At 40.3% G+C, this 63,080-nt stretch overlaps 2 protein-coding genes and 1 long non-coding RNA gene across 12 annotated transcripts in view; 2 read left to right on the top strand and 1 right to left on the bottom strand.

Annotated features, from left to right (window-relative positions):
* The window catches only part of LOC308407300, a 1,705-nt gene extending 790 nt beyond the window's left edge, over nt 1–915 (top strand). Inside the window, exon 2 of the long non-coding RNA XR_013973660.1 lies at nt 563–915. This is a non-coding gene — a long non-coding RNA (uncharacterized lncRNA). The remainder of the gene's footprint in view (nt 1–562) is intronic.
* A 13,659-nt stretch (nt 916–14,574) lies between these two features.
* Nucleotides 14,575–57,246, top strand: LOC308407811 (uncharacterized protein; the record flags this gene model as incomplete). 10 transcript variants are annotated; one of them, XM_080899699.1, is made up of 14 exons in its annotated part: nt 14,575–14,712; nt 29,740–29,852; nt 32,122–32,185; nt 50,367–51,091; nt 51,401–51,486; nt 51,635–51,667; nt 51,764–51,853; nt 52,265–52,533; nt 52,646–52,748; nt 52,998–53,100; nt 53,180–53,261; nt 54,881–54,959; nt 55,938–56,131; nt 56,973–57,246. In XM_080899699.1, exons 4-14 carry the CDS (start codon nt 51,046–51,048, stop codon nt 57,244–57,246), a joined length of 1,359 nt encoding a protein of 452 aa, XP_080755825.1. In that variant the 5' UTR covers nt 14,575–14,712; nt 29,740–29,852; nt 32,122–32,185; nt 50,367–51,045. The 10 variants fall into 10 exon arrangements, 9 of the variants coding, with proteins under 9 accessions (XP_080755825.1, XP_080755827.1, XP_080755826.1 ...); XM_080899701.1 differs by lacking the exons at nt 14,575–14,712; nt 29,740–29,852; nt 32,122–32,185 and adding an exon at nt 16,268–16,285; XM_080899700.1 differs by lacking the exons at nt 14,575–14,712; nt 29,740–29,852; nt 32,122–32,185 and adding an exon at nt 45,194–50,152.
* LOC308407812 (uncharacterized protein) lies at nt 57,107–62,477 on the bottom strand. The gene is made up of 4 exons (XM_080899706.1): nt 62,460–62,477; nt 60,618–61,541; nt 60,414–60,531; nt 57,107–60,282 (listed from the first exon to the last, which is right to left on the bottom strand). The coding sequence occupies exons 2-4, from the start codon at nt 60,723–60,725 to the stop codon at nt 60,101–60,103; spliced, it is 408 nt and encodes a 135-aa protein (XP_080755832.1). The 5' UTR covers nt 60,726–61,541; nt 62,460–62,477; the 3' UTR covers nt 57,107–60,100.
* Between the last annotated feature and the right edge of the window lie 603 nt (nt 62,478–63,080).

The following is a 63,080-nucleotide window of genomic DNA, read 5'->3' as shown; positions in this document are numbered from 1 at the left end:
AAAAACACCCATAACTACGACCCTCATTCGGAAATACACACCTGCACCGCGAGGGAAAAAGGCGCACGAAAGTGGCGGGCAGATGAAGACAAACCGCGGCATAATAATACTTTTACGTTTTGCAATCTACAAAGGTTTGCACTTTGAGAATCAATTGTGAGAACTGTGACCAATGTTCATGTGTGTGGGGCAAAAAGTGTATAAAGTGTGTGGCGAGGGGCTAGTTATTCTGAGAACCCCTGCTGCAATAAATGAGGGACCACTGTCTACTCTACGATTATTATATTCAACCTGTTAACATTTAATACTGTATTGATAGAACCAACTGATTCTGCAGCAGAGCATCCCCAGTCCCTGAGCTCCTGCTGCTGCACCCACAGTTATGTACAGCAAGCACTGATACCTTTTTAGTCGGTGGGATTGCCTTGTGATCACCTTTACTAAATATCTACAACCAATCTGATTATATCCTGTTATTGTTTTTTTTTGTTTTTTTTTCAATGTTGAAATTAAAATCTAGTAGCAATCTTCTCATTTCTTTGTGTTTTGTGCTGTTTTACAGGCCCACAGGGGAGGACGGCTCCGAGGCAGATGAGGGACAGGTCCCAGGACGGTCCATCGGCGGTGGAGCTGGCCATCCTGGTGTCCCTGAAGAGGCCACACCAGTCTCCAATGGAGCATTTCCTCCTCAGCCATGTTCCTGCTCTGGAGAGCAGCTGGTCCTTTTTATTCCTGTCTCTCTGTAAATTCTTATATTTTATATATTTATGTTTAATGTTTTTCTGTTTGAGACTTTTAATATTATTTCAAATAAATTTTTATAATGACAAATGTCTCAGTTCTACTACACAGCAAATGTTGGCACACGACTTGACACATGTAGAATTTATTTCATATTATACTAATGACAAAATATACTAATACAGTGGGATGCAAAAGTTTGGGCAACCTTGTTAATAGACATTATTTTCCTGTATAAATCCTTGGTTGTTACAATAAAAAATGTCAGTTAAATATCATACAGGACAGACACACAGTGATATTTGAGAAGTGAAAAGAAGTTTACTGGATTTACAGAAAGTGTGCAATAATTGTTTAAACAAAATCAAGCAGGTGCATCAATTTGGGCACCACATAAAAGAAATGAAATAAATATTTAGTGTATATCAATGTGTGTGTCTCCTATATGATATATGGGGTGCCTTTGTCTGGACGTGCTTCCCATCCAGCTGCACAGCACAGAGGAAAGTTCCAGCGCTCCTGGAATCCCTCTGTGATGGACCGCCAGTCTCCAGGTTAAGGCACAGCCATGAAGTCGTCCACTAGACAGTCCCAGATGGCCGTCGCTGCCTGGGGGGTGATCTGGCTCACCGTGGACACACCGACTCCGTAACTGAATGCTTGGTCGTGAAGGAGTCCCCGGTGACAAGGAACCTGGACAAAATTGTTCAAAATCAGTATTATGTGTACTGCAGTTACAAAATACATTAGTCAAATTCCAAAATACTTTTGTGATGTCAGATTTAAATTACAAAACATGAATCTTACATAGAACATTTTGTAATTATAAGGGTAATTACAAAATGTATATTAGATCATATCTAAAACAGTTGTGTTTTGTTTTAACTTTAACATATCATAATTTGATTGGTAGCAACTTTCACAACTTGAGTGTGCCAATCACTCATAATTCCTAAACATGTCAATCAGGTAGGAATGAAGTAAGACATTAATAGAAATAAAGAGTTGTATGTTGACATGTAGCCCTTTCCTTGCTTAAATCATTAATATTTTTGAAAAATTAATCTGTGGTAAGACATAGCTTATCAAGATAGAACCATGTAGCTAAAGATGAACCAAACTGTTCACAGTTTTATCTAACTGTTTTAATAAAGGCTGGTGACCCCTGCTATAGAGTCTGACAGCTGCAGGGATTATATACAAATATTCAACTATCCCAGAATTAAACCAGTTCTAAATAAAAAGGAGTGAGTATTACTACAAAGGTTAACTCAGTGGTCCTAATGCTACAGTTTGATATCAGCAAACACCGAGCGCATACATTGATAGGACACCACAGCCATGCTGTCATTCAAACACTGATAACAGCATAAATCGAATTAAATCGGAACTTGATGAGAGCTTCTGAGTATCACTAGAAATATTATAAAGAGTCGTCTCTGTACCACAGTTTGCTATCAGTAAACACCGACAGCATTCACTGTTAGCATAGCACATCCATGTTAGCAGTGTATAAATGGATGGTTTAGCATATTAGCACAGGTATCAATAAAGGACTACCGTATTAAATAGTTTTACTAACCTCAGGCAGACGGACAGGCGCTCTGCAGGTGGGATTGAGCGTCTGTAGTTGGTGTCTAGGCGGGCGATGCTGGGACCGACGAGGGGAAGCAGGTCCTCAAACTGGCTGACGGTGATAGCGCTGGAATCGGCCGTCATCCAGGCGCAGCTCCTGGAGCAAATGGTGAAACTCACCAAACTGCTCACACCTCTGGAGGACCTGATGGACCCAGGTACGGCGAGGACGTCTTTTACGCCGCTGCTCTGCTCTCCACAGTACATAGAGAAGGGAGACTCTCTCTTCAAGCGCTAGCTCGACAGCTGCCATCTTGCAAAGATACCGGTCTGGCACAACTCCCTCCCACATTCCTCCCACATTTCCGGTTCACGCGCGATAGATTTTTCTTGAGACGTTGAGACGCGAATGTGCATGCGTCAAATTAGGGGCGTTTGGGGCGTTTTGCTCGCGTCCATCGCGTTCGGTGTGAACACACCGTAAAACATCCTCTGGGGAATTTCTACTCAGTGGGGGAGGTCTCCTACAATCTACTCCTAATTTCACGACACAGTGAGGCCTTTATTACTTTAAGGGCAGTATCAATGTCTCTACAGTAGTTCTACATTCTATGATAACACATTTCTAAACTCTAAAATAAGCTAAACATTCTACAGGAGCCACAGCCCCGTCCTCCTGGGCATGAAGCAGGTATGGAGGAAATCAAAACTCCAGACATCCAGAGGCCCTCAGAACACAAGAGACCAAGGAAGACAGAGGGGCAGCCGTGCCACTATCCCAGAAAGAGCTGAGGAGAGCCCCAGATGAGGGGTTACTCAGCAGCCGCAGAGCAGAAGCCAGGGGGGGTTGCAGTGACGTGCCCGTGAGCTCCGCCGGCAGCCAGCTGTGCCAGAGTGACTGAGCCCCAGGCCGAGAGGCCGGGGGCACCCCACCCCCAAAGTGGCCCGAGCGAGCCCCAGGCTCCAGGCCCCGACAAGCAGCCACCAAGGAGTGAGCCGGTGTGTACCTGGACGCCCATCCCCGGACACAAAGAACCACCAACGCACCGATGTCTGAGGGCATCTGCCACTGGCAAGGGGAGTGGTGGGGCGAGATAGGCCTCCATACCTTGGAGGGCCTAAGATGTCCCTAGAGCGGTGGCGTCTGATACCCAACCTGACATATAGACACTGACATACAGGCACACACAGATACAGACATCTATTCCCACCCTCATGCTCTCATATGCAATTACTCAACACTCACCCAACGTGGAGACAGACATAAAGAGACACTGTACAATACACAATCACACCCCCCAAGCGTACTCTATACCCCAGGTCTAGGTACCCTTGCCCCTGGAGGGGGAAACTGCACCCAGACCCCCCCGCTCCAACAGGCTGCAGAGAACAGGGGTGTGTGAAGGTGAACTGAATTTTAACAACACTCAACGCTCATCCATACTCATCCAGTACAGTCACACTCTACAACACACCAGCTCAACATCGCACCTTCAACATTGAGGGGCATCTTCCTATACTCCTGTTTCACACACCCTGCCTGGGACCCAGGTCTATAGGCAGTTTGTGGCGTGCTTTGGCTTTGTCCAGATTTGCTACAGGGCGGCATCTGCTCACCGACGCCACAGGAGAGAGGTTATCAATGTGTCCACATGTGTCCTTGTCCTTCTGTTTGGCACCAGTGGGTGGGTGAGAATGGTGTGTGTGTGTATGTCTGTTACGTTCCCCTGGGGGGTCTAGGCGTGGAGGAGGAAGTAACAAAAGTGACCGGGTCAGAAAATGGAGTCAAGGAGGCGAAACAGTTAAATAAAACAGTTTTATTGAAGTAATTCAACTAAAAGAGCAACCCGTTCTCACTCCCAAAGCGTAACATTTTACGCTAGGTGACAAATCGTCACCATATTACGTTTTCGGCTACCCACCACGTTCCTAAATGACGACCTCTGGAACCGTCTGGACTGAATCTACACATGTTTGCTCTTTTTCTTCAAATCGCCTAGAACCACGCTATTTAACATCATTATAGTCCTGGTTAAGGTCAGGAATAAGGTTATGGTCAGGGCTAGGGATAAGGTTAGGTTTAGGGCTGGAATACAGGGCTGGAACGTCTATTACCGCGGGAGCGTCATTGCACTGGATTCCAGCCATAACCCGCCGCGTACCATAAGAACGCCGAAGGTCTCCTTTCGCGTTCCTCAGGAACGCCGCGGGACGTGACAAAACGTCGACATGTTACGCCTCGGGAGTGAGAACGCTCTGAAAAGAGACGGACAAGCCGCTATCACCATAAAAGTAACACAAACAAAACTCAGGCGTTGGTCAGTAATGCAAAATGTCAAAAGGAAAACGCAGCTCACTAGCTGACAACCACAAAACACAGCTCACCAGCTGGAAACACCGCAAAAACACTCAGCTCACTAGCTGTACCCACACAAATGGCACTCTGGCCCAGAGCTCACCCTGCTCTGGGCTTAAATACCCTTAATTGCTGATGGGAGTCAGCTGCGCCGGAGGGAAAGGTGGCATCTCAGGTAGGAGGTAGTGGGACACGCCCACACAGGCACCCTCAGGAGAGAGAGGCCCTGCTATGGCCGTAACAATGTCTGTGTGTGTGTATGGCGGGCCTGGGGCTTGCTGGGCCTTGGCCCCAGGACACATGGTCACTGGATGCTTCTGCCCCTCCCGTGGATGCTTGTTGGTCCTGGTCTGCGTGTCTGGATGTTCTAGTGTGGTCGTTATCTCATTTCCTTGGTGGCTCGGGTTGTTGTGTTGTCCTGGACCTCCCCTGTATCAGGGGACCTCCCCTTTATCAGGGGAGGTCCAGGGGAGGTGACTGGGGAGGTGCCAGGGGAGGTGCCTGGGGTCCTGGGACCCTGCTCTCAACTTGTACTAGGGTGCTGGCCTCTAGCAGGGTTGACTGCACATTGCACCCGGTCCTCTGGGACTCTCACCCTTTCGTCATAGTCACCCCATTTGGAGCCTTGCCCCTTCTCCTGCTGGATACACAAGCACACACACTGTGTACTTTCAGATTTTTTGTGTTCCAGGTGCTATATGTTTGTTTTCTTTTGTTTGTTTTTTCGCTCTCACAGGTGCATCAGTGGGCGATACATTGTGCATTTCTATTTTATTTCAATCCCCCCATTTCTACCCCCACCCCACCACCAACACCTCTTTTTTTGTTTCCTCTTGCCTCTCTTGCCTTGGCCTTAGATATAGTCATTATATATATATATATATATATATATATATATATATATATATATATATATATATATATATATATATATATATATATATATATATATATTAGGGGTGCAACGATACACAAAATTCACGGTTCGGTTCGGTTCGATACTTTGGTGTCACGGTTCGATATTTTTTCGATACAAAAAAAATGTTCATGCCTTTTTAATTTGTCATTTATTAAAATTATGAATATATATTTTAACTCAAAAGTACAGTTTTTAAATTTAACCCTAACCCTAGTGCGCGTTTTTTATTTTGACAGCGAATGCGCACCTGCGGACCACTTATGTGCAGCCCCGGTTATTTAGCTCGTCATATTGCAGCCACAGAAATTCTTTTGTCCATGAAACCATAAAGCTGCACTTTCTTTTTGCCTTATAGTCTCATTTGTCATAACTTCTCCGTTTTGTGGTAAGCTTTTCTTTGGCTGTCACTTCTTCACCCCGACCTGTCTTATTTGGCTCAGCAGAACTGAAATGCTTTTACACATGCACTCACATAAGCTCAGCGATTCTCTGCGCGATCAACCTCTCACATGTTTAAGCTTGCTGCGGGAGATTTCACTTGTCATGTTTGCATAGTAAGCTAACGATTAATAAGACGATGTCAGAGGAATTGGTGCACAAATTTTCATCACTCACAGATCAGTGCTGTCGCTCTCTATACACAGTTCGCACGATTGCAAAGTGAAAGCAAAAAACAAGCGCAAATTCAAACGCGATTTCAATATGTCAGATATTGACAGTGGCTCACCGATGCCAATGACATAATTACCCAGCTACATTTCTGAAAGAATGCAAAAGCATTGACATATATTTTTCCTACAATAGCCCGACGGGCAGGGAAGAGATAGATTTTGGTAGCCCGACTGAAAAAAATCGCTAGCTCCAGGACGTCGGGCTAGCGATATTGCAAGCCCTGTATCTGATTGAGGAATCACTCATCTTTGGAAAAGAGAGTTTATTACAGAGAAATGTCTCTTTCCAAAATAAAAGCTATACTATCCGCTTCTTCTGGGCTATATTCTCAGCAGCATAAGGAGAATCATGTGCTAACAGCTGTCTAAATGACTCGGCTAAAGTTAGTAGCATGCTTGTTGTTTTTGTCTTTGCAGTAGGATGATGTCGGCGTAAATGTGCAGTCATATTCGTTGTGTTCCCACTAGTGATTTCAGGTTAATCTGAAGTGACCTTAACGCCACAACACGGCAAATCTCCATTAACGAGCTACCGCCGATCGCCCCGTGCATGGGGCTAGACGGCCAACACGTTAACGAGCTAACTACGCTAACACACTAGTTCCCTCCCATGTAATTGAGCATTGCACGGCACATCCAACATACTGTTTTACTTTAGTCCATGACTCGCTTACCTTCAGGGTCATACGTCACATGAAAACCAAAATAATTCCAAACGCCAGATCTTAATGGGGGAGGTCCATGTTGCAAGGAGAGCTTAACTTCTGTCTTGCTAGCTTGCCCTGCACTCTTCATTCTGACTATGCTGTCTGTGTTGAGCGCTCAGTGGATCTGCGCTCGACAGTGCAGCCTAGGCGGAGTAGTCGAACGCAGATTCACTGAGCGCTCAACACAGACAGCATCGTCAGAAGGAAAGTTGATAAAATAAATTACAAATGTTGTATTGTTCGATATATATGCGTACCGAACCGAAAGCACTGTATCGAACGGTTCAATATCGATACGAATATCGTTGCACCTCTAATATATATATATATATATTTGTAATATATATATATATATATATATATATATATATATATATATATATATATATATATATATATATTATATATATATTTATTAGGGGTGCAACGATATTCGTATCGATATTGAACCGTTCGATACAGTGCTTTCGGTTCGGTACGCATATGTATCGAACAATACAAAATTTGTAATTTATTTGATCAACTTTCCTTCTGACGATGCTGTCTGTGTTGAGCGCTCAGTGAATCTGCGTTCGACTACTCCGCCTAGGGTCGACAGTGCAGCCTAGGCGGAGTAGTCGAACGCATATTCACTGAGCGCTCAACACAAACAGCATCGTCAGAAGGAAGAGCGCAGGGCAAGCTAGTGAGACAGAAGTTAAGCTCTCCTTACAACATGGACCTCCCCGACTCTCTTTCAGATCTGGCGTTTGGAATTATTTTGGTTTTCATGTGACGTATGACCCTGAAGGTAAGCGAGTCATGGACTAAAGTAAAACAGTATGTTGGATGTGCCATGCAATGCTCAATTACATGGGTGGGAACTAGTGTGTTAGCGCAGTTAGCTCGTTAACGTGTTGGCCGTTGTTCCAGATCTACTGGCGTTTAGATCAACTGGCGTTAGTCGAACAGATGTGTGGCAGTCTTGCGTTTCAGGAGCTCCTACCGACAAACCAGCAAAAAACGCCAAATGTGTCATTTGTGACACTTGTGAGGTTATCTCAAACACACTCCGTCAGTCTTGATGCTGTTGAACAACAAAATGTTTAAAAATGTGGCGAGTTTACCTGGTGATATCCTCACGCGCGACGCGATCGCGAAAACAGCAAACAAGTAACACCACGCCGATGTTGTTCACGGGACAGCAAGAGTAAACGATCGGGAGACTCTTGTCGTCGTTATCGTTCCCCTCGCACGGTTTATTTCTCCGGTTTCAGCGTTTTTGCTTCACAACTAAAGCGAGCAGTTTGCTTTGTGTGCACTAACATGGACTCGAGTCAACCAGCGCCACCTCTGGCCAAGTGCCACAGCCTACAGCCAGATCAACTGGTGACACACATCTACACCACGTTTGAATTCGTGTCATGCACAATACATTTGTACCTTTCAATTGTGTCTGTTTGTGCGTCATGCAAATAAACCATTGAAATGAATGAAATGATATCATGTATTTATTATCAGCCTACATTTGTACAAAATGCCAAACGACATACACATAGTCATAAGAATCACCATCCTTATATCAATACTTTTGCCCATAAGAAAAATGTCGTGAACAAATATATGACACACTAATATTTCACCAGTGTTGTAACATCACATGTCGTTAGCATAGTCTGTCTGTGTCTTCCCTCTGCAAACGAACATTTCAGAGTTGGTTGTGATATACAGTCTGTATAAGTGTGGTTAATCCAATGAAGATTTGTAAGGAGATGGCAGTTACTTTGAATTTACAGCAGTTACACAGTGATTAGTAATAAACAGCCAGTGAGAGTGAGTGGATTTAAGAAAGTCAGTGACTCAGGTGTGTAGCTTGGTTTGTCATCTGTTTGTGAGACTGGAGGAGATGTAGAAATCTGTTGTTTTAAATCTTAGTTAGGAAGGTTCCTGTTTGAAAACAAGCACTTTTTGTGAGAAATGCAAGAAGTACATCTGCAGAAAGCACACAGTTACATTCTGTCCATCATGTGGACAAAATAGAAAATGTTGAGCATTGAAAAACTGGGAACGTTGGGCAAGTTCAACAGAAATGTGTTTGTAAGAACGAAAAACCAAATTGTTCCTAAAATAGTTATGGAAAGTCACTGTTGTATGTCTGTGTTCTACATGTTTATCTGATGGGAAATAAAGTTGCTATTGTTTTATTGCAGTTTTTGGATAATTCTGAGTGGATTTACACAGTACGGGTCAAAATGACCCGCAACAAAATCAATGTCACTTTTTTGTTTTTCAACATAATACAAGGGTTAATTTCCAAAACTTCCATATGATCTTCAATTTGTAGCAGATCCACTATCACACAGCAGCTGGAGCAGTTTCAAATAGAGGTCAGTCCACTACTACCATAGCCTACTACTAGATTAACTTGTGACACATCTGCACCTGCTGCTATGATCACATTGAGTAGAGGCTGAGTGGCTGCACTAACCCCTGGTACATCCAAATCTACCCACAAACATGTTGACAGATGCAATGCCAGCAATGTGGATTGTCAACACTGAAAACAATCAGTGAGCAAAGACAACAGGGATCACTTTTTTCTGTTTATTTAGCATGCACAACATTTGTAGTCGCCTTCTGCACAGGGGAAGTCCAGACACACTGTGTGATGCCACTTTCCACAGAAGGTGCATTCAGTCTGCAAGATTGAATGAGATTGTCAGAGTCATTGTCTGACTGTTTATTACTAATCACCTGCGGTACATTCACAGTAACTGCCATCTCCTTACAAATGTTTATTAGATTATCCACACTTATACAGACTGTATATAACAACCAACTCTAAAATGTTTGTTCGCAGAGTAAAGACACAGACAGACTACACTAACGACATGTGATGTTACAACACTAGTGAAATATTAGTGTCATTTCATTCATTTCAAAGGTTTATTTGCATGACGCACAAACACACAATTGAAAGGTACAAATGTGTTGTGCATGAAACGAATTCAAACGTGCTGCAGATGTGTGTCACAGGTTGATCTGGCTGTAGGCTGTGGCACTTGGCCAGAGGTGGCGCTGGTTGACTCGAGTCCATGTTAGTGCACAAAGTAAACTGCTTGCTTTAGTTGTGAAGCAAAAACGCTGAATTCGGAGAAATAAACCGTGCAAGGGGAACGATAATGACGACTACAGTCTCCCGATCGTTTACTCTTGCTGTCCTGTGAACAACATCGGCGTGGTATTACTTGTTTGCTGTTTTCGCGATCGCGTCGCGCATGAGGATATCACCAGGTAAACTCGCCACATTTTTAAACATTTTGTTGTTCAACAGCATCAAGACTGACGGAGTGTGTTTGAGATAACCTCACAAGTGTCACAGATGACACATTTGGCGTTTTTTTGCTGGTTTGTCGGTAGCAGCTCCTGAAACGTAAGACTGCCACACATCTGTTCGACTAACGCCAGTTGATCTAAACGCCAGTAGATCTAAACGCCAGTAGATCTGGAACACTGTCTAGCCCCATGCACGGGGCGATCGGCGGTAGCTCGTTAACGGAGATTTGCCGTGTTGTGGCCTTAAGGTCATTTCAACGAGATTAACCTGAAAGCACTAGTGGGAACACGACGAATATGACTGCACATTTACGCTGACATCATCCTAGTGCAAAGACAAGTGGAAGCAGAAAAAAAACAAGCAAGCATGCTACTAGCTTTAGCCGAGTCATTTAGACAGCTGTTTAATATGCTGCTGAGAATATAGCCCAGAAGAAGCGGATAGTATAGCTTTTATTTTGGAAAGAGACTAGCGATTTTTTCAGTCGGGGTACCAAAATCTATCTCTGCCCTGCCCGTCGGGCTATTGTAGGAAGGAAAAATATATGTCAATGCTTTTGCATTCTTTCGGAAATGTAGCTGGGTTATTATGTCATTGGCATCGGTGAGCCACTGTCAATATCTGACATATTGAAATCGCGTTTGAATTTGCGCTTGTTTTTTTGCTTTCACTTTGCAATCGTGCGAACTGTGTATAGAGAGCAACAGCACTGATCTGTGAGTGATGATAATTTGTGCACCAATTCCTCTGACATCGTCTTATCAATCGTTAGCTTACTGAGCAAACATGACAAGTGAAATCTCCCACAGCTTAAACATGTGAGAGGTTGATCGCGCAGAGAATCGCTGAGCTTATGTGAGTGCGTGTGTAAAAGCAGCAGGATTTATATTTGACTACAATGACCTGGATGACTGAGAACCTTCACAGACAGATATATATTTTAGTTCTGCTGAGCCAAATAAGACAGGTCAGGGTGAAGAAGTGACAGCCAAAGAAAAGCTTACCACAAAACGGAAAAGTTATGACAAATCAGTCTATAAGGCAAAAAGAAAGTGCAGCTTTATGGTTTCATGGACAAAAGAATTTCTGTGGCTGCAATATGACGAGCTAAATAACCAGGGGTGCACATAAGTGGTCCGCAGGTGCGCATTCGCTGTCAAAATAAAAAACACGCACAAGGGTTAGGGTTAAATTTAAAAACTGTACTTTTGAGTTAAAATATATATTTATAATTTTAATAAATGACAAATTAAAAAGGCATGAACATTTTTTTGTATCGAAAAAATATCGAACCGTGACACCAAAGTATCGAACCGAACCGTGAATTTTGTGTATCGTTGCACCCCTAATATATATATATATATATATATATATATATATATATATATATATATATATATATATATATATATATAAACAAGAGTACGCAACACTTGTGTCAGTGGATCTCCAACTTCCTAACTGGCAGACCACAGGCAGTAAGGATGGGCGGACATGTCTCAGCCTCCACCACTCTCAGCACTGGAGCCCCCCAGGGGTGTGTTCTGAGCCCCCTGCTGTACTCTTTGTACACATATGACTGTGTGGCCACTACCAGCTCCACCACCATCATCAAGTTTGCTGACGACACCGTCGTGGTGGGCCTGATCTCTGATAACAACTAGACGGCCTACCTGAAGGAGATTAGGAATCTGGAGAACTGGTGCCAGAGGAACTACCTCCTTCTAAACGTCAGTAAGACAAAGGAGCTGATAGTGGACTTCAGCACTAAGCAGGAGAGGAACTACCAGACCCCCGTCATCAACGAGTGCCCAGTGGAGAGAGTGGACAGCTTCAAATACCTCGGAGTTCACATCACGCAGGACCTGTCATGGTCCTGTCACATCAACACCGTGGTGAAAAAGGCCCGACAGCGTCTCTACCACCTCAGACGCTTGAGAGACTTCCAACTGCCCTCCAAGGTGCTCAGGAACTTTTACTCGTGCACCATAGAGAGCATCCTGGCGGGAAACATCTTAACCTGGTTCGGGAACAGCACCATGCAGGACAGACGAGCTCTACAGAGGGTTGTGCGGTCAGCTGAGCGCACCATCCGCTCCAAGTTCCCTGACCTGCACTCAATCTACAGCAGGCGGTGCCGGACCAAGGCCAGGAAGATCGTGAAGGACCTCAGCCATCCCAACAACAGACTGTTCTCTCTGTTGAGGTCAGGAAAGCGATTCCGCTCCCTGAAGACCAACACAGAGAGACTGAGGAGGAGCTTCTTCCCGCAGGCGATACGGTCTCTCAATCACACCACCACACAGTACTGACCCACACATATGGTTCTTACACACACACTGGACTTTCTGGACTTTGGTTTTGCACAACACTGGTCACTATATTTCTGGTTAATACTTGTACAGCTGCTGTTATTGTGTATATATTTATTTATATTTAGATTTCTTCATACATTCTTATATAGTTCTATATTGTGTATTGTGTATTTTGTTGTACAGTTATTTTATTTTCAACTTTAATTTATATATTTATCTTTATCTTATTCTTCCCAGTTAAATTTACCCTTCATTCTAATTTGTGTTGTACAGTTATTTCATTTTTAACCTTAATTTATATTTTATTCCTTCCTAGTTAAATTTACCCTTTTTAATTTTTCATATTTATTTCCTTTCTTATTCATAGCCTTTTCCTTTTTTGTTTTCTTTAGGTCACGAGCAGTTGTCCAAGTTTTCCACTACATATCGTACTGTGTATGACTGTGTACGTGACAAATAAAATTTGAATTTGAATTTGATTTATCTGAAAAAAATCAAAATACTTTTTTTCCCCTGGGTCCATATATACAGTGGCTTGCAAAAGTATTCGGCCCCCTTGAACTTTTCCACATTTGTCACATTACAGCCACAAACATGAATCAATTTTATTGGAATTCCACATGAAAGACCAATACAAAGTGGTGTACACGAGAGAAGTGGAACGAAAATCATCAATGATTCCAAACATTTTTTACAAATAAATAACTGCAAAGTGGGGTGTGCGTAATTATTCAGCCCCCTGAGTCAATACTTTGTAGAACCACCTTTTGTTGCAATTACAGCTGCCAGTCTTTTAGGGTATGTCTCTACCAGCTTTCCACATCTAGAGACTGAAATTCTTGCCCATTCTTCTTTGCAAAACAGCTCCACAGCTGCCCTTTGACGGCCTCAGTGGTTGTCTAAGAGAATATTAGGAGCAACAACACCATGAAGTCCAAAGAAATCACCAGACAGGTCAGGGATAAAGTTAGTGAGAAATTTAAAGCAGGCTTAGGCTACAAAAAGATTTCCCAAGCCTTGAAAATCCCACAGAGCACTGTTCAAGCGATCATTCAGAAATGGAAGGAGTATGGCACAACTGTAAACCTACCAAGACAAGGCCGTCCACCTAAACTCACAGGCCGAACAAGGAGAGCGCTGATCAGAAATGCAGCCAAGAGGCCCATGGTGACTCTGGACGAGCTGCAGAGATCTACAGCTCAGGTGGGGGAATCTGTCCATAGGACAACTATTAGTCGTGCACTGCACAAAGTTGGCCTTTATGGAACAGTGGCAAGAAGAAAGCCCTTGTTAACAGAAAACAATAAGAAGTCCTGTTTGCAGTTTGCCACAAGCCATGTGGGGGACACAGCAAACATGTGGAAGAAGGTGCTCTGGTCAGATGAGACCAAAATGGAACTTTTTGGCCAAAATACAAAACGCTATGTGTGGCAGAAAACTAACACTGCACATCACTCTGAACACACCATCCCCACTGTCAAATATGGTGGTGGCAGCATCATGTTCTGGGGGTGCTTCTCTTCAGCAGGGACAGGGAAGCTGGTCAGAGTTGATGGGAAGATGGATGGAGCCAAATACAGGGCAATCTTGGAAGAAAACCTCTTGGAGTCTGCAAAAGACTTGAGACTGGGGCGGAGGTTCACCTTCCAGCAGGACAAGGACCTTAAACATAAATCCAGGGCAACAATGAAATGGTTTAAAACAAAACATATCCATGTGTTAGAATGGCCCAGTCAAAGTTCAGATCTAAATCCAATCGAGAATCTGTGGCAAGATCTGAAAACTGCTGTTCACAAACGCTGTCCATCTAATCTGACTGAGCTGGAGCTGTTTTGCAAAGAAGAATGGGCAATGATTTCAGTCTCTAGATGTGCAAAGCTGGTAGAGTGTAACCACGGTAACTTCTGACCCCACTTCCGCCAGTCCCTTTATTGTGGCGGGAATGAATCCTGTATAAGTTCCGGGTCAATCAGCTGCGTCTCCCTGCTCCTCTGCCTGCTGTTGTCCCTGTGGTTGGCGTACTTGTGAGATATCGACAAATTTTACACTACAGACCAGTTGACAGCGTGCAATAACCATTCATCTTTACACTACCTCACAATCGACTCAACGGTGAGTTATTTGTTTCTTTTGTTTTGTCACAATTAATGAACATGCGGAGCCGCGATCGCGCATCCTAAAACGCCGGTAAGCTAATGCTAGGCTAGCGACAGTAAGTGCAATTACTAGTTTTATTTATTGAATATTGTTGTTTTTGTTTATTCCATTATGGCCGAATGTTGACTTAACGTATCTAGAGTTGAACGAGTCATTTGAATTTTGTAGTTTTGTCCGTTTTGGATGTTTTTTTTGTTACTTTTCTGATGAAATGCCAAAACGGCCTATGAGATTTTGCATAGTTAAATTCCATTGAGATTATTGAATCTGTTGCGCAACACCTGTGGTTAAATGAGTTTTGTAAATATATTTGGTTAACTTTGGATAATGTTTATTAGCTTTATTGCTGATATACTTTGATGGGACCCATAAGAATGTTTTTCTATAATAGTATTTTGAATGAAATTCATTATAAGAGATGATGGTTTATTGATTTTTGTGTGAAACATGGCATTAATTACTTGTCTTTGTTATTTATGGATTTATTTTGTCACAGCAGTAGAATGCTGTTTCATTTTCTTCAGTGAATGATAATTTATGTTTTTGACCTTGTTTAGGTCAGGTTTTTTTTTTCTCTCCCGCGATCAGCCCTGATCAGCGCGAGATGGCGAGCCACCCGACCACCGCTACGTTGCGGTAGGAATCGTAAACCTATGGACTGAATTAAACTGTTGACACATGACCTATCACAGGTCTATGGAACTAAACAAAATCTCATACTGGACTACACCTCATCCCACCTCCTTTTGGAACCTAATAAGCTGTTTTGTATTGTCAACATTATTTTTGTTTGTGATATATATGCATATTTATTTATTTTTTGTACATCTGTCTATACATGTCTCATAACAAACATAATATATATATTTTGAGCTCTACTTTGGTTTCCTGTGTTTTATTCACACACTCAGTGTGTGTGTGTGTGCTGTTTGTGTGTGCTGTGTGTGTGCTGTGTGTGTGCGCTGTGTGTGCGCTGTGTGTGTGCGCTGTGTGTGCGCTGTGTGTGTGCGCTGTGTGTGTGTGCGCTGTGTGCGCTGTGTGTGTGCGCTGCGTGCGCTGTGTGTGTGTGTGTGCTGTGTGTGTGTGTGTGTGTGCGCTGTGTGTGTGCTGTGTGTGTGTGTGTGTGTGTGTGTGTGCGCTGTTTGTGTGTGTGTGTGTGGCAGTCAAATGCATTCCAAACAATCTCACTAGGGCTATAGTTCTTGAGACCAGCAGGTTGGGGGTTTTTATATTGTTTTATCTTTTTTTTTTTTTTTTTTTTTTTTCCTGTTTGTTTTCAGCAGATCACAGGGCAGCACTCTTGGCAAAAACAAGAGTACGCAAAATCTGCTTCTAAATCAATAAAGGCAGGTGTACTGATGTGACTGTGTTAGGAAGGTCATGTAGTTCTCACCTGGAGTCTTTTCTTATAAACTGCAAACCTTTTAGTTTAAGGAGCTTGGAAAGAAAAGTGGTTGGACTTCTTTAAGTTTCTTCAAGACGTTTCTCCTCTCATTGGATAAGCTTCGTCAGTTCTTCAGATTCCCAGGTATTTAAGCTCTACTGGGAGTTGTCCCTTAAGAGAGTCGTTCATGTGCCTCATCACATGAGTCAAGGTGTGATTATATATAAGGCCCTGTCATGACAATGACTGATGTATATTGCATATACTGCCTATTTTTTTTAAAACAATTCATTGCATGCACAAGACGAAATTGAACCGCAGTCGAATTCCTGTTTCGACACTTGCAGTTGGGATGTAAAGTGAAATGATTAGTAAGAGTTTGGCAAAAATAAAGATGATTCTGATCCAGTTCTGATTGTGATACAGCTTCTTCAAAGTCAAACACTCCTAAAGAACCTTAACGTGTGTTCTGCTGGAGTGTAATGTTGTGAGTACCATGCAAGTAACTGCTGTCTTAATGAATTTCTTTTAAACAGAGATGTTGTCCCTCTCTTATATTTCTAAGCCAAAGCAGTTTGCTCCTATGTTCTGATTCTGAGTCTGCACCCAACAGCTGATTCTGGGCACACATTAACATTAATGGAACCTACATCAGTGCCCAGAGGCATTGCGCTTGGTTCTAATCAAAACTGCTGTTGACTATTGATTTTCTGAGACTGTTCATGCTAATGAAGTCTGCAGGAGAGAGTACTCTTGCTTCTTTTTTCCTGGGACTGTCTTTTTTTCATCAAACTGGTGATTTTCTTTCCTTGTCTAAAGAGGCTCTTAAATATCTTGGTGTTTTTTATTTTTTTTTTTTATTTAAAAAATTTTTTTTTTTTTTCTTTAAACTATTCATGTATTCAGTATCCATGAACTGTCTACTCTTTAAAACACTAAGATGTTACTGATTAATGTACTAAAAATAGGGGTAGTTTTCTGGTTACCAATGCAAATGTAAACAACTAACGTTTTCAAATACATTTAGGTCATGAGAAACTTGTCTTATCTTTTTAAAAATGAACTGAATATTGTCACTAACACAACATCTAGATAAAGTCATACATTTACATCTAAGTTTGGTGACAGGCATTCTACTCTTCAAATCTCCACCAGCTTTTCAGGCAACCAGAACTTTTTTGCTGTCAGGTGTTACTGATTAACCAGCAAGTTGTGAATGCCCAGAGGCCCAAATAAATAAGTTCAGAATGCAATGCGAAGACATAGACATATTTTTAAAGGCCCTGTTGCTGATCCACAATGACTAAACAGAAAAATTATATGATGATGTATTGTCCCTTTTGGGTTACCAGTTACATGGAAATGTATCATCATTACAAATGACTGCTAAACTGTGAAATGTTTGAGTCGTTTGCTTGTTAATATTGCTGAAATCTGAGGTGATCATGTGACTTCTTAAAGTTTATCCTTTTTTTTTTTTTTTTTTTTTTTTTTAACAGGAAGATTGATGACCAACTGGCTATCAATGGAAACACAATTGCACTAGTAATTAGCAGGAATAGAGTGAGCCATAGTACCACTAATCAAAACACAGTGGGACTCTCTTTTAATTAAACACAAACAACCCTGTTGTTTAAAAACTATAAATAAGTGCTTCAGCCTAGGAATAGCATTAAAGTTACTAATGAAAGTCAGATTGTTTTTGACGTCTCAGAAAAATGTGTAAACATTTCTCAGGAAAAAACACTGACATCCTCCATGCCAACAAGCGTAGTCTCTCTCAACCAAAAATAAGAAATATGAAGAAAAGTACTGTGTTCTGCGTACATTTCAACTTAAATGTTGATTTTAGATAAGAGAATATTCCTGTTGAAATTGTTTTTTCATTATTTATTTACCATTTATGATTTTAGTTAATATCAATTCAGTAATTCACAATAGAAAATAATCATTTGTTGCATTTCATTTCACAAAGTCAGGAAAGGAATATTGAAGTCTAGACTGCTCTAATTTCCAATTCAGTTAAATTCAATTTTATTTCATTTTATCGACTGGAAAAAGACTGCACAAAGCAAACAGCAAAAAGTAATTATTTATTTATGGTTAAATCCAAAAACAAAAAGATGTATACAGAAAATATAAGCTAGGCACAGCTGTGTCTGCAGGATGGATGCATAAAATTAGAGTTTCAGTGATTAGTATTGCTGTAATGTAGCTGTTTTCTTCTCCTTTCTGTATTACATTATGTTACGCTCCAGTAAACTGTTTTAATCTCTCACCCTCTTTCTATTTAATATCTAATACACACGAAAGAAAGTCTTCATTGGGGTGTACGTTTCTAAATAAATAAATACACCATAAAAACTAGAATCACATTGATCTGTAATCATGCAGTGTTGAAATTATTCCAGGAAAGCCACTGTTATGATGAATTTATGACTTTGAATTTTTTATTCTCAGCAATGTATTTATTGTCCATAAAAACAGGCTTCCATCTTAATCTAAAAAAATGTTAATGTGGCAGACTTTAAAAGCCAGAGGCTCATGTATCACTATGCAGGTCATCAAACATGCTCTGCATGAGGAATATGACTGTTCATAATCCACTTTAACATTATAGACTAATACTAATTTTCTATGAGCCATCCACATTTCATCACACATCCCTTATCATGTTTGTTTTCTTCAGTGCCTGTGTATTGCCATTATACATTAAGGAACACTAGAATTAAGGCCTTTAGGTCTTGGATTATTGATAGTTGATGCAAAGACACGACTTCAAACACCCAGGAAACGATGAAAGAAAAGCTAAAGTTTCCTGCTTGTCTATCATCACAGTATCAGACTGCTTGCTGTTTAATTTACTAAGCATCCTACTTCTCATGTAAATGTCAGATATCCTTCATGCCACTACTACTTATTTCCAACGTATATGGTACAAGGTATTTGGCATTGAGGGGATGGAAAATTTTGATGAAAAACACGAAACCATAACCTGTGTTATTAAAATATGTAATATCCCTTTTGTAAGCGTTAAGCTAAGTCTTTAACATTTAATTTCAAATAAATAGATTTAATGAAATGAGTTTTATACTAAATATTGATAATAAAAAAAAAATATAAGAAAAAAATTGAAAAACAAAATCTATGCCAAAATACAGAAGCAGTGTCTGATGCATGTTGAATAGAATAGAATAGAATAGAATTCAACTTTATTGTCATTGCACATGCACAGGTACAGGGCAACGAAATGCAGTGAACAACCTTTAGCAACAATAACTTGAAGCAATCATGTTCTGTATAACTTTATTAGTCTCTCACGTCACTGTGGAGGAATTCTGCCTACTCTTGTTTGCAGAGCTGTTTCGACAGAGCTCTTTTAAGGTCCTGACACATCATGTCAATTGGGTTGAGGTCTGGACTTTGAAACACCTTTACTTTTTTTTTTTTTTTTTTTTTTTTTTTTTTTTAAAGCAGTTCAGTTGTAGAGTTTCTGGTGTGCTTTGGATCAGAACTCAATTTGGACCAAGGTTTAGCTCTTAGACAGATGGCCTTATCAATGGTTTGAGAATACTTTGGTATGCAGATAAATTTGTGGCTAACTTAATGACTGCAAGCTTCCCAAGTCCTGTGGATGCAATGTGCTGATATTCTGTCTTTCATTCTTGCTAAAAAGGACACTGTGCATTATGGCCAAACATTTCCCCATCTGGTCCTGTCCAAATACACCATTCTGCGAGTGGTTTGTTCAGATATAAACCTAAGCCCTTTTCCTTTTCAGAGGAAAAAATATTTTCCTGGCAACTCTTCCAAATATCCTGTACTTATACAATCCTCTCCTGATAAGAATAGCAACTGTGTTGAATGTTTTCCACTTGTGAGTAGCCTTTCACACTGTAGAATGATGGATTTCAAATTGTCTGGAAATGGCCTTATAGCAACCCAGTATCATGACAAAATGTGTAATAGACACGCATGTCCACCGTGTCCATTTCACACTTTGCCTCTCCAAAACATGGAATGGACACATATGAAGAAGTTGCTTAACTGCATGCAGAATTTGCATTACCAGCATGGGGAGATAGTATAGTTAAAATCCACAAAGTCTGTAATGAGCAAAAAATGTATGAAGTACATTCCATGGTCCTTAATCGCTGTGAATGATTTAAGCTAGGCAGCTAATATGTATTTACAAGTAAATGTGCTAATTATATCTGATTAAATTCTTTCCAGTGATTATTTTCATGTGGGCTTGAAATAAAATATCTCCCTCTGCTGTTACTGCAGCTTCCTGCAACTTCTGCATGTGTGTACATTTCACATTTTGGATAGGTAAAGCATGAAATGGACACACCTGCATGTCTTTTACACGTTTTGCTTATAGATCTTCAGTACAGTGGGCAGCAATACTTGCTTCTCTAAGATCCTTCTTCACAGTGTATAGATGTTACAGTAACTGGAGGAACTCAAACGCAGGACTCCTTTGCTCAAAGGAAGAACAGAGGGTTTATTCACAAACACCAGGTGAAATGTGTGACAGTGACAAAATGCTAAATACAAGGGTGCGGGGATCAGGGCTCCAGGGAATCCACAGGGAAAAGCAGGGGGACACTCTCACTCCTCTTCAGTCTCTCTTGGTATCTCACCAGTCTCTCCCTCCTCTCTCGCACCAGGATCGCTGTAGGGAACAAGGGCAGGTCCAGGGTGTCTGTATACAGGGAAACAATGTGTTAACGCAAGAAGCAAAACCACGGGAACTAGACTGCAAGGTCCTAGCCAGGATTTCACTGACACAGGTCAAGCAAAGATTCAGCGAAGATCAGTCTCGCTTCTTCCCTTTAGTAGAGGCCAGTGAATGAGACGCAGGTGTTGATCATCTCCCAGGTATGTAGGCCAAAGGTGGGAGCCCACAATGAACTCTGCCCAGGCGACAGAGGGAGAGAGAGGAAGAGAGGAAAAAGAGAAAACAAAGCAGAATTTCTCAGGCAGATCTGTTGGACCGTGACAATAGATGGATATAGATAGATATACATATATAGCTTATGTCTTAATGTGCACTTTTTTAAAGGGACTTTTTTTTCACATTTTCACATCAGTCCCTAAGGCTCTCAGTATTCACCTTATGCCTTTTAACATCCTCAACCGCGAGCAATCAACTTGCTCGTGGTTGAAGTAATTTTACCTTTTATAGCTCGATATTCTGCCCACACTACCACCTAAAAGTGGCAGAAAAGTAAAAGACCTTGCTGATGACTTGTCCAAAAATGGAATTGGGAAAGGGGAAACGACAAAGGACAGGAATAATATGATGAAAATAGATGGGCTAATGCAGGTAGGAATGTAAATGACATAACATAGGCAGAGTTTAAAGAAAAAGAACATAATGTCAAGTTGTATTTTTGTTCAGTTTTTTCTTTGTTGTTTTCTTTTAGGGGTGTACGGTAGAGTTTGCTCCTGAGTGGTTTCCTAGAAAAGCCATGCATATAAGCTTTGACGATGTAGGAGTTTATGGTTTATCAAGTCTTTTGAAGAGTGTCCTTTTAATTCTGAACCATTAATGGAAAATGGTAATTTGTTAAAAAGAATAAATGCACCACAGTATGTGTGAGACCTTGGGAAAGCTGCAGGCATCTGAAACATACGATGTCTTAATGTGCAGTTATAATCCATTGCCAATTAATTTTGTACTTAAGGTGAAGAATCTATCTCACTTGCTCTCCCTGTTTTCATGTAGTAGTTAAATGGATTTTATTGACGTGGGAAAGGCAATGCAAGGGACAACAAATATTATATAAATATTATTAGTTCCTCATAGTGTGTGCGGCCAACCCATTTTAACGGTGTCTGTTAATATCATTTTGTCAGAGCCACTGACTCACTTAAACACAAGGTATCCTTGTGTATTACTTGACCCAACATATCTGTCATTCATAAACCTAACCAAGACGTTTTCAGTGAGTAAACCTAATCACTGACTTGCAGCTAAAGCAAAAAATACAATTTTCTTTTTTTTAAATTAAAGTGAAAATAAGGCAAAAAAGAGTAGCTCTTTTAGGTCTTAGTTACAAATTCATACAGACCAGCCATTTCAGTCAGTGCACACCGTAGCAACTTCTGCTCGCTAGGGAAAATTGTGTGTTTCTCAACTAGAACTACACATGATTGTTAAAGTTGCCCATAGTTTACATGCGAAACATCAGCTCCTCTCAAAACACTTTCTTCACTCTCTGAGCTGAGAACATGTAACTTCATATTAAAGGTTGGACCATTTGAAATGTGTTAGTTGCAGTGGTTAGATACTTGTGACATGTTGTCTAAATAGGGAGATGCGGGCTGATTCTAACAAAATGGTACTATGAACAACATAGTATGAACCAGGATAAGAACATCTTAGTATTTCTCACCAATGGACAATAAAGAAAGAAAAATGTGTACCACATAAATCTGAAATATTTCCAAAAAACAGGAAAAAGACCAAGGCTGAGTGTGGGCATACGGTCTGGAGGTACACAGAACCATGCACAGCAAGCTGGGATGCACTTTGTCCTGACACTTGTCTATCAAAGTCAGCTTTAACATTTTGAGTACTGCAAGCTTCTTTTTATGGGTCCTGGCTGTTCATAACCCATTTATCATTTTAGTATCTACTAACCTAAGTATTTAATACCCCACAAGACACTGGATCAAATTTGACCCACACTGTAAAAACTGTGACTAGAGGCTACTTAAAAAAGTTATGGCAACAAAGTGACACTTGAAATAATTAAGTAGATTTTAATTTCAAAAGATTTATGTAAAATGTAGAGAAAATGTTAATTAAATTCAAATAGAAAACAAAAGTAGATATTAATAGAATTAAACTGTAAATATGTGTTGGATTTAGGGTCAAAATCTCAAACTGAAGGTTTAAATTGCCCAACTTTACCAAAAAAAAAAAATTGATATGAAATAAGTCTCTGAGAAAAATTACTTTGAATTTACTAACTATCTGGCAAAGGTTTAGTAAAAACTTCCTAAAATATCCATTGCAAAGAAATGAAATCTTCTTGTTTTTTCAGTAAAACTCAAATTGGATTCAATAATTTTCCAAATAAACCTTAAAAATAATGACTGAATAATAAGAGAAAATGAAATGAATTTAACTTATTTTCTGAGTAAAATGAATCAATTTCACAAAGAAAACATCAAAACAGTAATGTGTTTTATTGTGGAAAATAAAACACAGTAATTTATAATATAACATTTTTCTGCTCGTATACACTGAATTCTTATCAATCTCCTGATCTCCTAAATACATTCCTCTGCTGTAAATTTGTTTTAGTGTCATAAACAGTTTATCACACAGCTTTGTGTACAGAGCAACAGCAACATAAAGGAACTGCATGAATGTAAACCAGTTTTGTAAAAAAGAAATTAATCTTTAGATTAGACTGTAATATCAACATGAACCTGAAATTTGAATATCCTTTACCGTTTCCTTTATCTCTGTTACTTATTTATGATTGACTAACAAAAGGTTTTGTTAGTCAATCTTTTGTTAAATTGAATCACTCAATATAACTGTAGAACAAAGTTTTTTCACTCATGTACATGGAATATCAATAATGTAAATCAACCTTTTATCCCAATTTGGATGTTTAACCTGAGAAAATCTAAGACACATGTAAGAGGAAGTAACATTTCTACAGCTACAGGACTGCACTTCTGTTAAATTTTAAAGTTGTTTTAAACTAATGTTTTATAGTAACATACACTATAAACAAAGAAAAGCTTCCCTAGTGATTCCTCCAATTTGTTGCCTTTCAAACAGAATATTCCTAAGAAACTTGTAGGTAATAAAAAACAAACATTAAAATGAAGAGCACAAATACAGCCTGACACATTGCAGGTCATTTGGGTAAGATATGAATAAGTTGAAATTAACTTGAAAACTGAAAAGATAGCTGCATCTAACAAAGACAAACCAAAGGTTTTCAGTGAGCTTACTTCCTTTTCATTCTTTCAGAGTCCTCGTTTAAGCCAATAACTTGTTCTTGAGGCTGTTCACTTTTGGTGAGAGCTTAGCACAATCCAGTTCAAGGAAAAGTTTCTGGAATACTTCCAAGGTGTATTTTAGCTCTTTGAGATAGGCAAGATCGACTGCATATGTCAATCCAACCAGCATTGCGCATGCTCTTGGAAAATTACCCAGAGCAGGCATAACTCTCACACCCTCCAGCACAATGCCAATGTCATCCTCCTCAGATCCAACAGCCTTGATTTTGTAGATTTTCATCCTCTGTTCAGAAAGATCTTGTGACACACCATCCTCATCAGCATCCTGAAACAACAAACACATGGGTTTTCTGACTGTAGTTGCACACATGAAATATTTCCTGGACACATCCTGTAGCTGAATGACAAATAAAACATGATAATGCCTCAAATTATTTGAAACTTGACAAACACATATGAATAACAAAAACAGAATAATGTTTCTACTTCAACACTTACACTGTACTCTTTGATCAGTTGATCAATGGACTCCCCAAGGGTACACCATCAAGCACTGAATAACCAGATTTCTGGTTATGTTATTGCTAGGATTGCTTGGTGACTGAAAATGAACAAGAATTCCAAAAATTATCATCAGATAAGTGACCATTTATTAAGACAAAACTGTGAGAATTGGCAGTATTAAAAAAAAAAAAACTGTTAAATATCAAATTATCATCACATGGAACATTATGTGCGATAATTAGCTGATGTTAATGCACATGCCTGGTTGCTGACAGTCAACACAAAGGTATTGTCAACACTATATACAGTGGGGCAAAAAAGTATTTAGTCAGCCACCGATTGTGCAAGTTCCCCCACCTAAAATGATGACAGAGGTCAGAAATTTGCACCAGAGGTACACTTCAACTGTGAGAGACAGAATGTGAAAAAAAAAATCCATGAATCCACATGGTAGGATTTGTAAAGAATTTATTCGTAAATCAGGGTGGAAAATAAGTATTTGGTCAATAACAAAAATACAACTCAATACTTTGTAACATAACCTTTGTTGGCAATAACAGAGGTCAAACGTTTACTATAGGTCTTTACCAGGTTTGCACACACAGTAGCTGGTATTTTGGCCCATTCCTCCATGCAGATCTTCTTGAGAGCAGTGATGTTTTGGGGCTGTCGCCGAGCAACACAGACTTTCAACTCCCGCCACAGATTTTCTATGGGGTTGAGGTCTGGAGACTGGCTAGGCCACTCCAGGACTTTCAAATGCTTCTTACGGAGCCACTCCTTTGTTGCCCGGGCGGTGTGTTTTGGATCATTGTCATGTTGGAAGACCCAGCCTCGTTTCATCTACAAAGTTCTCACTGATGGAAGGAGGTTTTGGCTCAAAATCTCACGATACATGGCCCCATTCATTCTGTCCTTAACACGGATCAGTCGTCCTGTCCCCTTGGCAGAAAAACAGCCCCATAGCATGATGTTTCCACCCCCATGCTTCACAGTAGGTATGGTGTTCTTGGGATGCAACTCAGTATTCTTCTTCCTCCAAACACGACGAGTTGAGTTTATACCAAAAAGTTCTACTTTGGTTTCATCTGACCACATGACATTCTCCCAATCCTCTGCTGTATCATCCATGTGCTCTCTGGCAAACTTCAGACGGGCCTGGACATGCACTGGCTTCAGCAGCGGAACACGTCTGGCACTGCGGGATTTGATTCCCTGCCGTTGAAGTGTGTTACTGATGGTGACCTTTGTTACTTTGGTCCCAGCTCTCTGCAGGTCATTCACCAGGTCCCCCCGTGTGGTTCTGGGATCTTTGCTCACCGTTCTCATGATCATTTTGACCCCACGGGATGAGATCTTGCGTGGAGCCCCAGATCGAGGGAGATTATCATCCATTTTCTGATGATTGCTCCCACAGTTGATTTTTTCACACCAAGCTGCTTGCCTAATGTAGATTCACTCTTCCCAGTCTGGTGCAGGTCTACAATACTTTTCCTGGTGTCCTTCAAAAGCTCTTTGGTCTTGGCCATGGCGGAGTTTGGAGTCTGACTGTTTGAGGCTGTGGACAGGTGTCTTTTATACAGATGAGTTCAAACAGGTGCCATTCATACAGGTAACGAGTGGGGGACAGAAAAGCTTCTTACAGAAGACGTTACAGGTCTGTGAGAGCCAGAGATTTTCCTTGTTTGAGGTGACCAAATACTTATTTTCCACCCTGATTTACGAATAAATTCTTTACAAATCCTACCATGTGGATTCATGGATTTTTTTTTCACATTCTGTCTCTCACAGTTGAAGTGTACCTCTGGTGCAAATTACTGACCTCTGTCATCATTTTAAGTGGGGGAACTTGCACAATCGGTGGCTGACTAAATACTTTTTTGCCCCACTGTAGGTAAAGACAATTCCAAGTTGTATGCTTAAACAAGTTGTATGCTTGTAAGCTTCAATCTTTAAATGTGTCGTTTTAGTAAATTACATTAATTTAGTCATTTAGTTTTTTATCTAATTTAGTTTGTTTGTCAGAAAGGGTTTTTCCTTCTTGGGACAAAACAAAAACCCAGCAATACCTGTATTACTTTTTATTTTTATTTTATTTTTTTTACTAAGAACAGACATGTATTTAAAATACAATTAAAACATGAAACCCATAATTTTGTTGTTAATTATATCAGTGGCGTCCTCTTGCACTGACAAAAACATGCAAACAAATTAGTGGAGCTGTGCACCATGCAAATGAAATTTGACAAAAAAATTCTTTAAATAAAATTCCAAGCTGAAATGTCTGTGGAAAATACCTTGGCTATGATAGCCTGCAACTTCAATCCCATGGCTCCCCCCTTGGAATGGAAAAGGGCTAACAGTTTGGGAGTGTACTCATCCAGCATGGACATGAATTTGGGTTCAAGGTGTACCAGGGTGATCCTGTAGAACTCATCCTGCAGCTGAATGACAAAAAAAACCATGATGCAGCCTCAAATTATTTGAAGTTTGAAAGATTACATTAAAAAAACCCAAAAGCCTACCTAAAATGAATTTGGAACTCACATGAGATGCCTCAAACAAAGCTGGCCATCTGGCTTTGATGTCTTCAATGCTGGGGGACAGGTTGACAATTTCATGTCGTCTATGTGCAAATGTTTTAGCCATTTTTTCTTTTATCACTTTGTTGTTGTCTCTTTTCTTGACTTCAGTAAGCAACTGAATTCTCTCTTCTTCTTGACTGTCCTCATCTTCACCTGCTGGATATGGCGGAAGGTAATTTACCTCTGCTTTCCGAGGCTTTTTCACTTTATTTGCAGACTTCTGGTCACCTGGACTCTTGTGTTTCATGGCATTGCATGTCAACTCAGGAACACCAAACCCTCTAAGTTTTGTACGATAATTGGCCATCTTGTATTTGATGCTTTGTTGCCAACCATAATAACCTGAGAAAGAGCCAGGTTCCTTGAGACAAGGGTATTTTGTCACAAGTGCCTCAGCAACATAACTAACCTGTGCACTTGAAGGATGGGCCGTAAATGTAAATATAGTTTCAGCCAACTTCTCAAGAATATCAGTCTTTACTTTGGAGGTGGGCAGAAGATTTCCATTCTTTTTATACTCCTCAGTGGCTCTTTCCAGGTACATCTCAGTTTCATATCCAAACTGTGGAATGGGAAACTGTTTCGGCCAGGGCTCACAACGTTCTGTGGTCTTCTGCCTTTTGAGAATAATGGTGTCCTGAGAAGAAGTAGTTGCAGCAGAGTCTGCATTGGATACAACTGACTCAGCATATGAGGAGTCATAGTCAGACAGTTGGCCAGAGGGGCCGCCAAAACTGTCATCAACCGGAGTCAAGCTTAGCATGACCGGGATGATGCCAACAACCTTCACAGTGTCTTTGTCTTTTATCTGGTCAGCTCTGTGAAGAGTGAAGTCTTCTTCCTCCTAGCGTTTTTCCCGCTCGGTTGCAGGGTCCGCTTTTCTGCAAAGTCGTCTCCACTTGGGTCGGTCAAGGGCGTCGGTCAGATCGGCTTCGATCTTCTTCACGTCGTCCTTGATTCGGTCCATCCATCTCCGCTTTGGTCTGCCTCTAGGTCGACGTCCTTGGGGGCTGAGCCGCAGTGCTGTTCTCACCACTGAGTTCTCATCGCTCCGTACCACATGTCCGTACCACCGCAGCCTCGCTTCTTGCATCTTATCTGTGATTGGCGCGATTCCCATCCTCTTTCTAACGTCGGCGTTCATGACGTGGTCCCATCGTGTCAGGCCTAGGCACCATCGCAGCATCCGCATTTCCATCGTGTGAAGGGCTTGTTCGTGCTTTGCGCTGACTGGCCAGCACTCGGATCCATAGAGGGCGACGGGGCGCACTACACTCTTGTAGATCTTTGACTTGAGGCGATTGGGCATTCTTCGGTCACACAGGACGCCGGTGACTTGGCGCTATTTCATCCACGCTGCGTTGATCCTGGCTCGTACATCTAGTAGGATATCGCTGTCACTGTGAAGAGTGAAGTAGTCCTGGAATTCTGGGTCAAAATACTGAAGACTGAAGTCATTTGAAATCCCAAAAGTATCCTTCACAACACTCTGCAGCTCCTCCAATGTTGGTGGGATCCCTGATGGAAGAACCAACTTCTCGATTTGGTCATCAATAATTACACGAAGCTTTGCCTCCATCTTGTTCAACCTAAAATAAAATGTAAATGGGCAGAGTTAAATTTCCCTTCAATTAAATAAAATTAGTTATTACTTTTCATTTATACAATAGTTGAGATATAAAACTATAAAACAAAAAGCACACTTCAACACACCAAATGTTGCAAATAACAAATACTTGGGAGATTTACATGTTATCAAGTTTTTGTTGTTGTCGTTTTGTTTTTTGTTTTTTACCTATTATTCACAGCAGATGTAACGTTTCAGGGTTACCAAGCGTTTTCTTCCCACATTGTAAGAAGCCAAGGGCCACATGTCACCAAGTTTCTGCTGCTCCAAAAGACTGATCTTGCCAGTGTCCTCCAGTTGAAAAGATCTCAGATGCTCTACATACCATGCAGCAAGTAACTTCACAATGAAATATACACAATTGTCCAAAACGACTATCTGTATTATCTCAGCAAAGTCTGGTAGTCCACATGTTGAACCATTAGACAGGATCATCCCAGCAGTGTATCTTGTTCCACTGTAGGTGACAGTGGTGGCAAGCTGCACACAAGTCAGAGATGGTGATCTTGCTCTCAAATCTGCCTGTATGTCTGGATGCAGCACATCTACAGGCATTCTGGATATTTTTGTGACAAGCAGGGCAGGTTTCACCTCTTTTGATTGCATGTGGTATGCCATCATCATTTGATGCCTTGTAGAAAGGGTCAGCAACACATTTTTGAAATTGTTAGTGTGTCTCACAACTTGCTTGAAAAATCTGTGTTTCGCCTCAAAGCACATTGTCCATACTCCAACCAATGGCCCATATTTTTCTATTAAAGCAGGGTAGTGCTCCAAAAAATGGTGTTTTGGTGTGAGCCTTTGATCAGGAAAAACTTCCAAATATCTGACACGATGGTCAGATATTTTAAATTAAAGGTAGGCAATACTTTGTGTTGTGTGAACAGGGGCAACCACTAACTCAACAATGTCCTTCAAAGTCAGAAGAAGTTGCCAAACAGGATCATTGTCACGGAGGAGCAGGGAGGACTCGGCGCAGACTGAAGTCTCAGAAAAACAGGTTTATTTACACACTCCAGGTGCACTATATACAGGTGAGGGAGAAGGGGGCCAGGGTTCCCAGGGGTGCAGAGCGGGGTCGGGAAAAGCGTCCAGAGTCTCCAAACCAAAACACGAGAAATCTGCATACAGAGAACAAGGGTTAGCACGGAACTTTTATGGACAGAGCTCAAAACTGGCTGAGGCTAAAGTAGCACTGACGAGCGTTATTCAATAGTCCAGCGGCGAGGTGCTCTCAGTCACTGCCTTAAGTAGCGGGAGCAAACAGGGTGAGGAGCCACAGGTGATTGCCTACAGGTGGTGGAGGCCGGGAGCTCACAATGAGCTCCGCCCAGGCAGAGAGAGAGGAGAGAGAGAAAAGACAAAACATAACATGTAGCCACACAGGGCCAGCCGAGCAGGCACGGGGACCGTGACAATCATCTTCAGGTACACGTAAACCAACAAGGAAAGGCAACAAACGTATTAGGGCCCAGTTTTCATGAGCATTTCCTCCTACAGTTTTGCGACCAGCAAAATTTGAAGGGATTGCTTGTGGACTGTTCAATTTGTCTGAGCCCTTATATGGAAAACATGTGACTATATTATTCAGTTCAGTCAAACTGAAGTAGTGCTTCTTCAAAAAAACTTGAAAACACAATGCTAACTCTCTTGGCACTATTCCCTCAAAAAGGTCATGAAGGACATCTGGTGGGTATCCAGACACAAAGTGTAAATTATTAAGTTGATCAGTTAATGGACATGACCGCTTTAAGCCAAAATAAGGCACTAAATTAGGATTTTCTTTGACAGCTTGTACGTGTAAAACATAGTCATCCTTTTTTCGAAGTGGGAAGACCCCAGACCGTACTTCTTATGTCTGGTACTCTGAAGAATGTCCAAGGCAGAATCTACAAACATATGGCCCGTTAAAACTTTCAACAAGCACCAAGGTTATCAGCTACAACACAGTGTAGGGCGCTGATAGGTTTGTAGCTTGAACCTATTCGCTGGAACGTTGAGGACAATATAATTACACTGCAAGCAAGACACGAAGTAGGCAAAGTTCTTCATGTTTCTCGTGCACGGGAGAGAACCGGACAAACGCCATTCCTTCGCTTGACCCCAGTTGCTCTCGTCCATTCTCCCGTAACACTGCTCTTTTATTGAGGTTACATGAATATGCATAGGTTCATTAACATATGACGTCTTCATACACACAAAGAGTACCTTGCGTGTGTGTGTGTGTGTGTGTGTGTGTGTGTGTGTGTGTGTGTGTGTGTGATTTGTGTGAGGTCAAGATGTGACCCTGTGAAGACTCCCCAAAGCTGGTGCCAGGAGTCTAGCGGGTCCATCTGAACAAAAGGCTCTTATACTTAGAGAGATATACGTGTGTTTGCTATACCATATACTGTATCAACAAAGAGAAGATAGGACCTCTCTTATGCTCCTAGGATGTGGGTGTGCATTCCACTCTAGAATGCACACCAAGCCTTTGCAGCCTGCTAAAGATCACAGTGCTATCACTACACAATTGATTATACACCTCTAAGCATATATGGTTAAATATTTCTAAGCATAAATGACAATCAACAATACAAAACCTAACAGGCGCCTTTAATATTTCTCCCTAAATATGAAATAAAAACCCCCTCCTGTTCAAGAGTGACAAGATCTTTCAAAAGTGGATCCAATACTACTTTGTATTCAAACTGTTTCACATCAACAAATTTGCAAAGTAAAGCTAGTTGTATTGATGTTAAGGCAGACTGTAATCTCGATGGCAAATTGGCCAAAACCCAATAAACTGCAGTTATTTTATGTTTTTTTCGAGAGGTTCCTAATGGGTTACACACCTCAAATTCATCAACATAAATTATTATAGAGAGTCTTGTTTCTTCTACAGCATAAAAGTCATTGTCCTTAAAACACGTACCATCAAAAATGGACTCAAAATGCCCTGTGCTACTTGAGCACCTCGAAAAGGCTTCCACTGCAATATCTTTGTTTTTCAGTACTTCTTGCAAAGTCTTTAGAACTGGTACATATTGAAAGCTCTTTTTTTTGTTCAGCATCAAGAATATATTCAATAGGATCCACAAACTGGAAATGCTCCTTAAAATACTTATTTCTCTTAAAAGCTGAACCAAGTGGCCCGCCTGCTCCAAGAGCTCTGCTAATGGGATGAGAGCTGCACAACTGTTCAGCCAAGTCCTTTATGATAGTGTGGTCAACTGTGCATTTGTTAGATTTCAGTGCTGAATCAATTATATTTTTAACCGCCTCCACAGATGCTGAAGAAGAAATATAGAAGAGATCTTCAACCAAAGCATTAATGCACCTCACTGAAACATTGTAAGTGCTTTCTAACTTGAGTAGAAGTAAGCCAAGTCCTTGAAGAACAGTACAAGATGCACTTTCTGGATCATCATCACTAGAGCATTCATCACTGTTGAGTTCAGGGACATCAGAATGGTCAGTGTTCTGACTAGGATGACTTTCCAAGACTTCTTTCTTAAAATCAGTTAAGGAACAACATGTATGTCTCCTGCCTTTGTGCTTTAGAAATGTATTGTATATATTTGTGCAAAAGTCACATCCATTAAAAACGCAAAATACAGTTTCGTGTCTCTTCAAGTGATTTCCTATATGCTGAAAATAGTCCTTCTGAGTAGAGCAAAAAGCAGTGCAAGCCAAACACTTAAATGCAGTGATCACTCCAGGCCTTGGACTCTCTTCAGCAGTATGGTATCTGGACAAATGTGTGCGAAGGGCTCCTTGTGTTTTAAATGTGCAAGGACAACTGCCATACAGACATGGCTGGTGCTGTCCACGACCAAATGTTGCGTGTTGTAATCTGTAATGACGTAGAAGATTCCCCTTTGTAGTAGAAAAAGATTTGCATATCTTACACTGCCATCCCATTTGCCAGGTCCTAAAGTGATGGAAAAATATATATCTAAGAATCTAAATAGTTTTTCATGACAAATGTAAGAGCATGGGTATCTATACACATTTGATGTTGAGATTATAGAGAAGAAGAAAAAAATCCTACAAATAATAAGCAATTATTTTCTACTTATTGTTTTTACAAAAACAAATAAGTTAGATTAAGTGGGGTCAACTTGGTAATTTTATGCCGCTTCAATTTCAAAACCATTAGTTTAATTTAATATAACATGTTATCACAACTTACTTTATAATGCACAGTCTACATGCTGATCAGGTGAATTTAAGTTGAGGGATCTTCCATTACCTGAAAGGAAAGCAACATTATCATTAATAGCAGTCTCCAAAATAAAAAATTTACACAAACATGTTTGTTAAAGACATGTTTAAATTAATGCTAACATTTTAAAGGTGAGGTTCCTATATAACACAAGGAAACTCTTTATTAGATTAAAAAGGGGATAGGCCCTGGTTTCTGTAGCAATTTGGTGACAGATCACAACGTGACATCTATATATAAGTCTAGATATCACAAATTTGTTAAACAGTAATAGGTAAAGTAATAAAATCTCTGACTAAAGATGTTTAAGATAATTCTACCCCCTTTTTTCAAAATTGCAAATGTGAGCACTTGATATGCAGTCATTCCAATAGATTAACACATTTCAAAACATATAAGGACGTTTACTGTTATTTTCTAATAATGATTCTACAAATTTTCTTGTGAGATATTTACTCTTAACAGTAAATATAAACACACTGACACGGACTTAACGCCTCTAAACGAACACAAACCTTTAGACAAACCTAAAAGGAGGACGCATTTGTCAGCTCAAAATAAATTTCTCCTCAAAATGCAAAATAAATTTCTCCTGCAAACTTTTTTTTTTACGTGCGCTCAGAATAGTGGCACAAAAATAACGCCATAAAGTCATGGGGCTCCGACAGCATGATGCGAAAAAACAGTTATGTCGCTGGACTGAGCCACTTTAGCTTCATTAACCACAACTGAAAACCACTGCATCGAGACAAAAGCTTCGAAAAACTGACTGTGGCTGACAAAATCCGGCACAAATGATTTAAACTAAATCACTCACAACTGAGCGCAAAACCTTTTCATGAACTTTTAAACGTGGATGAAAGACGTTAAAACTCATCGGAATATATCGTTGATATTTTTTAATACGGTAAAACATGTGGTTAGTTAAAGCTGTTCAGTAACACAGTCGTGAAGGCTTGGAAAGTGACCTTGTGCTAGCAGTCCACTAACTGTCATTTGTGTAAAAATATGATACTATCATTACAGTGATGATTATTAATAAAATTTTGACGTATCATACTGTTTAAAACCTTTACTCAAAACCGATATACGTTATTGTTTAAACCGTGTCTTATATTTGAACACATATATAAGACTCACATTCAAAGGCTTGTGTCGAAGTTAAAACTAAAACTAGGTTACTTTTTTAGAAACCAATCCTGTTTCTCCCTCCAAGTGAGAAAACATTTGATTCGTGCAACCTTTTTACCTTTATTGGATTATGGTGACCTGCTTTTTATGAATGCACCTGCCCATTACCTAAAGAAGTTGGATACTGTGTACCATTGTGCTTTACGTTTTATTACTGGCTATGAAAATCATGTACATCATTGTTCTTTGTATGCTGCTGCTAAATGTCCATCTTTGCATATTCGCAGACTCTCCCATTGGTTGATCTTTATCTATAAATCTCTCCTTGGGCTGGTTCCATCTTATTTATGTGTTTATATGTGTAAAAACCACAACCAATACAACCTTCGTTCGAACAAAATCATACAATTGATTGCTTTTAAATACGCTGCCCCTGCTTCCTGGAATAATCTGCAGAAGGAACTGAAATTATCAGAATTGGTTACCTTGGGAGAGTTTAAGTCTGTCTTAAAGGAAGGAGAGAACAGCTCTTTTACTCAGTGTGATTGTTTTTAATGTACTCTTAATTTGATCTGTTATTGTATATTTTACACATGTTTGTATGGGATATTGTATTTGTTTTAAATGTTATATACCTATGTGGTATGTGACTTTTGCTGATATGATGCCAGGTCTCTCTTGGAAATGAGATTTTTAATCTCAATGAGATTTTTTTACCTGGATAAATAAAGGATTAATAAAAATTAAGAAGTCTTACCTCTGACGAAATGGAGATGTCCACGCATGAAGCGCGTGTTTCCTGCACGTGGCACAAAGGATTATGGGCGGAAGTGTACAATGATTAAAATGAAAATGCTTTCATCAGTTAAATCTATTAGATTTCTTAAATTTTTTTGGTACTCAAACGATTTTTTTTAAAAATCTACTCAACAAACCATTGCTGAATTTACCCCAAACAAAACTGTGTAAATTTAAATAACTGAACATCTCAAAATTGTTGAACTTTGCTTAGATTTGATTAAAACTACTCATACACGTTTTTACTGAGTAATAATTACTATCACTCTCCTATTAGAGCACTTTTGCAAATATGCGATTGTCATGGTCCTGGGCCATGTGGGCCCAGTATTCTTAGTTTCTTGTATTTTTGTATTTCATTCCTTATTTAGGCCATGTTTCCTGAGTTGTCCTGTTGTGTTGTTCCCTAAGTGTTTTCCCTTCGTGACTCTTACCCCCTGTGTGCCCCTCTGTGTATTTTTGAGCCCTCGTCTCTCTTTGTGTTTGTTCCATGTTTCCCCTGACCCAGCGTTTCTAGTTCCTTGTGATGTTTGTAATATGGTACTTCTGTGATTTATTCTATGGCTTCTAGTTTTGATCCCTTGCCCTTCATGTCTCTCTGTGTCCCCTCTGTTCTGTGTAATTGTGTGTCTTTGCATGTTTGAGTTTGTTTTCTGTCCCTCTGCATTGTGCATTATGTTCTCATGGTTGGTCTTTTGTTACTCCCTCTAGTCTAGTTTCTTGTGTTCCAAGCTGAGTATTTCCCTCCGCGTATTTTGGTTCTTAGAGTCCTCTGCCTTATGGTTTGTCTCTGCGTTTCTTAGGCTACGTTCACACTGCAGGCGAAAGCGCATCAAATCCGATTTTTTTGACCCTATGCGACCCATATCCGATCATGGTATGACAGTGTGAATGGCACAAATCCGATATTTTCAAATCCGATCTGGGTCACTTTCGTATGTGGTACTGAATCCGATACATATCCGATGTTTTAGAAAGCGACTGCTGTTTGAACGGTCAAGTCGCATTAAATCCGCCTTTTACGTCACCGACACAAGACTGAAGCCAATTATCAGCGCCAGAGAAGCGCCCGAGAAGACATCGCGAACGCTTCCTGGCCATCCAGTGTAGATGTTAGTGAAACTGTTGGGAAGACAATGTGAACATTTTATTTGTACTGTAATCTGCAGATTCTGACAGAAATCTGCAGCTATCATTTGAAGCACCGCTCCTCTCTTAAACAGCAATAAGGATCATTATTAGGTTATTTACATTATTATGTAAATAACAAAATAACTTAAAGCAAAAATTGGGAAACGAAGTCCGAAGTCTGCATATTAAGGGCCATCAGTCAAACAATACTGTTGCTCTGGGTCTAAACAGAGCTCGTTGTGTGTGACATCTTCTTTTGCGCATGCGGGCCGCTTTGAGCGTTCACACTAGAGCGCGTTTGCTGTCGCATTTTATTTGTAGTGTGAACGAGCAGACAAAAAAATCGGATTTGATCAAAAAATCGGAATTGAGCATTAAGACCTGCAGTGTGAACGTAGCCTTTGTTGCTTTCTCCACTGTGTCAAGTTTGCGTCTCTGTATGATACTTCCTGTTTTACTTTGATGGTCCATGTCTTATGTGAATGTGTCCTGCTTTGCTTGTCTCGTCCAGCCTGATTACTCCCAGCTGTGCTCTCCTTCTGTGTCTCATTCCCTCGTTATCCCTCTGTGTATTTAAGCCCTGTGTTTCTCTGAGTCAGCGTTGCATCGTCCCTCATGCTGTGTGTGATTTTCCCCGTGTCTTCTGGTATGTGTTACAATTAGCGCTTCCCAGTTTAGTTTTGCATTGCTTTTGTATCACTGTTATCGTTTGTCACCTGTCAGCAATAAAGCTGCATTTTGAGTTCAGTTCTGTTTTCCCGTGAGTTTGCGTTTGGGTCCTATTTTCCTGCCTGCCACACACCGTTACATGACAGAGATGTCTTGATAAACCGAGCAGGTATTTGAAGTTTACACAGCACCATTCTCGCATGAAAATATCTTAAAAGTTTATTTTGTGACCCAGAAAGAGTAATATTTCAAACTCCGCCACTCTGGTCGTGTCCAAATTCATGGGCTGCATCCTCCTGAGGACCCGGCCTTCGCGGTCTACGTGGGCCGGGTCCCCAGAAGGTTGGGTAGGCTCGAAGTAAACGGCTGGGGAAATTGGACGGTCTAGCCTTCTGATTAGCGTCACCGCTGTCTCGGTGGAGTTTAATAAACTCAGCCGTCTGCTCCTTGCTATCTAAAATATAACAGGACACTGGCGTAAATTTTCGACCGTCTCACACTTTTGTTTAATCAGTTTTCTGTTTGACGTTTATTCAGCTGTGTGAAAATCCCGGAGGATTAATAAAGTTTTATTTTATCTAATCTAATAACTTTAATCTCAGCCAAACCGATTTACTCACGAACAAATAAAACACTGAAAAAAGCCAAACAATAACATTTTTATTTTTAGGTTGTCTAAGTGACTTATACATTACGTTTAAACTGAGTAGCGAAACTCGGCGGTGATCTGAAAATGATGTGCCGTTCTCAGCGGCTTCAGTGACCCTCGAGCTCCCGGCTTGCTATCGAGCTGGTGGGTAGCAGATGCTCCGAAAACGTCGAAGCACTTTTGCAAACATGCGATATCTTGATAAACCGATCAGATATTTGATGTTTAATCCCAATCACAGTTTTTACAGTGCAGTACCTATCACAATTTAACCAGCATATTTAACACACATTTTAATAAATGCTACTGTAGCAAACTAAAGATCCTCTTCACTATATATTATTTATTTTATGCATATTTTATGAATAGATCTGTATTTGTTGTTGGGTTTTTTTGCAGACCATTTCAAGATTAGTGAAAACACTTCCTTTGCATTTGATTTACCCATTGCATATCTGAAGTTGCTGCAACTGCTATACTTTCAAATAATACAAAAACAGTTAGTCAAGCACTGTGTTATTATGGCAGGCAGGCCACAAAGTTAATTTTAGCTGCAAACCTAGCAGATTAGCTGAGCCCACATCAACTAAAGGATCAGCTGACACCATCCGACATATCTAGTTAGCATGTCTTGTATACTGTGTGCCATTTAAAACTAGGTGTTTATTATAGCACAAGCGTTTTAATTAAAGGTTGATTTCTCAACACGGCTTGACTAAAGTGAGTGCTGGTGGACTGATTTACTGCTATGTATCAAGAACAAAATGAAAAAGCTAATATGAAATGATGAAAATATCACAATACAAAGGTGCAGTAATAACACCTCTTCTTAGTGTGTATTTGAGATCTCTCAGTAATGTGTGGTGTGACTAATATACAGAGCTTGCTCAACATCACACAGGTTCAAGAGCTGCAAAAGAGACAATGAGCTTTTGTCATCCTTAGAAGATCTGCCAGAGAACAAAGACAGCACACACATGCTTTAGGGAATAGCACAGCAGAGTACTTTACATGCACTCAGCAAGTAAAGACTCAAACTGAAAGTGTAAACTTCAAAGACAGGGAAAACTTCAAAGTAGGAAAAATAGGTTTTCTGTCACGCAGTAGAAGTCCATGCTAAATTATGCCTTTGGGTGAGGAGGTGGGGTATTGTAGCTACTGTAGCCTCATGTTGGCTGTCACTACCGTATGAACCAAAGCAAAGCAAACATGCATATAATGTTGTTGTTGGGGCTTCGTCCTGATTGGTTGATCTTTGCGATGCTATCTAGCTCAGTATCAAAGGCAGTGACGTAACTCTGGCAGCTGCTGTACTACAGCTGACAGTTTATCAGCGTTCTGAAGATGCTATAGTATATCTTCACACGTGTGTTCTTTGCTTATCTGTAAGCTACATCAGCAGTACAGCAATCACTCCTACATGTTCCTCTGCTGCCATACTACAATCATAAACAATATATAATAGTAAAACATATGAAACATTAGAGTTAAATAAAGTGGTGTTGAGCTTGGAGGGAATTGGATTGATATATTCAATCTGTCTTTTACTGTGGTTTACGATTAAATACCCTCAGCTTTGTGGATATTATCAAAATTTAGTATGCGAGCAAATGGAACTAGAATAGAATAGAATAGCTCTTCATTGTCATTGTACATGTACGACGAAATTGTGGATGAGATCATCTATCCATTAGTAGTTTAAAAAGCAAATTTTCACTGTAATAGCTTTTTTTTTAACTAATAAACAATAATTACAATAAAGTGATAAATACATTCCAATAAAATACAAAAAATTATTTAATAACAGAGTACTTTTTCTTTGAAGGAGGAATGATGGTGTGTGTGGGAAAACAATATATGCCAGAAAGCTGCAACTAAGCAGGGTAAGCTTTCACCCTTCAATGGGGGTCTGTTGGCAAACAATTAGAACAGCCAGTATTGGTAAGTGGCCGCTCATGCCACCAGTAACCAAGCAAATGCCACCAGCAAAAGCACTAAATCAGAGTTGGCTTGACAGATAGCAAACCCCAGCATAACAATAAATCAAAATCTTAATACCTTAAAAATTTCAAAAATAACTAGAAAATAGAGGAAACTGTTTTATGCACATCTGTGTGGAAATATAGAAACCAGTGAGGAATGAAAAAACTGAAAATATGCAAAGACATCTTTGTTTACCAGCTGTATTCTTCAGTATGATTGACTACTACAGTCACACTTAGCTTTGTATGGAACATTTATAACACCTGTGTAATGTGTTATAATGTGTAATGCTGCAAGAATGCAAAACATTTAATTTTTGTGTACAGTGATAAAAAGCAGAAGATGACAGACGTGGCATCTGGATTTCTTTACCACAGTAAATGTAAATGCATATTAGCCCTGCACAGGCTGTTCCTGTTCATACTAGCCAGTTTTTGTTTAGAATCTGAATATGTTTGAACACATGTTCAAAATCAAATGTGAGGAAAAAATATTCAAATTGTATTGACTCTTATTAGGACGAGTAGCACAATATTTTTGAAATGCAAAGACCTTTTGAGCTAATGAAAGTAAAATGATATCATTGAAACACCCTTTTAGAGGTTTGCTAATTGTTTTTAATTGGCTACTGCATCATGCATTTGGATCTGCATTAGTCTTATCTCATTCCAGGTTTAGATTATATAAAGCTTTTCATTATTTGAAGCGCTTTTTCTTCCTGTGAGCAACCAAGTATTTAAATACAAAAAGGATCAATCAGTTTAAATACTGTAAGGCTCAGGACTGTACACTTGCTGGTGTATGATTACATGAGGGTTAGAGGTAGGATTATGGTTTGGTTCAGTTGCCCTTTTATATCGAATTTTCTGCTTTAATTATAATATTTTCAACATTCAGACTGGAGAAAACAACTCATTATCAGGCATTTTGTTAGGTATAATTATCATCCCAATAAACACCAGAAGTCTCATGGAGGTTTCCCCACTAAGGCAAAATTAAAAGCATAAAAGTTAGCTGGTCAATGGCAGTTTTTTGCCCCCATTACCACTTTCGAGTTCAGGTTTAGTCAAAGGACTAGAAGTATCACACTGTAAATTTTGTAAAATGAATCACCTCAACACTTAATCACAGATCATTACTTAGCCAGTGTTCATGGCACAGTTCAGTTTTCATCTGGCAATCCATACATTTGTTGAAAGGAAGTATTTCCCAACCACAGTGCCACAGCACATAAGTGTGCTATGAGAAATGATCAGATGTGGCATGGAAGATCCAATTTCACCTTATTGGTGCTCTAAGCGAGCGGTGTATATTGACAAGACAATTACATTCTCTTCCACTAAAGAGCAGTACAACTTCTTGCAATTCCAGTTAAGTGGGTTGCCAACCACCAGTGAAATGGATGAAGACGAAGAAGAAATATGATAGTCCAAAGTTGAGTGGCATAACTGGGAAAACCGGCAGTCAGCTGAGACTGAAGAAGTCACTTGGATGAGTGATGAAACATTTCTGTACATCCAGATGAACAGAATGAACCTTTTGGGATTTACTTACCTGGATGATTGACCATGCATCAAGACATTAAAAAGTACCTGAGGCTTGTGGCTATTTGTGGACACTAGGTTTGAGACTTTGCCGTGTTTACAGCCTCTTGGTAAGCAGAAAGAGAGTTCCTAAGAATCTGTAAAGAAATACAGCCTATCTTTTTTCCATCTCCTCACAGCACGTCTGTAATTGCATCTAAGGGTGCACGTATGTTCATTCAACCATGGCTCTGATAATAGCTTAGTGCGCACAGCCCTGAGCGGAGCAATTCTTGAGTCCTAGATATCAGTGCAGGTTAAATTAAAAGTATCAGAAAGGTCCTTGACGCTTTCACAGCTCAAATTCATTATTCCAGAATCCATAAATGCAACTGAAATTTTAGGCACTATTAAAGCATTAAACGCCCATCTTTTGCATGCTGGAGCACACAGCATGTGCTAAAGTGAACAGCAATGATAAAGTGAACAGTGCAGGAAAATGATCAGGGAGGCACAAGCTGGATGTTTCTGTGACGCACACATCCAAACCCTGGGTTAGCACCAAGTCCAGTATGTGTCTTTTTTCATGAGTAGGACCGGTAGCCCACTGAGTCAGGTTAAAAGAGAGTGAGAGGATGTCTGTCTGAGGAATGGGAAAAGGGTGATGTGCAGGGCTGCAGTAACTACAGAGGGATAAAGTTAAACAGCAATGCCATGAAGCTATGGGAAGGAGTTGTTAACGTTATGTTAAGGAAAGAGATGACAATCAGTGAGCAGCAGTGTAGCTTCATGCTGAGAAACAGCACCACAGATGTAGCGTTTACTTTGAGAGTATTGAGAAGGTCCAAGAGCTTTATTTGCATTCATTTGTTCAAAGAACTTTTCAAGATCTTTTCGGTGCCAAAAGAGAAACAGTAGTACTGAATGAGGACATCAAGAGTGCCAGAGAATTATCTGAGAATTCAGAACATGTATGAGGACAGCAAGGTGTGTGATACGAGTGACAGATCAGTTTAGAGTTAGGGTAGGACAGTAGGTTACATCAGGGATTGTCTCTGAAATGCTTCTTGTTTGCAATAGGGATGAACAGGTCATATAGTTATTGTTTTTGTGACATTTAGGCTTTTCCAGATTGAAAACAGTCACACCATGTTGCAGAAAAACAGGGGGAAAAATGTATACATACAGTTCTTGAATATTTACAATATTTAAACATAGCTAGCACACCAGTAGATCAGCAGAATGACAGAAATATGAGCACATATACCAATAAAATTATTTCATGATGACTTCATTTATGAGGGAGAAATTAGCAATTACATTGCAACTTCTTGATGTTTGTGCAGCATATTCCCTAACATCCTTTTCTTGTGTATTAATAAGCTGAGAAACATTTTCACTAAACGAAAAATAAAGGTATCAATCAGATAGTCCTAGTGTAACAAAGCAATGCAAAAATTTGAGTGCTATATTATTAGAAGGAAAAGCTATAGTAGAGGTTAAGTTCTACTATAGCTAGGTTATTTATTCCACAAAGTATGAGGTTTATTAGGCTGAGCTGGGAGGGAATCATACCCATCACTGTTAAAAGTAGAGGACCATGTAGTTTCAGCATGAAGATAAAAGAGGATTTACTGAAGACACTAGAGTTGCTTATTGGAAATAAAACTTGTTCAAGTTCTGTTAGAATGAGGCAAATTAAAGTGCGGTAGTGTTTCGATGGAAAACACAGTACTACAAAACAAAATCACATTTGTTACTGAAAAAAGAATTTGAAGCAATAACAGTTGAAATTTAAGTAACAACGTCTGACCTGGAAAAAATAAAAATCCACATAAGCAAATGACCTGAGAACAACACCATTCTCCTACAAATTTACGACACATATATCTACACTAACACAAAGCTTTGCCAGGAGTAAGTGCATTATTTTCTGTAAGACCATTTGAGTACAAGGTCTTAATAACGATGTTGTCATCCCCACTATCTTGGGCAACCTTGGTATCACCCTGGTAACCAAGACAATGAAGGAGCAGCTGGTTGCCTTCTCTCATTTGACATGTTGGCAACTCAAACCCAATAAAAGCACCACTATGTAAAGGCAGTATAGGGATTTTATGGATTCATGTGAATTCAGGCTATTCTTGAAAGAGAAAAAGAATTTCTTGATGTTGAATAGATTCTAAAAATGTGTTTAATTTATATTTATACTTTGATTTACTTTGAAGTATGTCTTTATACATATAAAATATGCAGTATACCCACTAATAAATGATGATTGTTTGCTTCTTTTGAGCCAAAAATCAGTTTAGTCCTACCTCTTCCAAGTAAGAACCATCACAAGAATTCAGCAGAACCCCATGTGGAAAAAAATCATTATTGCTGGATTGGAGAAATCTTCTCAAAGAAATTTTAACAAGACAAATTTAAACTGGACCAGCTTGAAACATACCATGTTCTAATGCCTCTCATTTATTCTGTATTATGATCATGTTGACAGCGGCTGGCTGTACTCTTCTGGACATCTTCACCTCTCTACAATTAATGTATTACTTTGATAGTTTTCATTGAAACATTTACCATTAATTGTCAATGACAAGTGCTGGAGGATGTTTTAGAACCATTCATTTTCTAAGAATAGCAATACAACACTGAAAAGGTTTCACTACATTGGCAAATTGCATCAATTATCAAAAGGTGTTGTTTTTCTAAAATTTCCCCCATCAGATGTTTAAGGTTTAGCTTATTTTAAATTGATGATTCTGTGTGCATCACTTTCTAAAATAAAAAATGCTTGTACTCAACGTCCTGTAAGTATGTCTAAACAATCAGCTCTTAATAAGCTCAGAAAAACAGGCTTACATCTTGAAGTATTTTGAAATTTGAATTTATTGGAAACAGGAAGTGTAGAGAACAGTGAGAAAAGCATGCCTGCACTTTTGAGGCAATTTATGTAAAATCCAAAACAATCCTACAGATGAGTCCTGCAGAAAGTAATGGCTGTAAGTTCTATTAATTCTATGTTTATCTAGAAATTAAAAATAGTGTGTTTTGTGACATTTTTCCCCCTCTTTACAAATGTAGTAGTTTTGTACGTCGTAGCCTGTAAGCTAATGATACAAGTGTATGCTTACCTCTTGCTAGCTTGTTGTCTGTTGTATTAATATTAGATTGTATATCTATAAGACACTTGTTTTGTACTCTACTGTGTTAGTGCCAGATTATATGATAGTCTATTAAGAGTTGTTTTATGTGTCTTTCTAGTTTTACTCCAGTTCATTGATGTCACTTCACTGTGATTGCTGTGTATCAAGTCATCCAAGGAGCAAGCACACTCACTTTCCTGGCTCTTGAAAGGGAGTTTGGCAAGCTAATCAATGTTCACACTCAGAGAGTTTAACATATAGCTAGAACAGTACAGTGAAAATCCATATCATCAGAGGGATTCTTCAGCGCAGTTATGCATGTCAAGACTGCAGACAAGAATGACAAAGTATCAACAGTCTCCAGCTTTAAGCACACCTCTTCCTTAAAACATTCAGTAGCCAGCGATGCTGCTAAAGCCGGAGCTGGAGCTGCGCATACCAGAACTATATGTGCACAAAGGCAGCTTGAACTAGTGGTGTGCGATACTGCAAATTTTGGTATCGATCCAATACCAAGTAAATATGGGTCAGTATCATCGATACGGATACTTTTCAATAAATAAGGTGGATGCATCATTAAATTGCTAAATCTCAATTAATTTTCGTTAACGTAAGTGTTTCTTGTCATGTTTCCTTTTTTTTATTATTAAATAGTAAAAACCCAGGACATAATTAGCAACGTTTATAATTAAATAGAAAATGCTTTATTATTGTGGTCTGCGATGCTGCTGCAGGTGTCTACAAGCCATCTACACTCACGCCTTGCCAGCTTAAAACCTGTGCTCTGCTTGTGTTGTTGTTGTTTTTGGTGGTGATGTGTACGGCTGGCAGTGGGAGAGCTGCAGCCGTTGAATGTACAGTTACAGCAACCGTATGATTATTTTAAGGGTGAACAGTGCACTGGAAGGAGGCACGGGCGGCCCCCGCAACCACCTTGTCACAGGTGCTGCTGGATGCGCGGGTGACCACCAGAGTGGACAGTTCCCCGTCGCTGGGCCTGGGCATTGGGCATCGGGCACCAATGATCCGGGCCGATTCCCTCGCTTGCTCAGCGGAGTACGGCCGGATGATGGGGGTATGTGGTGGGCAGTGTTGGGTAAGTTACTTTAAATTATTAACTAAGTTACATTACTAGTTACTTCCATCAAAAGTAACTCAGTTACTTCAAGTTACTCGTTACTTTCAAAGTAACTAGTTACTAGGGAAAGTAACTTTGGTTTTACTCAGTCGTGTGGAAGAGCCCACAGACTAGTGTTGTGGCATGGTCGTAGCCCCCAAAAAGGACAAAAAGAAAGTCCGCATCTGTGTGGACATGACAATATTAAATGGGTCAGTGTGTCGTGAAAGATATATCCTTCCCTCTGTAGACCAAACGCTAGGCATGCTCACAGGTGCGCAGTATTTCTCCAAGCTCGATGCTAACATGGGCTTTTGTGAGGGGCAGACTGACAGAAGCGAGGCTGCCATATCGCGCCATCGGCCCCTCTGGCCAACACCAGTAGGCGGTAGGTGAAGTGTCTTGCCCAAGGACACAACGACCAGGACAGAGAGCCCAGGGATCGAACCGGCGACCTTCCAGTTACAGATGCGATTCCCAACCTTCTGAGCCACAGTCACCCGTTAAGTGTAGAGAACGTGCGCGACAAGCAGTGTGGTGGCCAGGCTTGAGTAATCAGATCAGTGAACGTGTCCTTAAGTGCAGGCTGTGCATACAGTAGAGGGTTAATGTGAGGGAACCTCTTATCCCCACACGTTTACCTGAGAGGCCATGGCAGAATTTAGGAGCTGATTTGTTCACACTAAAAGACAAAAATTATCTGTTGGTAGTAGATTATTTCTCGAGATATGTCGAGATTGCTCAACTCAGCCCAACTCGTTCAGCCAATGTGATTGTGCATTTAAAGTCAATATTTGCACGCCATGGAATACCTGAAGCATTGATTACCGATAATGGCCCACAATTTGCATGTCAAGAAATGAGAGACTTTGCAAAGGACTACTGTTTTGAGCATGTCACCAGTAGTCCCAGGTACCCGCAGAGTACCGGCGAGGCGGAGAGGGGCGTCCAGACCATCAAGAATCTCCTCAAAAAAGCTAGCGATCCATACAAGGCATTGCTAGCATACAGAACAACAGCACTGGCAAATGGCTACAGCCCGGCTCAACTTCTCATGGGGTGCAGGCTTCGTACTACCTTGCCAATGCTTCCCGAAACCTTACAGCCCCGTCTGCCTGATTTTCAGCAGGTTTGTCGTTCAGAGAGAGAGAAAAGGCTGAGACAAACTGAATGTTTTAAGAAAAGACAGAACAAGAGAACTGGATAAATTGTTGCCAGGGTAACCAGTCTGGATCACGGATGCAAAAGCACAGGGCACAGTGACATCAGTCCACCCAACTCCACGATCGTACATCATCAGTGAACCCCAAGGGACAATCAGAAGGAACCGCAGTCATCTTGTGCTGATCCCGCAAACAGAGACTCAAACCGAAGCAAAACAGATCCAGTCCACTCCTACAGAGACTGTTTCTGAGCCAAGCGCACCCCATACACCAGGTGTGGTTAGAACCCGGTCTGGTAGGGAAGTGATTAAACCGAAAAGACTTGATCTGTGAAGCTAATTGTTTGGAAAGGGAAAAGTTGTATTTCAAATGCTAAGTTGTGGTTTTGAGAGTAGCATGTTTAAAAGGGAAAATGGTTAGACATCTGTTACAAGAGAAAAGAAAGTGTTTATGAAAATACAGAGTTCATGTTTCCTGAAATGCTGGGGTATGTCTGTATTGAAAAAAATATATATTATGCAGTTATGTTTTGTTTGAAGAGCAAAAGAACTTCAGTAAGGGGGATGTGGTGTAATCTATATTGATGTACATCATGCGCCACTAGGCGGCAGTACTTACCCTTTAGTCAGGGAATGGTGGCATGTAATCAGCACGACAGTAAGCGAAAGTAAAAGATGGTTGTTGCTCCACGTTATTGCTTGAGCGGGGAGTTTGATTCAAGAGCCCAACACAACAAGCTGCAGCCGTTAAATGTACAGTTACAGCAACCATGTGACTATTGTAAGAATAAATGATGCTGCAAAGCATGAAAATGCCATCGGGTCTGCCGTGATGTTTTAGTTATCAAGTTTGGTTTTTTTTTTTAAAGAATTTTCTAAAATAAAAAGTCCACGCAAACCAGTAAACAAATTACAACAAGGACTGCTGAGAAACTATGATACAACTAGTGAAAATATAATTAATATGTAAACAACTTAACAATCCCCAAAGCATCTAAGTCACGTCACGAGACAGCACAACACCTAAACAGAAGAGAGGGGAGGGGGAACAAAGTGAGCCTGCTCTGCGTTGACACAGGAGCGGCGTGTCCGGCGACCTGGCTGTTTCATCTTTGCCAAAAGTACAGCATTGCAAACAAAGTAAAGAATCGATCTCACCAGGCTAGTATCGATCCAATACTGATGCCGACTTGGTATCGATACAGTCTATATTCGGATCAATGCACCCACCACTAGCTTGAACTAAAAAAACAAAAGGCCAAGTTGAAATTGGAAAAGACCAGACTTGAGGCAGATCTGGAAGCACTGGAACATGAAAAAGCAGATGCAGCTTCTGCTGCAGAGGCATAGGTTTTGGAGGCAGCAGCAGCTATGAAATGTGACGATACACGGAGCATCAGGAGCAGCATCTCATCATCGATCATTAAACAGCAAACTGAAGCATACCTTGAAAATCACGTGCATGTCAGTTTTAAATCCATCATAGATTCTCCAGGCACCCAAAGTCCCATCTGTGTTAGGAAGCCATCACTGTCAACCGAACTTCCAGAATCTAATACAGAATATCATGCATCACCTTTCAAAACCAGGGTACTCACTGCTAATTGAGTATCAACCAGCTACAGGACAACACCCATTCTTTCTTCAGTACACCACATCACATGCTCACCATACTTTTAAGGGTTCTTCACAACAGAGTCCATGATGTATTCAGATACTGCCCAAAGGATATAGGATATATAGCAACATTCTCAGACTCCATCTCCATGTAAGCATGCAGGAAATTAGTAACTACAGTTTTGAACTAACTACAAATTCAATGAAGCCTGAGAGCTTCAGAGCTTGGCAGTCATCCTTCCTTAACGGCATTCAGGACTTGGAGCTGACAGCTAGTGAAGAGTTAGATCTACTTGTACTGAGCTCTGTGTATTTTCTAACGCCTCAAATTGGGCCATAGGAGCAGTAGCTTATCTGAAAGTCATCACTACAGATGACAGCGTCAAGATGGTTTTGTACTCAGAAGAGCAAAGCTAGCTCCTAAACTTTTTCTTTATCCTTCACATTGAACTCTGTGGGGCAGCGCTGGCTGTCGAAATGGCAGAACTAATCCTCGAGGAGCTTGCCCTTAAACCTGATGCTATGAAGTTTTTTTTGTTTTGTTTTGTTTTGGGGGTTTTTGCGACAGTAACATAGTTCTTGGATACATCCACAATGAGACTAAACATTTTTATTGATATGTGCACAATCACGTTCACTGAATCCAACAGATGACTGCTCCTCACCAGTGGCACAGATCAAAATCCAACTGATCTCGCCACCATATCTGTTCCAGTGTCTCGACTGACAGAGACTGTCTGGGTTACAGTAAAGCTTCAAAGGTAAAGGAATGCAAGATGATGAATCAGTGAATCTTGTGTAATTAACCGGATTATTCGTCCAGAATTGCTGTGCGATGCTGACCTACAGCAGACAAGAGCTTCTGGACATCTGGACTCATAACTCCAACAGTTTTATCGCCGATCTCCGACTCATCCCAGAGATCTCCAGGACACCGGAGGCTGCCCACTCTCCCGGCCGGGCGGAAGTGCACGCAGACGGCGCCGAGATCGTAAACAAAGGCGAGGTAGGCGCGGAGGGCTACGGGCTAAGCTAAAGCTAACACCACACCGGCTGCTTTTACCCAGTATTTTCCTCGCCAATGTCCGTTCTCTGGCAAACAAAATGGATGAAATACGGCTCTCCATCACTAACAACAGACAGATTATGGACTCAAATGTCATGTTTTTCACCGAAACATGGTTGAACAACAGTTGCCCAGACAATGTTATCGAATTGGCAGGACGCCACACACACCGAGCCGACAGGCTAGCAGATGACTCCGGCAAGACCAGAGGTGGAGGTTTGTGCATTTATATTAACAATGCTTGGTGCATGAACTCCACTACTACTGAGAGTCACTGCTCACCTAATGCGGAGTTTTTAATGGTCAAATGCAGACCTTATTATCTCCCCAGAGAACTCACTTCGATCATACTCACTGCCGTGTATATCCCCCCCGACGCTAATGCTAGGTTGGCCATGAAAGAACTTTCTGCAGCCATTAACAAACACCAGAATAAACACCCCGAGGCTGCTTTTATTGTTGCTGGCAACTTCAACCACACCAACTTAAAGACAGTCCTCCCCAGATTTCACCAACATGTCTCCTGCCACACCAGAGGAGACAAGACTTTAGACCATGTGTATTCCAACCTGGCTGGAGCCTACAAAGCCACACCCCTCCCCCACATTGGACAATCGGACCATCTCTCCCTGTTCCACATCCACCCATCCACATTAAGGGGACGGCTGTGGACCGTGTGAGCAGCTTCAAGTTCCTGGGAGTCCACATCTCCGAGGATCTCATCTGGACGACCAACTGCTCCAAGCTGGTCAAGAAGGCTCACCAGCGCCTCTTCTTCTTGAGGACTCTGAGGAAGAACCACCTGTCCTCAGACATCCTGGTGAACTTCTATCGCTGCACCATCGAGAGCATCCTGACCAACTGTATAACAGTCTGGTACAGGAACTGCTCTGCCTCGGACCGGAAGGCGTTGCAGAGGGTCGTGAAAACTGCCCAGCGCATCGCCAGAGCACCACTTCCTGCCATAAAAGACATCTACAGGAAGCGGTGTCTGAAAAGGGCTGGGAAAATCATCAAAGACCCCAGTCACCCATCACATGGACTCTTCACCCTCCTGCACTCTGGGAGGCGCTACAGGAGCCTCCGGACTAAGACCACCAGGTACCGGAACAGCTTCTTCCCCACAGCTGTCAGACTCCTGAACTCTGCCTCCTGACATCTGACCCACGTTAAACTCATGGACTGAACATACACACACACACACACACACAACCACCTACACACACACACAATGGACAACTGTACCCTCAAACGGACGATCTGATATCCTCGTGTTGGCCTTGTTCCCACATCATCATAATTAATGTTGTTCCAGGTTCAACGTTGCAAGTGACCAATCACCTTCTTGTGACGTCATTCCTTTGTGACTTCGAAATACCCACCTTCGAGTATTTCGAAATACAAGTGAAGAAGCGAGAAACCGCCGCCTGTCCGCCGAATTTGAAGTAAATTTAGGATACTTTTCTTTAATAAACGGTAAGCATTATACATATGTTCCTCACTTGGCTTGCTGTTTGTTTGCTAGTGATAGGCTACTTGACGACAGCATTAGCTAACCAGTGTTCTCTAGACCAGCGTTCCCCAACTTTTTGGGTGTTTCGTGGCCCGGGGGTTGGGTCAGGCAAAATTGCAGTAGCTTCCCTGATCATTTTAGAAACATAAGTGAAGAGAATTTGAACTAAAAGGCCTAGACTAATGGTTGTTTGCTGAATCTATGAATCAAACTATCACCTGGAAACATAATTAACTGGTCCATAGCTGTGAAACTGGACATGAGTTCTTGATTCTATGGAGATTAACAGTAATCCAGAAATTTACAAATTTGTCCTGGGACATCGTGTAAATGTTGTCCCAGGGACATCGTGTAGATGTTGTCCCTGGGACATCGTGTAAATGTTGTCCCTGGGACATCGTGTGATAGCTTGTTAATAATGGAATGAAAATTATTGATTGTTATTAACTTGTGAAAAAGAAGTGTAACAAATCCACATGTTATGTTCTTACATCCTTACAGAAACTGTGACTCCTTCACAATGTCAGGTAAATATCAACGCATGTTGAATAATCAACCAATCAAGCCTTTTATTATCACATGCAATGTTACACGTACAACTGCAATAAAAATTTCACCCCCTAATGACCATACATATATTGCTTAAAAATCACATTGGGAAGACAGGTCGGAAACAGTTAGGAAGGTCAGAAAACAATTTAATTAATAGATGAGGGGAGAGGAGGAGAAAAAAGAACTACAACCAGACAAAGCTCCTAGAAGACTGAAATGGATGATGGTTGCAGCATGCAAAAAGAAAATGATATCTGTTGACTACAGCATATGCTTTCTCACAGATTACCTTGTGGGAGTAGCTGGACCAAACTCTATTGGTATTTCAAGTTTGAAATCCCTGTTTGACCAGACAAACATTTCAGATGAGGTACCTCTTGACATAAACATCCTTTTATGTTGTCATAAAACTAATGTTAAATTCTGCTTTAAATACACTTTATTGTACAATTTACTTAATGAATCGTATTCCTTAGTTCTGTTTTTATTTATATGTATTTATTTATTTATTTTATAAGGTAATAGATGGCCTAATCTATTTGCACTGTGAGGTATGTTGAAAAGCTGGTTTGATCATAATGACATAGCATGTTTATGTTTTTTGTAATGTATTTGAAAATATAGGTGTATTTATGTTATTTTTATAGAATTTCCCTCACATTTATCCAATACCAAGCCAAATCACTGGAAAAATTTTGGATGGGTCCACAAGAGCACAAAGTGCATACTTTTTGAAGGTATGACTTGGACTGTGGTAACTATGTTCTTATCACAAAGGGTTTATAAGTTGCCACTATAAACAAACAGCATTTTCCAAAATTGAAACCTTGTCAGAAGAACCTGAAAAATATGTTTCTGAAACCTTTTCTGTGTAAAGACTTGCTCAAAAGCAATGCACACAGATTAAAACATTTCTGTCTTGGCCAACTGATAAAGAACACCAAAAATTGAGTGGTGCGTGTTGAGTCTGTGGTCTTGATTTGTTTCGTACACACTATAGAACTTAATTAATGTAAACAAAAAATGACACTTTCTGTATGTTTGTGTATCTGCAGAATTAATTACAAGTCTCACCTGACAAGCTTTCGCAGTTTTGCAGTGTCATTCTTGACAGAAAAACATACTTGTCACATTCTTTTTATTTCCAGAAAAACATCTTTCAGATGTATGAGAAATTGATTGGAGCCTGTCTGGAAAACGGCAGCCACTGGACCTTGTTTGTTAGTTGCACAGATTTTGCACTCTCTCTAGTGCATGATACTTTTCAGTGTCCCTCATTAGGAAAGCTCAAGGCCCAAGCCTACCATATCCATCTTTTTACAAAACAGTTTTGTGACATACCCAAGAGGACCATAGTCTATATGAATTCATTTGGAGAGTCGGAGGTCAGAAAAAGTGCGGTGTTGAAAAACTGGAGGTAATTAATTAACATATTTAACATAACATATTTAATTTAATTGAAATCATTACCGAACGTGGTTATTGATTTCTCTATATGCTTTTTATTTGTAATAACTGCGATCTCTCAGCTCATTTGCTTCAGCAAGAGGCTGCACTGGAGAGTGGACTTTGTCACATGTGAGCCACCCACATCAACAGGATGGGAACTCATGTGGAGTGCATGTCATAATGGTACTGAAAACTATAGCTTTAACCTATATAAGTAATGTTTACATTTTTGCCTATTCAGTTTTTAAAGCCTTAGAGGCAGGATGGTAAAATCTAAAAAATTTTTGTAGATTGAACCATTTCAGCAGTAATGCTTTGCTTTGGTTGCTCTGTTTTTTTTTCTCGGGGGGGGGGGGGGGTAAAAAAAACCCATTTCTTTGTTAATCTAATTTTTTTTTGTTCTTTTTTTTTTTCTTCTTCGTCAATTATTAGTTTGCCCAATCTCTCATTGACGGTAAAACACAAGTGGAGGAGTACAACACTGAAATCCCAAAGCTCAGGTCCCGACTTTGCCACTACTTATTTTCCTCAATAGGTAAAGATAAAATTAGCCGCCTTCTTTTTCTCTAACATTGGAAAATGTAACTTGTACTTAAACAAATTATTTTTTGCAGATCGAACTAGGAAGTGCAGTCAGTGCTGGTGTGTGATTGCAGCCAAAGACCGGGTACACTACAGGGAGTGCAGAATTATTAGGCAAGTTGTATTTCTGAGGAATAATTTTATTATTGAACAACAACCATGTTCTCAATGAACCCAAAAAACTCATTAATATCAAAGCTGAATGTTTTTGGAAGTAGTTTTTAGTTTGCTTTTAGTTTTAGCTATTTTAGGGGGATATCTGTGTGTGCAGGTGACTATTACTGTGCATAATTATTAGGCAACTTAACAAAAAACAAATATATACCCATTTCAATTATTTATTTTTACCAGTGACACCAATATAACATCTCCACATTCACAAATATACATTTCTGACATTCAAAAACAAAACAAAAACAAATCAGCGACCAATATAGCCACCTTTCTTTGCAAGGACACTCAAAAGCCTGCCATCCATGGATTCTGTCAGTGTTTTGATCTGTTCACCATCAACATTGCGTGCAGCAGCAACCACAGCCTCCCAGACACTGTTCAGAGAGGTGTACTGTTTTCCCTCCTTGTAAATCTCACATTTGATGATGGACCACAGGTTCTCAATGGGGTTCAGATCAGGTGAACAAGGAGGCCATGTCATTAGTTTTTCTTCTTTTATACCCTTTCTTGCCAGCCACGCTGTGGAGTACTTGGACGCGTGTGATGGAGCATTGTCCTGCATGAAAATCATGTTTTTCTTGAAGGATGCAGACTTCTTCCTGTACCACTGCTTGAAGAAGGTGTCTTCCAGAAACTGGCAGTAGGACTGGGAGTTGAGCTTGACTCCATCCTCAACCCAAAAAGATGATACCAGCCCAAACCAGTACTCCACCTCCACCTTGCTGGCGTCTGAGTCGGACTGGAGCTCTCTGCCCTTTACCAATCCAGCCACGGGCCCATCCATCTGGCCCATCAAGACTCACTCTCATTTCATCAGTCCATAAAACCTTAGAAAAACCAGTCTTGAGATATTTCTTGGCCCAGTCTTGACGTTTCAGCTTGTGTGTCTTGTTCAGTGGTGGTCGTCTTTCAGCCTTTCTTACCTTGGCCATGTCTCTGAGTATTGCACACCTTGTGCTTTTGGGCACTCCAGTGATGTTGCAGCTCTGAAATATGGCCAAACTGGTGGCAAGTGGCATCTTGGCAGCTGCACGCTTGACTTTTCTCAGTTCATGGGCAGTTATTTTGTGCCTTGGTTTTTCCACATGCTTCTTGCGACCCTGTTGACTATTTTGAATGAAACACTTGATTGTTCGATGATCATGCTTCAGAAGCTTTGCAATTTTGAGACTGCTGCATCCCTCTGCAAGATATCTCACTATTTTTGACTTTTCTGAGCCTGTCAAGTCCTTCTTTTGACCCATTTTGCCAAAGGAAAGGACGTTGCCTAATAATTATGCACACCTGATATAGGGTGTTGATGTCATTAGACCACACCCCTTCTCATTACAGAGTTGCACATCACCTAATATGCTTAATTGGTAGTAGGCTTTCGAGCCTATACAGCTTGGAGTAAGACAACATGCATGAAGAGGATGATGTGGACAAAATACTCATTTGCCTAATAATTCTGCACTCCCTGTATGACATGTCCTTAGCCATATAGATTGTTTATATAATGGACTTTGTTCATTTGTTTTTTGTTTGTTTATTTCTTCTTCTTTTTTTTAAATTCACAGGTGCAGTGCCAGAAATGTGGTGCATACAAGCACATGCGTTGTTCAAAGTCTGTTTGTGGCATCTGTATCTTCTGTGAGAGTAAGTCACAATATAACTAAACAATGTCCAAAAATGTTTAAAGTGAAATTTTTTTCGTAATTTTGCCTTTGCACACCAGGACTGTGCAATTAAAGTGGACGTTTCAAGATCCAGTTTTTACACAAAACTATTTTAGACATAACTGTGTCGTAGTGTGGGGATTTCCCTTCACAATTAAATTGATATAGTGCTGTTTATATCATTCTTCTTTATGTAACAGCACATTGCAGCACAGCAGAGGGAAAGGAGTTGTGCAGCATAGTAGGTGGCTATACAGGAGGAGCAACAGAAGTAGCCAGTGAAGAATGTCATCAGGGAAAGCATCAGGCAGCGAATGACAAAGGAAAAGTTCCTAAGGGAGAGAACATCTGCAGCAAATCGACAAGTAACAGTGAGATAGGAAGACTGACAGTCAGAGATGAAGGTACAAAGACTGAAAGAGATGAAGGTACACAGACTGAAAGAGATGAAGGTACACAGACTGAAAGAGATGAAGGTACACAGACTGAAAGAGATGAAGGTACACAGACTGAAGACAAAGAAAAAGAAACAGAAGTATACGGCACAAGTCTGAGTACAGATAATGCTGCTGATGATGATGTTGACAGGATCCATGCAGATAAACTGATTCAGAAGGAACTAGTACAGTTTACAGAGGGCATGGTCGCTCATCTGTACCAAGCTCAAAAAAGAAAACCTACACAATAACAGAAGACGAGATCAAGCGCAGAATCAACGCAGAGAACATGTCAGTTCATGTTTTCAGAGGTTTGATTGGGGTAGGTATACATTTCGTGATTTTGATGTCACCTGAAATAAATCCGGGTTACTCGTATCAATGAAGTGACAATGTGGCTGGAAATTGTGCATTTGCTGCAATATATACACAATTACACCATGTAAACAAAAGCATTTAACTTTGTTTGTGTGTGTGTGTCTCTCTCTGCTCTTTTGGTGTTTGCACTTTTTCTTTTTTAGGGCCGTAAAGCCAAACTGCCCGCAATGATTCTTGACAGGCCTAAGAAGGCCAAAACTAAAGTAACAGTGTTTAGTGTTCTGAGTGAAGAGGAGGCTGGGGAGCTAGCCCTCGGGTTTGCCGGAAGATTGGCCTGCGATGTCACAAGAGACATGGTCTGTAAAGGCATCGACCATTCAAGTGCTGATATGACAAAGTAAGTTAGTAAAACAATATGAAAGTATCTTTTTTTGTATTATTTGTCATTTCCCCGTATTTGGGTTATTGGTATAATATTGTTAATCTTACTTTCTAATAACAGACAGACTCTTTGCAAAATCCAACACAACCTTAAACATGAACTGACTGATTCCTCAACCTTCAGTTTGCTGACACACACCTTTGGCCCTGCTGCACTGGATTCTGTCATTTCGTTCCTGTGTGAAAAACTTGATCTTGTCTCTTAAATAATGAAACCTTTTGTTTGTTCTGTAAATCAGAATCTTGAAAATTGTTCACTGTTGTTCTAAGTTTGTGTCAAGTTAACTATTTGGCAAAAATGTTTGGTTCCTAATCCAAACAGCATAATGACTGTTCTAACACATATCTTAAAAATACTACAAAGAAAGAAAATTATCACATATGCTTCAATATGAATGTAATTGTGTCACACTCGGTTTGTAGTAGCTTTCCTGTTTTATTTTGAGTTTTGGTATGTTTACACTGTTGTCATTTTTATTTCCGTTGTGTTCGTCTTCCCTTATTAGTTTTACTGTATTTAATTAGTCTGATTTAATAACTTATAATTATTTACTTTCCAGTGTGTATATATGCTCCTCATTTGGATTATCGTTTGTTTGAGTTCTGCCTGTCTTTTCTATTAAAGATTTGGACTTTTTTATTCTGTGCAATTGGTAATTGACTGGGTTTAATTTAGTGGCCTGGAAAAGAGGCCCCAGGGATCTGGTCATTTTAACCCCCTAAGACCCGAAATCTTCCATGGCATGCATTTTTAATTTCCATCCATCCATCCATTCACTTCCGCTTATCCTTTTCAGGGTCGCGGGGGGCGGTGGAGCCTATCCCAGCTGTCATAGGGCGAGAGGCGGGGTACACCCTGGACAGGTCGCCAGTCTGTCGCAGGGCCAACACACAGGGACAGACAACCATTCGCACTCACATTCACACCTAGTGACAATTTGGATTATCCAATTAACCTATCCCCACAAGCTGCATGTCTTTGGACGGTGGGAGGAAGCCGGAGTACCCGGAGGGAACCCACGCAAACACGGGGAGAACATGCAAACTCCACACAGAAAGACCCCGGCCTGATGGTGGAATTGAACTCAGGACCTTCTTGCTGTGCGGCAACAGTGCTAACCACCGTGCCACCGTGCTGCCTGCATTTTTAATTTCTCTTTGATATTTGGGCCGATTGGAACCCGATGAATGTAAAAAGAAAGAATTACCAGATTTATTTATTTTTTTTACCTAATTTTTGTTTCTGAGAAAAATGAGAGCCACATATGAGGACATTCATTTGAAATTTTGATAGAACAGTTGCAGTATAATGTCCTCGTAACTGTATATCAGGCACTTGTTGATCAAGATTTAGTATTTTGGTCTAAATAACCCAAAATGCGATGTCCACATATGCGGACGCCAGGTCCTAGGAGGTTAAAGGCTGGAGTAAAGTGTTAGAGCTATTTATACCTATGTAAACTTTTATACACTGGTTTTTACCTGTCTTGTTTCAGAAAGGTTTAAAAGGGTAATGTACACAGTTTATTTGTTTATTTATTTATTTGTTTGAATTCAACATATTTTATTAAAGTAATTGAGCTTGAACACAGAAAAAACTGAATCAAATAATCATAAAATCAAATCACTTGCACTATACTGAAGTCTAATCTACTCTGAGCTAATGCCGGTTTCCAACACTAATGATCGGGTGAAGGAGAGAGATGAGGGTGTGCACGGCCACTGGTGCTCTTATCCCCCGTTCTTTGTGATACAATCCAACAGGAAAGCAATCAAACCCTTGGACATTAGCCAAGTTAACATTCACAAATATATACACACGGAGGAACTCTGAGCCCCAATGTCAGCATTAGCACAAACATGCCACTTCATACCAAATCTCAGTGTGAGGTCAGGTATTAGTCTCATTCCATTATTCTGGCTATATTTTCTTACTCATCATTACTATTAAACTTACACTTAAGACTAACTATTAACAAAATCACACCCCGATAACTCTATTATTACACTTTGTATTTAATCATAAAAAGGCTGGATGTTGAAACCTTTTACTTCTATTTTGTATGAGCCGGGGGTTCTCAACAGCTGATACTCTATGTCCAAAAAGTGACAGGTATCGTTTTATGGAGCAAAAAACTAAAGAGCGCATATTTTATGAATAATACCAACAATTAAAAAATGCAGACCTTTAATAGTAATAAGTAATCCTTTATTTATAATGCATAGCAATATAAAAATAGTAACATATGAAAATATTACAATTGGCACAGATGAATTTGTATCAAAAACAGCAACCAAGCCAAAGTAATGAATAACACACATAAATAACAACTGCTTGAGAGAGCAAACAATTTCTTTTCATCTGTTCCTTGGCAGAAAGTTAAGACAGCTATTCAGCTTTAGGTTTCAATAAACAGAAGTAATGGATGCAGTCCCTTTGAAATGTCACACAAAAGTCTACTTGTGCATATACTTTGCTTTAACTCTTCTCTTTTTTGTTTTGTATTCCAAAAGGTTTTCATTTTCTCCAGAGGCTGTCTCTCTTTCAGTGGTTATCGACTGTTCACATTCATTTTCACAGACTGTTGGAATGTCGATGCTGGCCGAACGTTTCTTGCTAGAATGCAATGGCCTAATTTTGCGTGCATTATCTGTCGTCTTTATTTCGTACTGGCATATACTTTTGCCTACTTCTTGTTTTGTTTTTAAGACATTTGTATGCAGTTCATCTATCATTGCAGTAATACCCTCTGGAATGAATGCCCACTGTTTAACTGTGTCTAAAACAGCATTTAGTTTTCCAACCGCATCTTCTGTGCATTTTTTTTCTGTGCTTTCAACTACAGGAGTGTCATTCAAAGTTGATAGAGGACTTTTCAGAGAGTTTTTCATTTGTTTAAAATGGCTACAAGCCACCTTCAGGCAAGCACATGTGTTATAGTGAGAGAACGTACAACAAGTGCACTGAAGTGTTTCAGCCGATGCAAAAAAACACAGATTTCCAAACAAACTTGACATTTTTATCACTTTCAAGTCCTCACAGTGTACAAAGTAATGCCTTTCTTTCACTGCAATTCTTGCCAAGGTAGAAATGTGTCACGGTTCTGGGTCAATTTGACCCAGTATTTTGAGTTGTCATGTTTTTGCAGGTTTAGTTTAGTTCCATGTGTCATTTTCTGTCTGTCTCTCTATGTCGAGTCTGCGTCTTAGTGTGATGGTTTCTTGTTCCTGTTTTATTGTGAAGGTCTGCATCTCATGTGAGTGTGTTCAGTTTTACCTCTGTCTCGTCTTGTTGATTATTCCCAGCTGTGTCCACCACCTGTGTGTAATTCCCCTGTGTTTCTCTGTGTGTATTTAAGTCGTGTCCTCTGTCATTGTAGTTGCTGGTCCGTCTGTGTATCCACCATGTCGCACCCGTGTGGTCTCCCTGCTGGCCATCGTCGATCTCCTCTGCTTGTTCTCATTCTTGTCCAGGTTTGTGCTCTGTAGTTTAGTTGTCTCCAGTCTAGTTTAGTTAGTGCTCCAATTAGTGATGGGCAGATGAAGCCCCATGAAGCACTGAAGCTTTTCATCCAATTGGTTCACCCCAACGCGAAGCTTCATGAAGCTTCATTTGCTCTAGCAGGACACCTACTGGACGTAAAAATAATAGCTGGCATGAATTTGAAGAGTGTGGCATTTTGCACACAGCCTGTAAATGTCAACAACAAAAGGAGTGTGTAAAACATGTATATTGTAGTGATGGCAGTATACTGTGTATATTTATAGTGGCAGTATGGGAAATGATTATTTGGAAATGCTTGAAATGGAAATGATCATTTACTGTGAGGTGAGGTGTGGTTGGGGTGTGGACAGTGGTTGTGCTTTTGTAACGTTGAGGTATGGACAGCTACACACTGAGGCTTTGAGCCTCAGTCCTGCCTGTTCACATTTTATTCTGTAAAAACAAAATTTTCACTGCTTTTATGACCTTTTTAGTGGGGAGAACATAGCTAGGATTTAATGATTTAACAAATCTTTTGAATCCTTTGTCCTCCACAATGCTAAATAGCTGGGAGTCCTCAATCACCATGCTGACCAGGTCTTCATCTATTTGAGATTGTTCTCCTGAGGAAAGACAATAAAGATAAAGCACAAATATAAATATCACACACGTAACTTATAACAGTTGTATAATATTGTTATATCATTTAGTAACATTACTGCATCCTATATTATCATTGCATTTGATGGCTCACCTGGTCTTGCTCCACAATCGGTGTCCCCCTTATTCTCATGCAAAGCTCTGTAGTGCCTAAGCATGGATGAGGTGTTGTTGTTATATCCCAGCTCCCTGGCACATAGCAAACACTTCACCTTGTACAAAAGTCAAGACAGCTCAACATAAATTGTATTGCACCATCAGTATCATGAAAATACATCTTCTGTAGAAATTTACATACCTTGTTGGGAGGAATAAGAGCAAAATGTTCCCACACAGGGGAGGACATCCTCCTCTTCTTAGCTGGCTCCATTCTCTCCTGACTTTCCTCACTCTCATAAACCTCCATACGGTCTCCAAACTCTCACTAACCGCAACTCTCCATCAAACACCCACATTTTTGAATGAAGTCTGAGGGGTTTATATCGCTGTCATATCTCGCGGCAAAGTTCGAACCACTTCATGAACCAGTCACGTGGTACAGCCGGGCAGCGAGGCTTCGGACGTCATCATTTTCAGCTCCTCCCATAAATGAAGCAAGCCTCGATACGCGCTTCGCGGAAACGCCCCCTCCATTACTCGACACACGCTCCGAAGCCTCGATACAGAACGTCCCATCACTAGCTCCAATTGCTGTTTGTCCATATCTATTTTGTGTTCAATAAACCACCTTCACTTCTCCACTACTGCCTGCGATTGGATCCACATTTATTATTTTCACACGGCTCTCCTCACCCGCAGTGACAAAATGTCTGTTTCCATGTTTGGATAGATGTCATTGTCAACCTCTGCTAATTTTGCAAGTAACACTAGATGCTTGCAAAGAAGTCCTTGTAAGCCATATGTACAGTTGCAGTAGGACTCAACAGGGCAGACATCATACACAATGTCTTCTCTTGACTCAGATGGGACTTGATATGCATTAACTCCATGGCTGTTCTTGACTGTAATTTTAAGAGCCCAACCACTTTCCATCAGTTTTGACGCAGAGTCTGAAACTTGAGACAAGGTGTCAGCAAACCTGTTTTTCATGTGGCCCACATCTTGCAGGGTTTTTATGACTGAGAAGTAGTCGTCGGCCTTCCCTAGGAGCACTTCAATCAGATCATCCAGACGCCTATTCTTGTAGCCAGATAAAAACTGGTATTTCAGGCGGTGGAAAAATCTGAAAAACAGTTATTTGAAATGATTAGTAACTATAATTGAAGGAATTTAAAGTTTAAATCAAGACTGTATTATTTCTTTAAAAAAATTGGTATACCTATTGCACACGTCTTTTATAAAGGAATGCTCTGTTCCGGTTTAGCTGATTTAGGCAAATCCACCTACGCTGTTTTGGGGTTTTTTTTGTTTGTGATAACATAAAAAAACACTGCTAGAATTTAAAGGATTTGCCTAAAACCTGTTCTGGCAATGATATGAAGAACCTACTCAGTTTAGCCTCTTGGATTAATGCATTGTTAAGGAAAATGTTCTAAAACACTTCTTCAGTAAAGACTCAGAGAAGAGAAACACACAGAACGTCTTGCTAGCAAGGGCAGCCTCCAGACAGAGAGACTCGCGCTGAGCACTGCCCCTGTCTTTATTTTATACTTCTGTGTGTGTGTGTGTGTGTGTGTGTGTCCTGCTGATCAAAGGGTCATATAACATGAAGGCACAAAAGGTACATCCTTGGTCACAAAGAGGGCAGTCTCCCCCTCACCCTAAATAACATGGTGAGGAAGTCCAGCAGTTCATCTATATGTAAAGAAGCACTTAAACTAAAACAGACATAGCTACGTTAATCCTACCGTAAAACAATAAAACAAGGTACGAACTCTCATGCTCCCAGGACATGGGGGTGCATTCCTGGAGTGCACACCAAGCCTGCAGCCTGTTAGAGATCACACACAATTGATTATATAGCTCTAAGTATACATGGTTGAATATTTCCTAATACAAATAACTACATGCAGTATTCTATCATATGCAAACTTATATCACTAAAAGATTATACTGACTACTAAATACAATTTTCCATTGACATGCATAATATCTTTTTTTTAGCAATACAATTGAATGAGGGCAAAATAATAAATCATACCTTTCAATCACATTGTTTGTTTCAGAGCGAGTGTGACTGAAGCGACGGCTGTAGTCACACCACATGTGGCCAATGCCTTCCCAGTGCTTCTGAAAATACTGGCACACCAAAGGGTATTGCCTAAATGTCTGGCAGAACTCTGCTGATGTGATTTTAAAGTCGTCCTCCTAAGAGAATTGGATGCAACAGAATATATTTCAATCCATTTAACAGACCTATTGAAATCTTTAATATTATGTATTGAAGCCCTTTTCCTTTTATTGAATAACATTAAGAATTTTAAGTTATTAATAATATGTCATGTTTTTGTATTAGGAAGCAATTATTTCTTCCCTTACAATGGCTAAGAAGGAACACTAAACCTATAAGCATATTTGGTTTCAGCATCTGTCTGTGAAAGAATCCCACTCACAAGTTCTACTGCACAGTGGGTGACACAATGATGGTCTGCACAGCTTAAGTACTTGTTTTGATAAGCAAGATAAGAAGCCAGTTTTAGAAATTGTTTCAAAATCTATTTTGTATCTCTCTGTAACTTTTTTTAGCAACTGAAAGTTATTATGCTCTTAGTGTAATCAAGAAATCAAAATGTGAAATAGACAAATTACACTTACAGATGTG

Source organism: Rhamphochromis sp. 'chilingali' (genome assembly GCF_963969265.1).
Source record: "Rhamphochromis sp. 'chilingali' genome assembly, chromosome: 12".
NCBI lineage: Eukaryota > Metazoa > Chordata > Actinopteri > Cichliformes > Cichlidae > Rhamphochromis > Rhamphochromis sp. 'chilingali'.
The sequence above is the reverse complement of the archived record's forward strand: the minus strand, read 5'-3'. Positions and strand labels throughout refer to the sequence as shown.

Excerpts from the sequence above, each read along its gene's own strand:
- LOC308407812 (XM_080899706.1), bottom strand. The coding sequence starts at position 60,725 with ATGGAGGTTTATGAGAGTGAGGAAAGTCAGGAGAGAATGGAGCCAGCT. Across the intron at positions 60,532-60,617 it reads CTCTTATTCCTCCCAACAAG|GTGAAGTGTTTGCTATGTGC; the intron begins GTATGTAAATTT and ends CTTTTGTACAAG. Across the intron at positions 60,283-60,413 it reads CGATTGTGGAGCAAGACCAG|GAGAACAATCTCAAATAGAT; the intron begins GTGAGCCATCAA and ends GTCTTTCCTCAG.